The 72,089-nt window shown below is 31.7% G+C and overlaps 3 protein-coding genes and 2 long non-coding RNA genes across 26 annotated transcripts; 3 read left to right on the forward strand and 2 right to left on the reverse strand.

The window, feature by feature from the left end:
* Nucleotides 1-27,856: 27,856 nt before the first annotated feature.
* LOC121118330 (uncharacterized) lies at nt 27,857-28,714 on the forward strand. Its single transcript, XR_005864402.2, has 2 exons — nt 27,857-28,247; nt 28,334-28,714. It is a non-coding gene; the product is annotated as an uncharacterized lncRNA (long non-coding RNA).
* Nucleotides 28,715-30,176: 1,462 nt separating this feature from the next.
* On the forward strand, nt 30,177-32,021 carry LOC121117315 (uncharacterized). The gene is made up of 2 exons (XR_011780249.1): nt 30,177-31,613; nt 31,694-32,021. It is a non-coding gene; the product is annotated as an uncharacterized lncRNA (long non-coding RNA).
* Nucleotides 32,022-32,182: 161 nt separating this feature from the next.
* Nucleotides 32,183-37,239, reverse strand: Rga (CCR4-NOT transcription complex subunit regena). 19 transcript variants are annotated; one of them, XM_071888709.1, is made up of 9 exons: nt 36,954-37,203; nt 36,639-36,709; nt 36,282-36,516; nt 36,023-36,120; nt 35,606-35,956; nt 34,802-35,063; nt 33,807-33,914; nt 33,151-33,282; nt 32,183-33,087 (listed from the first exon to the last, which is right to left on the reverse strand). In XM_071888709.1, exons 2-9 carry the CDS (start codon nt 36,697-36,699, stop codon nt 32,796-32,798), a joined length of 1,539 nt encoding a protein of 512 aa, XP_071744810.1. In that variant the 5' UTR covers nt 36,700-36,709; nt 36,954-37,203; the 3' UTR covers nt 32,183-32,795. The 19 variants fall into 19 exon arrangements, with proteins under 19 accessions (XP_071744810.1, XP_071744806.1, XP_040567643.1 ...); XM_071888705.1 differs by having other exon boundaries at nt 36,023-36,129; nt 36,954-37,197; XM_040711709.2 differs by having other exon boundaries at nt 36,816-37,147.
* A 571-nt stretch (nt 37,240-37,810) lies between these two features.
* On the reverse strand, nt 37,811-39,735 carry LOC121117383 (aminoacylase-1). Of its 4 annotated transcripts, none has more exons than XM_040711796.2 (3): nt 39,532-39,735; nt 38,773-39,184; nt 37,811-38,720 (listed from the first exon to the last, which is right to left on the reverse strand). In XM_040711796.2, the coding sequence occupies exons 2-3, from the start codon at nt 39,180-39,182 to the stop codon at nt 37,907-37,909; spliced, it is 1,224 nt and encodes a 407-aa protein (XP_040567730.1). In that variant the 5' UTR covers nt 39,183-39,184; nt 39,532-39,735; the 3' UTR covers nt 37,811-37,906. The 4 variants fall into 4 exon arrangements, with proteins under 4 accessions (XP_040567730.1, XP_040567729.1, XP_040567733.1 ...); XM_040711795.2 differs by having other exon boundaries at nt 39,493-39,532; XM_040711799.1 differs by lacking the exon at nt 39,532-39,735 and adding an exon at nt 39,295-39,313.
* Nucleotides 39,732-41,551, forward strand: Vha26 (V-type proton ATPase subunit Vha26). Its single transcript, XM_040711800.2, has 6 exons — nt 39,732-39,839; nt 39,905-40,152; nt 40,228-40,403; nt 40,463-40,619; nt 40,685-40,848; nt 40,915-41,551. The coding sequence occupies exons 2-6, from the start codon at nt 40,120-40,122 to the stop codon at nt 41,063-41,065; spliced, it is 681 nt and encodes a 226-aa protein (XP_040567734.1). The 5' UTR covers nt 39,732-39,839; nt 39,905-40,119; the 3' UTR covers nt 41,066-41,551.
* Nucleotides 41,552-72,089: the final 30,538 nt, after the last annotated feature.

Here is a 72,089-nt window from a genome sequence, read left to right on the forward strand (position 1 = left end):
CTAGTAAGTCTGCTCATGAAAGACAGATAGTAAAGGGAAGTTGCAGGTGTAAGTCCTTGTTGGACTCAATTTTAATTTATTTGCTGTATTAGGTGTAGTATTTTATGAATAAATAATTGGAGGGTAGAAATATCGATAGGAGTATTCTCTGAAGTGTCAGGCCTAAAAAAAGACGTTTTTCAATGACTTTGTTTTAACTCCTTGGCATAGGACCCAGCTTAGTCCGAATGGCGGTACAGAGAACGCTCATCTCGGATCCTACTCATACCAAACAATAAAATTGAGGATCCACATGAGAGTAATTTCTTCCAATGTTCTTGCTTACTACAGTGTGGGAATTTTGTTGTTTTTTTCCTTTATCTCACAGCTGCTTGCAGCTCATCTAATCAAATGTCTCAACAGCTTAGCTCTTCCTTCTCTAAACATTTTTAAGAAAGTTCATGTCATTAATCGATTTCTTTTATTTTTGAATACTGGCTGCTCAAATTGTATCCAACTTTAGCTGAGAGTCATAGAACAGGCATATTATACTAGAAACCTGTAAATAAAGGCTCAAGCGCTCGCTACAAATGGGGTAAAAGAACTGAAAATTATTACGATGACATAACATAACATCAAAAGCCCATTTGTCAACAAATTTTTAGGAGAAAAAAGTATTTATTAGATTTAAATAGTCAAACATATACCCAAATAAAAAAATAAGGCCTTTAAATTTAGCAAACGTGCTAGAGCCTTTGCTTACATGTTTTCGATTAAATATGGCTCAGGTATGACTAGGGCTGGGCATCGAGCAAGTGTGTGTAAAAAGTAGGAGCGAGCCATATGGTACACTTGATTAAAAGTTACGGTTTTGGATGATAGAATATCACGTGATGATGGTATAAAAATGACGATCTTTTATATTTAATATTACAAGAGCGTTAGTCCGCTAAAGAAATCCTGAGCGCACTCCCGCGCCAGCTCAGTTTTCTAATTTTGTGAGCGCACTCCCGCTCCCACTCAATGAAAAATGAGCCGCACTTATTTTTTCACTTGTATTTGAACTTGACAACTCTTTATGTATGTATGTTACAAAAAATATCCAATTCAATTCCCCCCCCCCCTTTAAACTAGTTTTATCAAATAGATCATGGTAAAATAGACATTTTTATACCAAAATCATGTTTCTAGCTTCAATATTAAGGAAATTATGACCAATTTATCATCAGCATTTCACGCCATTTTTTCGTAGTGTTAAATCTGTTAATGTTAGAACCTACAACAAAATCCGTGATAAAATAAAATATGATTTCAATAAAACAACACAACTTTCTTAAACATCAAGAAAATTGAATGAAATTTTCATGAATTACAGACAACAGTACTATGCAAAAGATGATATTTTTAAATACCTGCAATTGTATTATAAGAAATTCCAGTATATTAATACAACTAATGATAGTTATTGAAAAAAAAGGATAAGTTAAAAATTAAGACAAAGTACTTTCATATTGAGCAGAAATAAAGATTAAAGGTGCTCAGGGCCGGGTTAAAATTGGTGTACGTCGCATTACTAGATTTTTTTGAAAAATTTATTAAACACTAGAAAATAATTTTTGATATGTCCATTGTAACTTTTATTTAATCTATTATACAAAATAAATAATTTTGAAAGCTATCTGGAAATGACTTATTTTATATTGAATAGTGCGATTAAAAAAAGCAACGGATTGAAAAAAAATGTGTGAAAGATTAACAACTTATCTACACTAAATATAAATGACATGAAATTGATTTTCCCAATTTAAGTAATAAACATCCAGTATTTCTACAGGGATCCATGAAACACTTCTAAACTTCCGCAAAATATTCCCTCTCCGTTAATTGGCATTATATAACGTACTTACTTTATGATTACAAATAAATTACAAAAATGACTCCCAAGAAATAAAGACAAATAAGGTACAAGAATAAATAAAACTTAACGATCTGAACTTATATTTAAAATAAAAATATCCACAAAATGATTAATAAAAAAAGTAATTTTTTTTTTCAAAATTTTCGTCCTTTAAACTTTGGCATTTATCTTTAAATATTTGACAGCCTTTTGAAAATACTCTCTCAACGGCATCTGAGGACGGCAGTGTTGTATTATTTTGTAGAATTATTTTTTGAATTTTTGGGAAAGAGTCTCAAAAGTTTAAAGAGTTGTCTTCTAAAGTCATAAAATTTTCCACAATTCCAGCGGCGATTTGATTTTTTTTATATTTTTTATTCATTGAAAAGAAGCTTGATGTTTACTCCATTTCTATTAAATCCTAAGGATTTTCACAAGCAATCTCAGTGTGGACGAGAAGGTTAACCTCATCCACTAAGACTTTTTTCTTTTTTTTATTCTTGTAATTCTGGAGAATCACTAAAGCATTCCAAACCTTTAAAAAATAGATGAGATGATTGGTTTAATTAAAATAGGTGTATCAAGAAATATAAATGTCTTTTGGTGCTCATTGGGCACGAAAAGTTTGGGAACCACTGTCTTAGGGGGCATGTAATTACGAGGTATCGTGCAATTTCCTGATAATTAAGCTTGAGAATATGTTTAAAATTAAACACAGGGTTCTTAAGTTTTTTAACTTTGGCTTACGTGAGATTTTGAGATCTTATGTCAATTTACAGCATAAAAATATTAACAAATAGTATTTCCGTTGGCGAAATTCGTTGTACAATAAGGAAGGATTTATATTTCAACGTAATTCCCACACAGGGAGGAGATGACAGTATCTCTGAGTCTTCATCGAGTGACCACCTACATGAGAGGCAAACTTGTCAACCGAAGACAGCAGAGAGCCACAGATACAGCATAAAAAAAATATTCTAGCTTTTCTGGAGGAGACATAACTTTAACCGTCTTTTCTTGTAATCTTTCAAATTATTATTTAACTCTCAAATTTTTCGATGTTATCTCATAAGTTGCAGAAAACTGAAAAAGTAATAAAAATTTAAAGAAATGAGCGAAAATTTGAGCGATTTTTTCGCTCTTCTAAAATGGCGTGCACGCTCCCGCTCTCGCTCAAGAATTTTGAGAGCACTCTAAAGAGCAGCGCTTACTAATGCTTTGAATATTACAACAGAAGAGCCAATATAAAAAGTAGTTGAGATTTTCAAATTGAGGAATACAGGATTTTTACTTCTTAAAACTCATGACGAATCTTCCAAACTTCTATATATTAGATTTATTAACAAATATTAATAAAAGTCACTAATATGATATATCATACAATGAGTAGTCAAAAACTTATGATTATCACTTAACCCGTCTCCAGCCCCTCCAGTTCTTTAATGAATTCTGGTATCGGGGGCTTGCTAAACAATGCACCATCCCTAGAACACATTCAAGACGGACTGCAGTAGGATACCTAATCGGCAAGCTATGGCGAGGGCACCAAAAGTTAAAGTTATTTTTACATGTACCCGTCCTGATTGTATGTTGTATATGATGTGTAGCAATAAATGTTTTTTTTTATTATTAATTACTAGTAAATTTATAAATTAAAGTATTATAACGTATATTTGTGATATTAAGTTAAAAAAGTATGGATAAAATAAAAAACACAAGTATAAAACGATTAAATATAACGAAAAATATTAATTAGACATTTTAATAGTAGCTATACACAGAAAGTGAAACAAATTAATAATAACAAACGACACTAAATATTAGAAATTGATTCAACAAATGAAATGAAATTGAAGCTGTTAAATTTAATTATTACGAATGGATTCAACAAATTACATTAGGGACAAATGTAAATTATAAATATACAAAAATAATGAGACATTTTTATACATAAACAAATATACTAATTATGAGTAGAAATAAAATCCGTCTTCTTCCTATCATATTTCAAATTCCATGCAGAATCCTCATTTTTCGTCATCCAAGTAATTTGTAAAGCTAAGAAATGAAAAATTAAATGAATATGTTCAGTATTTCAAACGACTTATCAATTGGACTTCAACATGTTGGAATGGTTGGAGCATACCTAATTCTTAACCCGAAAAAACTGATGTTATATAAACTATTTGCTCGCCACTTGAAGCTAAGACCCCCTTAGAGACCATTGTTGTTCTTGACCATATTGCTGTATTTAGGAATAAATGTAATTGATTTTAAAAAGTTATTTGAAATTTGAAGTTTTTTTAAATCAAAAATCTATAGCTATTTACAGAAAATTAAATATTGAGGGGAAAAAAATTGAAAAATTTAATTAAATTTTCTAGTGAAAAGCAAAAATTCCTTAATTTTTTAGGAGCTACAGCCCGTCCAGCCCATCCCCTGCGAACCCCCCTGATATATGATGACTGGTATCAGGCCTCTGACTACAGGGTTGTAAGGTAGTGATCACTCCCTGAATAAAAGCTTGTTGTCAAATGTAAATCAAAGCAAAAGTTTTTTCCAATTCTTTTTTGCAGTTGTTAAAATTTTGGAAATAACAATTTCCTGTGTTAAAAGTTGTTTATTTCTTTAAAATTTTTTTGTGGCAATTATTGAAAAGTTATCAACAGAGAAATAAAATAGGTGGAACGAAGATTCTACCGCTTCTTTACACAAAAGACATCCATGTTCCGTTTTATTTTCTTGCTGGTGTATAGGGAGGATGTCACCGCTCTGTACCAAAACCACTTCTGTGACCATGTTGTAAAGGTGTTTGAGTGTATTTTTCTTGGATTGATTGTTTCTTCGTCAATATTAAGTTTCTTTCAGTTTATTTATCTGCAAGTTTGTCATTTACATAAAAAAAATTATGTTAAAAAGTAAACTGTCACGGTTCTGACCTTTATTTAAAAATGTATAACAACAAAAACATTGTAATGAATGTATTATTAATTTGAATTCTCAATAAATTAGATAATGACATAAAATGCCCTAATTCGTAAAAAAGATACGAAAAAAGGTCAAGTTACAGAAATAATGATAATAAAATATATTCATATAATGTTTCATTTTAATATAACTTGTTGGAAAATAGGTTGAAATCTCTCATTTCCTCCACTTCCTGCCTTCCTTCTGAATCCCTTCCCATTCTCTTTGGGCCACCTTGATGTTCCAAACTATCCTCACGATCAAGCCGACAATATCTGAAATTATTTTTGGATCACCATCCGCGTCAAGAAGATCCAAAATCTTTTGATTCTTGTTCACTCATTTTTTGTCCAATTTTGATTAAATAAAATCAATGCAGAAGAAAAACAACATATGTACCGGTAACTGGCTTGAGATGTCACCTGAAACTTTAATTAGCTCAGAAAAAATTTAGTTACGCGGATAATTTCCCTATCGCACTCTATATATATTGCAATTCCTCTGCCAAAAAGATAATTCCCAACTTTAATGAATAAAATGTTCGATCTGAACTTTATTTTTGCTAGTTTAATTGACATTTTTAAAAATGTTGTCTTCGTGGAAGTTATATTAAATGTTGCAAGTGACTTCACATTCATTCTCTGATGCTGATGAAATAAAAAGGGAGTAATATTCTACAAAGTCAACCATCTTTTCTTACACTTACTTATTCTTTCTCCTACATGAGGTTGATTAACTGAGGCTTGTTGCACTCCAGATATTAGTATAACTCATTGTCTTTGCTTAGAATAAAAGAAGCACAAACATTCACAGCTCTCAAAAAAATAAAGTGTAGATTTTTATGTTTGTGAGTTAGCACAAACATAAAGGTTCCATTTTTAAATAAATAACCGGCGATAAATTTGAATTTCTTATCTCCATGATCTTATAAATATTATTGTTATACCATAAAAGGAAGTATTGTAGGAATGTTGTTAAATACGAGTGGCTTAACAACACTCCTTGCAAATATTAACAATTCCATATAATACACATTATTCAAATTGCCCTAGATCTTAATTATTGATTAGGAGACGAGGATTTGTGTCTATACTATATGTAGATCATATTTTAAAAATATATAGGAAAAACAAATTCTTGTTTTTATATATTCTCATTACTTTTGTCGTTAATGTTAATATTTGCAATAGAAAAAAAATGGCTTTCATTTTAATGAGTCTATCTATTTGTACAAACAACAGGGCTGTTTTTATAGATGGGGTGTCCTAAAAGATTTTTGCCTACTCTGTAAGAGATCTAAAAATGGAGAAGACATGAATTGTACAGAGATTAAATAATATGTAGGGAATGGATCCTTCGAGAAGTAAGTGATCGGAATATCCAAAGTTTTATATTTTGTAAAACCTAAATATTTATCTTGCCTTTTTCATGGCGTTGCGTCAATCACATACAAATTGACACTGTATTTTGCAGTGAACTATCAATTTTTCGGTGTCCCCACTTTAACAGTTTGTAACAGAATGTACACTTAATTGTCTAACAACCCTCTGATCTTGGTTCTTTTTTATATATTTTTTCAAAGAAAGTTTGTGAGATACTGAAAAATTATATGACTTTAACAAGGAGCCTTACAGATTATTTGATTGAAAATAAATCCTGAAGAGAGTTGAGTTATGATTTAAAAGAGGCTCTGTTCACATAACTATATATTTTATTATTAGTCAGTGTATTGATTAGTTAATTAATGCCAAGTAATATATAATTATAAATATCTTTTAGCATGTAATCATTTTGAAATATATTGGTTGTTCAAGAAGATTTTTATTCAGTTACAATAGTAGTAACGACGTGTTTCTATATCATTCCCTGAGCCATTATTATTCCTTGATTCCAATTCATTTGGCTATAAATATTGATAAACCCTGTGTTTTTTCGGCAAGTTAAATTAAAAGAGACCGAAAATTGACATGGTAACCCTAAAAATTTGAAGAATGTACTGCAGCTTTTCTGTCATTACATTTTATCAGATCAGCTACAATCAAATGTGACGAGGTAAAAGGGGAAGAAGGAAAAAAATGGATAATTGCAAGATTTACTCCGATCTCAATCATCAATTCTACACCAAATCCAACAAGTACTTACAATTAGAACTCGTAAAAAATCCTCCAATCCCCGTCGGATATGAGCACACACGACTGTTCAATTAGGTTTTGAATATAATTGAATGTGGTCGAAAAGGAAATAGACTACTTTTGAATTAAATAATAATGAAAACAGCTTAGGAAAAGAAAATTCATTCTTCAGATTACCCATTCCAAACAAATGGGCGAGCTAAAAAATATCACAAATGATGTTATTTTATCATCCTTTGATATTTTTCTTATGCTGTGTACAGCTTTTTCTTCTCTTCGCTCAGTGTACCTCGTTAATTTAGTTAAAAGGGCAAATTCATAGAGACTGTATAGTTAATTATGAATTAAGGACTCAAGGGGCCCTGATTCCTTTAGTTATGAAGTAATACTCAACGCTTTCTAGTGAACAAAAAGAGTGTCGCTGCGACCACTACATTGTACAAATATTGATCACGTGGTCTTTGTTTTGTTACTTTGTTTCATAGCCATTCATAGGTGGAAAATAGCCATACACTACACTGTCCTATTTTACTTTTTTTGAGAGGAAATCAAGAACTAATTGATGAAACAGAGTTGCAATATTAGAGCCTGACCTTGGAACTAAGTTTAAGTTACCAGTTACTATTTGATAGTCCACGTTTTGGACGATCTGTCCACTAAAGTACTCGTTCCTATTTTTTTATTTCATAATGACAATATTAAGTACTTTTTCAGTATAACATTGGAAATGTGTAAATATTGATCACGTGGTCTTTGTTTCATTCCTTTGTATTAAAGCTTTAGTATCCCTTAACTAACAGTAATACAATTACTTATGTAGTAATTTACTCCGTATGAACTCTATCTTTGGACTCATTCCAACGACATATTTAAACATATATTATTATGTAGGTACTTAATACTTAGGTATTAGGCATGTACAAACAAACAGAACTCTAGCTTTAATCAATTTTTCCTTCTTATTATTCGTTTCTTCTCAAATTTAAACAATAAAGTATCTCTTTAAAACAAAGTCATTCTCAAATATATCTCGTGTTTTGAATTTGTTTGCAGCAAACTTTTTATTATTAATAAGTTTTCCTTTAAACATTCAACAACGTAAGTTAACACAATCAATACTTCAATTATAACTAAATTCATTTCTAAGTGAAATGAAAAATAATGGTTATTATATTTTGGTTAACAAAATATTGAAATTATTCATCAGAATAAATAATATTTCTTTCAAAACCTTGTTTCTAATTGAATAAATAGTTTAATATCAAGCGTGTACAAGCAATACATTTTAAAACTTTGTATATTATAATCTACAAACCTCAACAACTGATACTGTTAACTAAAAGAGGTTTTGTTATATAATTTTTTTCTTTTTTAGGGAAAAGAAAATGCCACGTTAGTAATTTTTGTATTTCCAACATTTATTTTACCATGATATTTTATCTTCTACATGCAAGACAGATTTTATATCATAAAACCTTTTCATTTTGAAAAGGAGATTTCTTGAGGTTTGAAGATTATAATGTGCAAAGTTCTTAGAAATAAATAGTATATACTACTCATGCTATATATACAGTGTAAGATGTGGTTACCTACTTCAAAATACACATTTTTCATAAAACATATGAAAACTGATATTATTCCCATTTTCAAAGGCTTAAACTAACTTAATTAGTAACAGTTGCTTTGATCTTGGACTTTGGCTGTGGCTGCCCCAAGAGCCATGTAGATGTTTTAAAAAAGGGAGCAAATTATTTTTTTTTAAATTCCAAGTATTTCTACCATTTTCAAGGAAGTTGTATAAGCTTGGATTTGCTAGAACTTTCAATACTACAACATCAACTTATAGAATGCTACAATGAAAAGAAGGAGATCATATCTCAAATTGTTTAGGATTTTGAAAAAGTGAATAATACAATTATGTGTCTGTTGAGGTAGACCTTATCAAGATCCAATATCAAAGTAATTGGCATATTTAGTTAATTTAGTCTCTGGAAAATGGAACTAATATCAGTTTGTATGAGTTTGAAATAACTAGTCAAATTAGTCTATAACCCACCTTAAGTTTTATTTATGCATAACAAGATGTGATTATTGTAATTTTGAAACTAATCCAAAGGAACATTGATCATTTTAAAAAAATCTGTAAATATTTACATGGGATCATTCTTAAAGTACGTATTCGAAAATAAGCGATTTGGACAACTCCACCCATGTAAAGGAGGATTCCAAAACCACATGTCCACTTAGGGGATAGAAGGGTCCAGTATACGACTACGTTCATCCTTGTTTGAGTCGGGAGGGGGTCAACTTAAAACTATATAGACACTTGACTAACATGTCAACATGGGCCAAATGATGTCACAGGGATCATAGCATTAAAATTTTAAAAAATAAAAATAAAGTCATAATATAAAATATTTGAAAAAGTTTAGTTAAAAATGCCACTTGAAAATATTTCATAGGGGAGAAGGGGTTACAAAATGCATGTGGCTGTTAGGAAGGGTGAAACAGATCCCCATTAGTCCACCATAGTAAAACTGGAACAAAAAGGGATGTTACCCCATTCCCCTACTTATGAAGAATTTTTATAGTTATTAAGAATTCGAGTTTTTTCTGAATTTTCTATAAAGTTTGGTCCTATTAAAGTGTTGCAAGGCCACAATTGGTATTTAAATTTGGTCCATTTCTTTAACGTGGTATCTATTAATGGTGTATAGTTAATTTTTATCATGTAATATATTTGACCAACGTATAGAGAACCATTTGTCGCGATCAGTGTTGGTTGGTAACGCTTTAGTAAGTAATATATCACTGCAACAGTAATATTTTTCTTGTTATAATATTATAACGATATTAATATGATAAAGAAGTAATCTCTATTAATAAAAAATTGTGTCTGTCTGTCTGGATGAATATATAAAAACGAATCACCGCGTGCACTTTCTATAGTACTTTATGATGTATATCAAAAATTGTGATAATAATCGTGGGTGTTTTGTGTATATTTAAGAAAGAACCCGAGAATTAATATGGTAATCCTGACAATAAGAAGAATATTTGGAGGAGGGGAACTAAAATCAGCTGTGACAAGGGATGAAGGGGAGAAGGAAATAAACAAGGGTAAGAATGTTAGCAAGGAGGACTATGATGTCGATCTTCAATTCCACTTTTAGTCCAACAAAGACTTACCAGGTGTAGAAAAAGTACTGAGTAGCCATTAAAAAACTCTATATTGATCAGGATTTTGTTGTACATAGAAAATTTTAATTTATAATATTTTTTATTGTAACAATGTACATTAATAATGAATCTGGCTACCAACAGTCCCAACGACAGCCTCTAACAGCCTCCGGACCCCTTGCAAACAAGATACTTCATTAGTGGTTAACGGAGGTTTTCAGGACCTCAATATTCGGGTGGCGGACTTAACAGCCTTCTTCTCAATTTACCAGTAAATGGAGTAATCCAGTGGACTCAGATCTGGGCTCTGAGGTGGGCAAAAGTTCTTAGACCAGAAGTTCATGGCTTTTACCAATGTACTATTGTACAATACTAGCAGAATGGGCCGGAGCCCCGTCCTGCTGAAATATGTAAGTGGCCTTATTAGACTTATTTATGGTCTTGGTGGTCTATGGGACCACTTTTTCCTTCAAAACCATCAAGTAGTCGGCCACAGATAACCGGTATCCAACAGGAAATCAGATTGGATGATTTTTTTCTCCCCTTGATGCAATAACCCCCAACATCGTCACAGAGGTGGATGTTTGGTATTGGTGACTGTCCTGATGTTGTTATCAGGTTTGCCAAAGCATACTACCCGATCCTTTTGCTTGTTGTAGACGGGGGCAATGGTAAAGGTATTTTCATAAGAAAAAAAATTACCCAGTTGCTGTTGTGCTTCTGATACTTCAATAGTTGTTAACATCGCTTAAGATGGAGTTCTTTTTTATGTTGGAACAAGAGTGGCCTCTCAATTCTTCTAAGGGATATTCATCCGGCCTTTCGGATGTCCTTGCCACAGTATTAAAAAAATTAAATTTTTTGGAAATTATTTTTAAAAAATGAAATTAAATAAAACACCTCCATACTTTACAATTAGCTATTATTGCAGCTGACAATTTAAACCAATCAGCAACAAGAAGGAAATAACATCATTTTCTTCTACTGAGTGTCGACTCTTTCCCTATAGTCCTTTACATCTAAGAAGTGTTCTGAACTTTGATTGGTTGAAATAGCCTTAGCCCTTGTCAAGCATTGAACAATTCTGAACAATTATCGAATAAAAATTCCGTAGTTGGGATGAATTGGCTAACTATCAACTGATTATGGGCCTATTTTCTGTTTATATTCTTTTGAAAAGTTGCAGAATAGATTAAAGGTACGGAATTGTTAGAAAAAGATTCAATTTTTACCACACTAACATAAAAATAGTGTTCATTTTCTTGTTCGTTTTTTTCATTTACAAATATTCATACAATTTTTTTTCTTCATTATGGATATAATTATTATTATCTTTGAGAATAACAAAAATATATTTAATAAATATTGAAAAATTATGGATCTGATTTTGTATGTACAATTATCAATTTTTTTGTACATTAATTATTTTCTATAAAATATTTGAGAATACACCATTTGCAAATCCCTTGACTATGGAATAATCGTGTATGAAATAGGTGTTTTAGGTTGGGACAGACTGCAATTTTCTATTTATTTATTCATTTCATATTTTTATAAGAAAATATTTTATTAAAATTTGGATCTCATTGTCACATTGATACTCACTTTTCCAATGGTTTTTAATCAATTATCTCTCTCCTTGAGATTCGATGGGAACTTAGATATTCAGATTTAAGCATTTCTTAAAAATAATATATTAACTATACCATTTATCTTACATTCAAGAGATTTAAAATATCAAATTATAGAAAAGAAGAAAGAAATGTTACTCAATCAGACAAAAAAATTTATCTTTTTTTTATGTTGTCCCTGGTCATTTGATTATTAAAATAGGTATATTCAACACAACCTATGTTGAGTATTTGAGATAATACAATGTTGCTCTGTATGTAGCACAACAAGTTATCATGTAGTGAAATGAACAATTGTAATTAATGGAACGACTTCTGCCCCATTTATAATGCAAAGGTCAGAGCAAGTTTGCAAAAAATGCATAATACAATAAAGTCAAGCATATTTCAATAACATGTTCACATAATTCATCAATAATAATATTAAAAACATTCTTGCAAGCAGAAGTTTAAACAAAATAAATGCTTTAAACTAACATATACAGATTCAATTAAGAGGAATTTTAATGCAGAGAGATAAAATTATAGTAATGAAATATCCCTAAGTAGCCGTTAGCTATTTATTAAGTAGGTGAGAATTCGAGGTTGTGCGGAGTAAAATCATAAAAAAGCAATTCACTCAACACGGTCCTATTACATTAACATAAAATGTACATTGTCACGTCGAAGAACCTTTATTGTATTTCTCAGACTCCCGTCCACACGGCAACGTTTTCGAAGCGATGATGTATCTTTTTTATTCGAATTCAAAAAGTATTGTGGCTAAGCTGTTAACGAATGTTGGTGTACATAATGGGAATCTAATTTTCAGTAGAGTTGACATGTTTGTAATGAACACACTAAGGTTATAAATGAGAAAAAGATAAACGGTTGCGTGTGCTCCTTTTTTCTTTTTTTAATTGTTAAATGGATTTTCGTGGTGTTAACATCTCTTTCTGAAGTATACATTCTCGCCTAGGCTTGGATTTAATTTTTTTAACGTTTAATAAAATAATTATATTTGAATTTATATATAATTAGAATGAGCAATGCAAACCTCCGCCTATGGTCATTTTTCCTGAATTAAAGTTTTTGTGATATGAAACATCTTTATTAAACCTACATAAAAACAGCTATTTCAGCTCTGTACTTCAATGTGTTTTAAAGTTATTATCAATTATGCATTTTGAACATTTTGTACTAGCTTGAAATTTGAGAATGGCCTCTAAAAAGATATTATGACCTATGATTGTGATCATAAATAATCTAAATACATAGTGCAATAAAAACTCATCAATAACTTTTCCTGTAACCCCGGTGACCAACAAACAAACAAACAGATGTAAAAACATAAACTATTGAATTATTAATTATTCAATAATTATTTACAACTTCTTAACAAGATATAATTCGAATTTAACCAATCAACGTTGAGAACACTGATTAAGGTAAAAGAACCAGGAAAATCGATAGGTTATTTTTTTGTAAGAAGGCGAGGAGGAGGCGGGAGCGAGACATATGGTTTTTTTCAAGTCACTGTAAGCAACACAAATGATGGTCGTACATCAAAACATTCTGGGTACGATTATGCTACAAAAATGTCAAACATACCAAAGGAAATGTCAAATTGTACCAGGCAAAACTTAGTCCAGACTAGGCCAGAAATATATATAGCAGCCTATGTAATGGACTGACTAATTGTAACGTCAAGCCCGAAGTATATAAAGGGTTTTTCATTAACAGCGCTCACATTTTATTTTTAAATAAAATTAAAACGGTTTGAGATATCGACAATTTCTTTATTTGCCATTAAAATACATTCAAGTTAATTTATGAATGAAATTCGATGTCGTTTGAATGGCCACCACGTGAACATTCTACGAAGTCCAATCGTTGAACCCAATTTTTGACTACTTTTCCGCATAAATTGGCTGAAACTACAGCAATTTTGCGTTGAATATTTGTTCTGAGCTGTTCTAACTTCGACAGATTATTGGTGTAGACCAGGGCTTTCACGTGACCTCAAAGAAAATAGTCTAGAGGCGTTAAATTGCACAGGCGAGGCGGCCAATTGACTGGTCCATTTCTGGAGATAAGGCGCTCGCCAAACTTACTCTTCAATAAATCGATTGTAACATTTGCTGTGTGTGAAGTGGCACCGTCTTGTTGAGACCACATATCGTCCAAGTACATATCTTCCAATTCAGGGCAAAAAAAAAGTCGGTTATCATGGTGCGGTAACGATTTCCATTCACAGTAACGTGGTGATTGTCATCGTCGACAAAAAAAGTACGACCCAATGACACGACCAGCATTCAATCCACACCAAACAGTAATTTTTTGGGGATGAAATGGCGCCTCATGAATCACGTGTGGGGTTTTCCCGGCCCAATAGCGCATATTTTGCTTGTTAACAAAGTCATTGTGCCAAAAATATGCCTCATCGCTGAAGATGATTTTACGTTGAAAATCAGGATCATTTTCGAATTTTCCTTCAGCCCATTTTACGAATTCCTGACGTTTGAGGTGGTCAAGCGGCTTCAGTTCTTGTGTCAACTTGATCTTATACGGGTGTAGGCCGATATTTTTTCAGAAAATTCGCCACAACGATGTCACAGAGATGCCCGACGATTGAGAACGGTACGTAAGAGACAAATTTGGATCATCTTGAATTGATGCGCTTGCGGCAGCAATATTTTTTACAGTTCGTGCATTTTTTTGTCTCACTGGGAGAGGAACATTATGTAGCGTGTATGTGGACCCAAATTTTTTCACCAAATGTTGAATTGTTGATTTTGCAGGGCGATTACGTTGACCATAAATTGGCGTTAACGCTCTTAAAGTTTGGATCAAAGACTCACCACTTTTGTAATAAATTTTAATAATTTGCAAGCGTTGCTCGAGTGTGCACTGCATTATATCATTTCATTTCACCATATTATTTAATTAGATTTGATTTTATTATACTCTATCATAATATTTTATTATATTTATCATAAGTCGATAATATTGGGCTTTTTTTTAGCCACTACTCGAAACCAAACAAATAAATAAATAAATCAGTTGATGGCTAAAATTTGTAATAAAAAACACTCTCATACATTGGATATAAAGGTTATTTGAATTGTAGCTAATCTCCTTGCTTCTAAAATAGTAATTACTTATTAGAATTACTCAAATAGTTGACTTAATAAATCTAATTTCAGAACATTTTTGACACAACCTTACATTGCTTGTTTATTAAATATTTCCTTGGAAAATTAAAAGTTAGACTAGAAAATCAATCAAAATCAGGGTTTGTGATTTTTTATGATTTTTTTAATCAAAATATTCAGAGGTCCTAATAACGTAGGATCAAGGTGTAACAAATTTCCATATTTCAAATCATTAAGTTTATAACGAAAATTGAAGGGTAAATTGAAAAAAATATAGTGGTCTGAAGATTCGTTTTGAATAATTATACATAATAATATTCATCTACTACCACTTTGTGAAGAAGCATTGCCGGATAGTCAAATAACTCATTATAATTATATTCTTGTTACTTTGGAGTTTACATATGTGGCTAGGTCTGGAGTTTTGTTAGAAAGTCCCTGTTAGCCCTGGTTTTGTTTAATTATTTTTTTATTATTAAAAATTAAAAAATATTCAAATATAATTCATAAAAATATCAAATCACAAAGGAAAATTAAGACATATTTAGGCATTTACCGGTTGAACTAATTATAGTGATCAATGATGAGTTACAAATGATTACCAAGATTTTCAAAGTCCAAAGGCATTGATGCAATATCCTTTTCGGACTCCTTTTTATAACTTATGTTAAACATTTCCATATATAGTTTGATTAAAAACTCCAGCATAACAACTTTCCTACCGTTCATTTATTAGCTCAGATGATTGTATCCACTGTTTAGTAACGGCTCAGAAAAGAGCTTCAACGTGTTGATTATTATATGGATGTGTTATTTGTCTCAAATTGATCTGTCTAATTTCTAAATTACGTTAATCAATTCACTTAAAGAGATCCATGTGGTAGGTAAACTACTGTTACAATCATCCGAAGTGTAATTTAAAAAGTGATCCATCGACTGTTTTGGTGAAAACTTTTTTAATGGTGTAAAGTAGTTTTTAATATTTGAAGCAGACCTCTGGACAATCATTATTTTTGTTTTCTTTGTGACGCTTCTGGAGAGGCTGATTGAAAGTACAGGAGACTTTTTATTTTTCGTTGCATCCAAAGTATATTTGCTTATAGCTCGCTTACTTTGTTTTCCATAGTGATAACTTCATCTGCATTCAATACACTCGAAACATGGAGGGTTTTTACATGGAGGCTTTTGGAGCAAGCACATTAAACGGAAGGAATTTTAAAGGCTTAATTAAAGCTCTTTGCTGTGAGGAGGATTTGAGTCTTTTGTTGGGGAATCCGTATTTTTTGCCCCTCAAAGGAATCCATCCCTTAAGGAATAGATAGAGTTGCAGACCTGGTATACTGTGAGTGTATATTTTCTATTGCTACTATGAGTATTATTGGTCTCTCCGATAGGTCTCCTTTTTGTAATTTGTGGATTTTATGTATATTTTTGAGTTGAAAAACGTAAAAAGGATTGATAATTTGATTTTTTCCAGGAGTTGTCTTCTCTTTGACGTTATCCAACTCATTATACGTCATATTGTTGTTATTAACAAAACCCCTATAAATGCAGAAGCGACTTATAATGATTCCAGGTTCTTCTTTAGGCAAAATACACGCAAGCACTATTTCCTGTATTTCCCCATAAATAAGTTATTTAAAAAAATGAGTTAAAATAACTTTTATCTTTGACAAGTAACCTTTCAACCACTACTAAAACCATAAAATACCCATATTCTGTTCAAACTTCATGATGAATTATAATATATGATAAATTCGTTTAATATTAGTTATGAGAAATATCTAAACATATTTGTTTGTTCCATCCCCCAAGAGAGAACCTCCAAGTGTGAGTAATAGTCTTTATTTGATTTAATAATTAACTGAAGGTGACTATTACTCGACTTTTATTGAATATGAATATTGCGTTGATAGTAGGTATATAATTTATTTTGTTTTGTAAAGTAGTTTTTCGATGAATATCTATTTGCAAATTTGCATTGACTTATACAAGATGTCTTCTGGTTACGGACCCGGGAATAAATGACCTTCTTTGGAACTATTTCAAAAATCACCTACAACATCTGAAAAAAGAATTCCTTGCTAAATGCAAGTACTGTAAAAAGAACTACAGGGTATAATAGTTTAGAAATCTTATATTCGAAAATGTCAAAGCCAATCCCAGGAAACAGAAGAATGTTAAGATCAAGATTATAAAATTTATTTTAAATATTTAATTCCACTTAATCTAATTTTCATGTGCAACTATGCAATTTTACATATACGTAGTTGAAGAAAAACAACTAATTCCACGCCCATCTTTTTTCTTTATCTTACTATAATTGAGAAAGCTGAAATCTCTTTAATTTCCCTTATTTTTATCCACTTTTTATGGAATAAGATAAATTTTACACCCTCTTTGATTATTTCTATCTACTCTCCACAGGTTCTGTCGCTCAATCATCCCATAAATTAAATTCCCAGGATTTAAACACAAAATTGAGCTAACAAACTTTGAAAAGTTATGTTTCAAACTCCTCTACAAGCACCACTTCTTATAGTATATTTATTTGTAGGAGTCTAGCAACTTTATATAAATTTGTTATAAGAACTTCAGCAAAATCAAATATTTAAAATTAATCAAGAAATTGCAAGGATGACATTTGCTACGAATTTACCTATTCGCCTTGTTCAGCACCCCCAGTTCTGCAAAATAGTTCATACCCTCAGTTAGACTATATTCCTCAGTGAAGAAAAGATATTGCTCATAAGTATTTAGTGTGTCTCTGCAAAGGAGTATAAAAAATGTAAAGATATTCTGAATAATGGAACAGTATGTATATCCATCAATGGTTTGTCGAACATCCATAAATAACCTATAATATGCGTCATTCTAACAAAATCAACTGGTTATTTTTTCTTACTTGAGATATAGACACCTCAAAAAAATAATACACCGCTGAATGTCTCCTATATTTCGTTCAAAATTTAATAACATAGGCTAAACATGATTTCAATTGTCATGTAGGAAGTGTTGTAACGGACAATGCAGCTAATATAAGCAAGATAAGAAATTTGCTAAGAAAATCAAAAGAGTCTGAGAGCTTTGTTCTTACATAGGAATGCACAACTCACGCATTAAATCTTTTAGCTCCTGAACTCTAAATTGAAGATGAAAAAAGTAAGTTAGTCCATGTCTTTAAATATTTTCGGAATAACCACTATATCGGAGCAGGATATTGACAGGAAGGTGATCGATTTCTCATTATACTCCAAGAAAAACGATGGAACAGAATGTCAAATTGTCTCGAGTCATATATAAATTACTGGTCCATTCTAATCAAGATATGTGAAGACGACAAAGGGAAGTTATGGTCAAAATTAATCTAATAATAAATTGTACATTTATTATAACTCATGATCAATTTGCATTCAAGTGAAAATTTATATAAAAATGAATTAAATCAATGATTTTTTTATTTAAATCAAATGTCTTAAATCACGATTTAAATCATAAATAAAATCAACTTGATTTAAATTAGCCAACCCAGATCAAAATTAACCTTTTTTTTACGGCAAATGTTTTTAAGTTGTAATATAAGATTTATTCTTTAGTTTTAGTCAAAATATAGAACAATTAGAAAAAAAAAATTGTTGGCATCTAAATACGATCTTTAATTTTACTCGATTTTTTATGGTGAGGCACATTTTTTAGGAATTGTTAATCAAGATAACTTACTAAATTATTAATCTTTCATATTCTATAATGTTTTTCAATTGAACGTTTTCACCTTCTGACAGTTTGTTCATACATATAATCAACTCAAAATATTGCAAGATTAGAACTCCTGAGGTTCCAAGGATGCACAAGTGAAGGGTTGATAACAAACCAACTTTGGTCCAAATATATATCCAACCGTAGTTGAATAAATAATTACCTTAATTTATGAAAAATATTGGGCTAAAACCCCATGTTTTTATAAGAATTGCCTATTTTCATAATAGGTATAATTTGTTGATAGAAGTTGACGATAATTCGTCAAAGAATACATGACTATATACAACTAATATTGAAATCGAGTATGATAGAAAGGGGACACTGGAATAGATCTACTTCAGCTAAGAACCTAACACGTCGTTAGCCTTATTGTATCACAAAACCTTTACCACAAAAAAAGAGGCCCAAAATCATCTGGTAGTTAGCCAAATAAGTAAATCATATCAACTGGCATTTATCTTTTATATGCTCCAAGACTATCGCTGTCATATTATTTCTTCTCCATTTTTAAAATGAATGACATATTATTAAAATCTACATATTTTTTTTTATTTAATACTTTATTATAATATTCCTTGATAATATTTAATTAAAAGAGTAGTTATTATATTATCTAATTGCAGAAATATTCTTCTTCTTTTGGAAAGGGAGAATATGTATAGAATAAATTATTACTTTGTGTATATATTTAAAAGAATACATTATAAAATAACCATGACGTATTAAGCGAAATTGACAGCTGACAACAAAATACATAGGGTATTTTTTGTGTTAGCGAGATAACGGTGAGCTAAGCTTTAGGTGAAGTCACTGGAACTTTTTAATTAAACTACTTAAACTTATCAAAAAATACAATTCAAAATTATCTCAAGACTTTTTCCCGTACCAGTAATAGTTATATTAAGATTGATTAGCCTCAAATGTTTTTACATACTACTATCTACATCATTCTTTGGTCCCTCTTTCAGTTTGGTTATTTGTTTAAAATCAAATATTTGTAATTTAACAAATTTTGAAATAAATAATGTATATATATATGTAAGTACTAGAATTCGAATGATTGTAGACCGTAGGTAGGTTGTATGCTCATAAAAGTTTTATTTTACGGTCATTCATAGAGAAGTTGTAAATTTAAGTACCTTATATTTTTTTGTCACAAATAAATGAATGTGTCATTTTGTTAATTTATATTTTGTACTTAGATATTATTTGTTTGACAGAGGAATTTGATGAGGCAAAAGTGTAGTATTGACTTATATGTACAACTTTCTGCTTTGAAACAAAAATAATTTTTACCTAATACGTACATATAAAAATATGCGTGTATGTAGAACACAGACAGAATTTGCCACTTTCCAAAAAATAAACGTTTTAACATATATTTTACCTGTCTTCGTACTGTATCTACCGAATTTTCCGGACTATAAGTCACACTGTAAAAAAAAAAATTATACATGAGCAACTAATGTACAAGAAGGGCCCTAGGGGCCCTCTATCCAATCAAAAACTCACGGGATCTCAAATTGTAAACAATAATAGAAAGTCGAATTTCTGTCAAACAATTTAAATTACTCTACGGCATCATTTCCTTGTTTTATAAACTTTTCTTTGAGCCACTATTCTTCCCATTTCATAGTGGTTTCCATCATAATGATCCTTTCAAATCATATGGAGTTTTTACCGTGATACTAGCACCGTACCTCTGTAGAGAAGTCGTGCTGTACAGAAATAGCTTCCTTATCTATAGCTGAGATACAACAGTAAAAACTTAAGGTAAAATTCGAACCTATAATATAAAAGTATAAAAAGACGGCGAATAGATTATGTGCAAAAATCTATATGCGGAGAAAATGTATGAAGGAAAATTACGAGTCCGGTAACTTTTTTTACTGTTATTACAAAAGAACTTGCAGTAAAATTAATTTACCGTAAACTTAAAAATTTCAAAAATCAACAATTATGAATAAAAAAATCGAAAAAAAATTCAAATATTAAATTTTTTATTAGGGGGGACTACATCCCCTCCACCCCCTGAGGACGCCCCTGTAGTAGTATGTTATTGTTTTATTCATTTAATTTATTACTAGGAAGCAGTATTCCCATTCCGGCCAAATTTACTAAATTACCACATTTGGGGTAATTTACCCTATTCATCAACCACTGGGTTAGATCAAGGGTAAGGTTAGACCATCATTAATCGGGCTTGCTAGAATTTTCCCTCCAATGTATTTTACCAACTGCTGGGTAAGACAGACAGATTTTGACAAAACACGCAACCACTCATAGCCTACATATCACGTCACTAGCGCTAGAATTTTCAACTTGATATATAGTACCGACTGCTGGGGAAGAAAAACAGATATTGACAAAAAACACAACCAGTATGATGTCAATTATATAAACGTGGTAGAAGTCAAACATCAGTCGACCCCGCCTTATGGTATAACATTGTATTTCTATTAACCTTGGGTTAGATGAATGAAAAAATTCCCTCTTTGAATATTCTATATTTGATGTTACTTATACTTATAGTCCGAAAAATACATATTATATTTATCGTATTACTGTATTTATTTAATGAATGCTAAATATGACATGAGAATATGTTTGTGTTTTTTGTTCTGCTTACTAGGTCAAATTAGGGTAATTCAAATCCTTCCCCTTACTTAACCCCTCCCCAAGCTTACAAATACGTAAAATTAAGACTGCTTCTACTGTCTACTTTTATTATAGATTATTAAGTAATATCCTTTTAAAATTACAAATGTCTTTAAGTCAATGGAAAATGTATGAAAGTGAGAATAAAAAGGCAAATTAGGAATTTGCAGTTCAACTACAAAATTACGTAATCTACAAGAAATGCAAATATTAAATACCTAAATATTTTTAATTTAGCGAAAAATTTTATATATTGGATATATTACATATATTTTACTTCATGTCAATAAATAGACAAGTCATGAGGTGAAACAGAATAAAAACAATCAGTTATATATGGCCATACATACCTAATAACGAAAAACTTGGCTTCAAAAAATAAAACAAAAATCAATGATAATACAAACCTATTTCATGACAAATTCTTTTTTTTCCTCAGATCATAATCGAAATAAATTCGACAATAAGATTAAAATTTATACATTGGAGGCTGCATTAGTTATAATTATTTAAATACATATTTATAGGGATATACAATGTTCAAAAACTACATAGTTAACATCTCCCTCTAAAGAAGAATTATCCTCTATCTTTGGTGCAAAGTGGGTAAGGAGACTATATTAAGTAAAATCATTGATTTTACTTAAAATTTAGTATTTTATAAAGAAATGTTCTTTGCACTAGAAATAGAGAGCAGAATTGACTTTAGGAAATATTTTCTAAAATGCGTCTAGGAATTTTCTTTCATTTTTCTCCCCACATTAATTCGCGACTTTATTTTTATTTTGCAGCAGCTTGGTTGCAAAAGTTGTGATATTTCTTTCATTATTTAAAAAATCTAGTCAATTTCCTTTACAAAACAAAAAACGATATCTAAATTGCATTTATGGTTTTTACTGAAGTGCGCCCCAAAGAAATGGGAACTTTTTAGGTTTAAAAATAGTGCGTACATTTAAGTTTGAATGTATAAAACTCTAGATTGTTACAAACTTTTTAAGACATGATAAACTCCTTCATTCTGCCCGCTCTTGCTCATATGAGTCAATCAATATTATATTATTTAATTATTTTTGGGTGTATTTATACTGTTTTGTCAGTAATGAAGTCATGGATCTTATGTATTTGTTGTTCGCTTCCAACCCACTCTCAAAAAATTATCCTACTCCTGAATACCTGTTTTGTTCAATCAATTGTACTGATGTTAATCCAACTATCATCACCAAAGCTGCAAAGAATTAGGTGATAAAATGCAATAAAATACCAACATCTTGTAGTTTGGATCTTTGTTTTGTTTATGTACACGCTAAGAAGAGCCTATAGTCTCTTTAGAACCTCGCAGAATGCATTCCTGTGACAATCTACATGGTAGAGGTGCTGTTTTTTGCATTTGATTTGCACTTGAACTTGTGCTAAAGTTAGTGAGTTATCTTTGAGTTTGTCAACCGACAGCATCACGTCTAGCCCAGTCCACTGACTTTGGAAAGTAGAACTTGGCTTGTAGGTTCCCGTATTTAGAAGGTAAGGACTTTATTGGGACCTTTTCCTTGGCAACTTGTTATCTTACTCTTGCAATTGCTCGAAAAACTAGCTATTCATCTTTCTTATCGAGCGAAAAACCAGGCTCTTTCCTCGCTCGCTCCCTAAGCTCACCAACAGTCAATGTAGGACAGCCTATGAGTCTCATGAAATAGGAGAAACTCCTACAGCTCAGTGAGTGGGATGTGGTTACAGTATGTTATTTTCATTCTATTGTAGGTATGAAATAGTAAAGTTATATAGTTAACTGATTCTAGTTGAAACTACCACTATAAGGCATTTTAGACCGGCGAAGCATATTTTGAACGATTTCTTGGGCTATTTTGGGCCTTTACTAGTAATTTCCTGCAACTATTTGAAAAAAGCACACATATCTTAAATATAGGCTCGTGTAAATAAACTACAGACTGTGTGTGTCAATTGATTTAAAAATGCATTAAAAAATTTATATATATTAATTTAAATATAGTTATAATATTATTCCTTCAATAATGCTATTTTTAATGTTGAGAGTTCACCTCTTTATAGCATTAATTCATTTTCTTCCCCAAAATCATACAACAGACAGATGATATTAACAAGGGTTATAACTCAATAACACCATAGGTTTCGCTCCTGCCTTCTCCTCGCCTTCTTACTAAAATCTCACCTTTATACGTAGTACCATGCAATGCAACTCACTCATAGCTAGAGAATGGATTTTTGTAGTGAAAAAAATACTGTTTACAAATAGGAAAAGGTAAAACAGGTGGTCCTATCGTTCTTCTTTATTTTATGCTCAATTTTTTACAGATTGTCCACGTGACAACATCTCGCTCTACCTACTTAGGGGGAATTTTTTTAAATGCATAATGTAATAATAATTGTTTTAGGAAGATTTCCTAAGGAGAAAAATTACCCGAAAGAAAATTGACCAAGGCCAAACATTGTCACGAAAAAGCCTAACTTTTAGTTAGCTTTGAACATACAAAGTAACTGAACCTATGAAACTCTACAAATTGCTGCTAAATACATATTCTTTTGTCCTTTTGAATAGTGCATAATTGAAAAGAAAGGAGAATGGTAAAGATTAATATCTATTTTTAACTTTTGATTAAAACATTATCATCTTTATTTTCATTCACAAATGCATATGCCTTATACCCTTATATTTAGGACTCATAAAAAAATACGTAGAATAAAAAAAAACTAAGCTGTGTGTCTCAATTGTTTTTTTGTTAAAAAGCTTCCTTAGTTTAAAATTTTCAACATTTCAAAAAAATATTGAAAGTATTTATCTTTATTTTTCCCGCAAAACATGTAGATTCAAACACACAAATGTGGGTTTTTTTACTCCCAAAAATTATATATTATGGAAAAATATTTCAAAACTCCAGAGTTGTTCACAAAAAATGAAATTTTTTGGAAAAAAAAATATAAAATTAAATTTTAAATATTAAATTTTTTGGTGACTAATTTCAAAAACTTGTAACTATTCACAAAAAAAAAAAAAATTTGCAAGGAATTTTCAAAAATCCATAGTTATGAAAATCAAAAATCCAGAGCCGTTCAGAATACACTGAATTTTTTTGGAAAATTTAATCAAATTTTGAATTATCTAGTAAGAATCAAAAATTCCTTTAATTTTGGAGGGGCTACAGCCCCTCCAGCCCTCCCTCTACGGAAGCCCATGAAAGACATTCACTGAGGACCCAATCTACAACAAGCAAAATGACCAGGTGATTTGCTTTAGTAATACCAGCAGCAACATTAGGACTGTCTCCAAGACGAAACATTCAGCCTTTTTGATGATGTTAGGGACTAGAGCCTCAATGGAAGAAAAAAAAATAGTCTTGCAGGCTTGGAGTAGAAGGCCAATGTTTTCCTTCAATCAAGATTACCTTGTTTCTTTCGTTTATGTTCCGTAGTACCATGAATTGGTCGAATTATGAGGTGTTGACGAACAAACATAAATTCCTCTATTAATATAGAAGATGATTCCCAAAGAAATCTTCAGTGCTATTCTACTTTGTCCATGAGCGCACTCAAACGTACGCAAACTGAAAAACATTGTTCAGATTGCTAACAAAACAAAAACTCACACACCAAAAAATGTTTTTTGCTAAACCAAGGTCATTATTTTTCACTCTATATATGTAGCCCCTTTTCATTTTATTTTTAAATATGAGGTACTGAGCTTTCACTACACACACTCGTTCTTAAATATGAGCCCTTTGCAGACAAACTTTGCTTTATTCATATAAATATATCAAAGGAAAGCTGAGTTAAATGCCTGGAACTTTTTAACTAAATTCATCAAAAATGCGATTGAAAATTTCATCAATACTTTTTCTTACTCCCTTATGTAATATTTTAGTCGTTACATGTATACTTTAGAGATTTAGTATACAAGTCAATTTTTTATGGACTGGGTCTTATCACCCAGTGCTGTTTTTATAGGGTGGACTTTGCCTTGGCCCAATACTATAACGCCTTTTCAATAAATTGTGTCCATATTTCATTTAATGAGAGTTTATTTTGTTTTTAAAAAGGTCAATTGTATTTTTTTAAAAGACCATCTTCATTTTTCCGAAATCAAAGATGAAATGATATTTAAATTTGTTTTCCAATCGTTACATCTTACCATTTTTTCGACTAATAATAAATAAGGGGGCACTCTCGTGGCCAAAGCCTTTGCCTTTGGCCTCAGAGTTGTTTTCGAATAGCTCTGAAATACCGTGCTATAGCCCAAGTCGAAAATCAGAATTTCAAAAATCGATGATTAGGGTATTTTGTAAACCTGAAATATCATGAAACACTATTTTATGCTTCTTTGGAAAAAAAAAAATATCAAAATCTAAAGAAATATATTTGACAGGTTGTATTTTAACTTTGTTTTAGCGAGTGGGAGGGATTTTGAAAAATACTAAGCACGGTGTTACCTTTATTGTATCACGCAGCCTTTCATGCGAAAAGAAATCTATATAAGGCCAAACATCAGTTGATTATTAGCCAATTCTTTCAATCTATGGAACTATTGTCAAATAATTGTTGACAATTACTCACTATTTAACAATAGCTAACGTGAATTCAACCAAACAACGTTCAAAGCACTAATTATTAGTAAAGAAGCTAAGCAGTGACAGCTGACAGCAAAATACACTATATATTTTTGTGTTAGAGAAGTAATTCCGTGCTGCATCAATAATACATATGTCTCAACTAATAACTCCACAAATACCTGATATAATTTTATTAAACAGGGATGGAGTAGGCATAGAATAATTTGAAAAATTGGGTCGTAGACAAATAAGTTTAAGTTAATGAATAAAGTAATTAACATAATTTTACTACTTCACATCTTTGGAAGCAGGACTATATCCAGTCCTTGAATATTCTTATTTCAGCAAAGTAGTTGAATACTAAACTAGGAACAAATTGAATTAACGTGGTTTTAAAAAATTTATTTTCTGGAGTTTGGGTAGGACCAAATGTGTATAAATAGTAACATATGAAATTAACTAAAGTTAAAATCTACTTTACTAATCAACCTTACAACTAGAAGTATGGTTCCTTAATTGCTAACACACTATTTGAACCAAATGAATCAAAGCTAATTTATTAGTTCACTTGATAAAATTCTAAAAACTAGGATTTGTTTGGATAGTTCCAAATTCGTTTCCATCTATGACTATTCCTAAAATAAAAACTTATTATAAGCTGTATAATTTTATTTCATTAAGTTTTTATAAGAGAGTATATGTGCATCAACCTACCAATTCAGCCTTACATATAGCCTGTAACCCCAATTGATTTTTTATACTTTATGATTTAAACGATGAACGGAACGAAAAAAAAAATTGAAACGAGCGCTTACAAGCTTGTCAATACCTAATAAATAGTTACTCGTCTTAAAATAAGTTGAATGATCTTATTTTTACGATAGAGTTAATGGTGTTAGTCATCCCTAGAATTGGGAGTTTATAGTAATTTTTTGGCTGAAATGAGCAAAAAAGAGGGCTAAATTTAAAAAAAAAAATATCTTCGATCATTATTGGTAGTTTTAAACATACAAAAAGACCGTTTAATGTCCACATTAGTCGTTGGAGCAAATTTGAAGTTGGCGAGATCTTCAGGAGTCTTGTTAGATAAAGTCATCTCGTCATCACCACCACTGAGTATACGTCCAACCTTTTGCATATATGGAAGCTCAGGATTTCCCAATTTCGTGCTAAAGTATTTCCCCTTTTTGCAAGATTCAAGAGAAATTATCGAACTGTCCATTTTTGGACAAATTTACCCTTCCTCTAATTGGCTGTCAGAATTTGGGTCCCTCACATTTTTTATCATGTAATCATATTCGTACATAGAAAATAAAGAGAGCCTAATGAAGGAAGCTTTTGGCAGTTGGATTTTCCCCAGAAAAAAATTAATCAATGAATTATCAAAAACTGTTGTGTAACCTAACTAGAATCCAAATATTCTATATTTATTCCATACCAGTTTAGAAAAATGAGCAATTTTCACAGAAAAAAAGGCAAAATGTGCAATTTTTTGAGTGATTGAGCAATCACTCACAAATCCTAAGTCTAGTTATCACTCATCATTACAAAATAAATTAATTACCGGAAAAAATTGACCTAATTAAAGTGTATAACATGAATTGGAGGAACCCCTGAAACCCACATCCTTGAGCTCATGGACAAAATATTTTTATAACAATAGGCAATTTTTCCCAATATCCCAATCATCATTTGAAAAACTTAATCAAAATCCTTCGAAATGACCCGCTCTGCAGTTTAATGTCCAATTAAAGGGTACCTAAATAAAATAAAGCTGTAGAACAAAGTAGCGCAAAGCGTCTGTTAGCTTGACGAGATACATGGTCGTAAGAATCTTGTTTGCCACGCAAGATGTCGTTTTTTATGATACCACAGATGACGTCGCTTATCATTTATTATTATTTTCCTTAATGCCGTTTGTAAGTTTGTAATTTTTTTTTTCCTTCGAAGAGTTAACTCAGTGACCTTGTTAACTCAGTTAAAAGGGTGAATTCATAGAAGCTACGTAGTCAGATATGGAGTAATATTCCACGCTCCTTGCAGATTAAAAAAAATGTCGCCACGACCACTACCTTGTACAAATATTAATCACGTGGTCTTCGTTTCGCTACTTTGTTTTATGCTATTTGAAGAAAAAATTATACATGTACTACATTGTCCTTTTTTACTTTTCTTTGATGATCAGGAACTAATTAATAAAACAGAGATGTAGTACTCGAGCCTATACTTGGAACTAAGTTAAGGGGATCAGACTCTCCGATTTTTGGGAACATTCCCCGTTTTGGGTGACCTGTCACGTTCGTCAAAGGTGTATAAAGCTTCTGACCACTGAGGTACCTAACCCTGTTTTTTATTTCGTAATGATAATATTTAATGATTTTTCACCGCTGCATTCAATATGCCGCCATTTTCATTTCAGAAATATAGTCACCTTAAACTGAACAGACTATGACTTGATTTGTACACAGTAAAAGTGAACTCGATTAGAGCTCTGACTTCAATTGCTTATAATATTTATGATTCGTTTATGTGTTTTTTCATTCCTTTAAAGATATCTCTTTGTTAGAGGTAGTGATGGACCTCCAATGAATCATCCTTCTCAATCTCTGTTAACAACAAGAAACGGCAATAAAGTAACATTTTTCAATGTCTTTTTGACAATTTTTATCATCAATATTTTGTTTGAGAATACCACTTTTTATATGATCATTTATCATGTCAGTGTAAATGTAGCTACTAGCTACACAATATCAATATCTAGTCTATTCTTAAAGGCAAATAAAGGATGTTAGGTAGAAAATTTGTATTTCTTTATTTGTATTAGTATGTAGGAATGAGAAGTTTGTAAAAATACTATGATCTACGTTCGTTTTTTAAGTAAAATACATCATTCCCCTCCCCCTCCTTCTCTCTCCTGGAGTATTGGAGAAAAACAGATATTCTAGGATTTTTGTAAGAAGGTAATTAAAAAAATTCCATCATACATTTTTAATTCGATTAAAAATGAACCAAATTTTAATAAGAAAAGTCTTTTATTATTTTTGAAGGAAAATGGTAAGGCATATTTTATTTCACAAAAATAGTCAACTCTTATTAGAGTTGGAAAATTTAAAAAAAATGCTTTACTTTGTAAGATGTTGGAACTGATATGCAGAACTGAACTGCACCGGACCGAGACTGAACTGGACTTAAGTCCTAAATAAGGATCAACTCAACAATAGTTATATCTAGAGTTGATATCTTTGTAAGGAAAAAAGAGAACAAGGATAAAGTGGGAGCGAAACAAATGATTTTGATGGGAGAAAAGGAATAACTACTATATAGAGGAGAACCTTCTACATTTTAAATAGTGTTAGTCATGGGAAAATATTATAATTATATTTAAATTCATAAATATTTATTTTGTTATGCGTTTTTAAATAATTTACACCAAAGATAGGTGATAATGCTTGCTTCAGAGGGAGAAGTGAACACAATGACGACCGAATAAATGATAAACAAGAAACTATAAAGAACACTAGAAAAAAATCATTTTTCCTTTTCTAATTTTTAAGGATAGTTTTTTCATTAGAAACTACTCATCTTATACTCAATAAAAACCTGTGTCTCAGCCTCCTTCAATAGGCTTTGGTTTTTCGGTAGCTGGCGTATTACCTCCTATAGATCTTACCTCTTCACTTTGCTAATAAATAAAAAATATATATTCTATTATCACCAGTCTGCCGTGGAACACTAGTTGAGATCTCAAGGGTTTGAACCTTTACATAATTTAAAACAGGGGTTCTCAACTCATACTTCTATGTATCCTTTTATATGTTTCAGGGTGAGTATTTGTGGGTACAATAATAAAGAGTGTAGGAATTTCCTGTTTATAAATTATATACATAATATGAAGTCACTTCAAGTCAAATATTTTATATGAAAAAACTGCATTTATTTTTCGATATTTTTTTTAACTAGGACAAAAATATATAGAAGCAGTGCACATATCCGTGTGTAATAGGGTGATAAACAGAGAGATAATATGAAAGGAAGAAGTGGCAATCAAGCATGAGTATATATTAGTTATTACTTATATCAAATTGTAATATATATATAATTACTGTCCTGTTTCTTCCTCTCCAATCAAAATATCAGGATGATTTTATGTATCAATCAAATTATCATTTAAGTAAATAGGTAAATATATTCCTATTTCGTCAAAAAAACTTTCTCACAAAATAAAGAAACTGAGGGAGGAAGAAGATAGGTGTATGCTCGTACTTAGCAAAATATCGTGACAAAAATTTTTCCATGACCTGATTAAATACACATCCCTTTCAGCTTCATCCGCTTATGTATAAACATTCTACACATTGTGCTTATGAACTGTGGAACTAGGTACAAGACATTCCTACTTCCCTCCATATGTATGATTATTTCAGACAATATAGCTCATCCTCATCAGTCATCCATATTGGAACCTATTGAAATATTAATATGATAAGCTACCAGAGGTAGGGACTTGGACTCGAGTCCATATTTGAAGACTTAATCACTCAATCGAAGACTCGACCTGGACCCTCGAGTCATTTCAATTTTTCACTGGATATAAAGTACCCTATATTTTATTTTCTGAGGACTTGAGACTCGACTTGTAGTATAAGGACTTTTTTCCAACACACAACATATACAAATACGGTAAACTATAAAAAGTGTATTTAAAATACCTTACTTTGTATACTGAATAAACGATACGGATTTTTTTTTTGCCTTTAACAAGTTGTAAATGACATATTGTAATATATATTAGGCATATCATTATGGCCAATGACTTTGATGCAACGTACCATTCATGTATGACAACTCATTGTCATGAATTGTCGTCTACCGAAATGGGTAACGTAAATCAAACATGAGAATTCCTTTGAAATGCGGTATCCCTGTTTGAATCCTCAGATAATAAATATACTCTTTGATTCGGCAATATCTAAGATATAAAATAATTGCTTTAAATGAGTTAGAAAGTAGCAATACATGATTAATCCAACTGATCAAAACAATGGAGGAGAGGCATGTAAGGAAATCAAGCCAAAAATTTAAGAAAATCGTTATTATATTAAAAAAGATCGATGCGCAATACAATGGTGAGATGAGATTTGGCTAATATGAAACCCAATTGCACTCAAGTCTAATGTATATTCACAACATATTATGTAAATTAATACATACAAGACCTACGGGGATTATTTAGGCATTAAAGTGAATGAAAGCAGCTCTCCTCGCTGCTCTCTTAGTGTAAAAGATAAATTGTATTGCCAACTCTTCTGAAGAAAGAAATGAACCCAGGGTAGTACTAGACCTGACATACCCTCACCGCTCCAGGTCATTCCACTCCGTGAAAGACAAAATAAAATTGAGAAAGAGGATGAGGGAGGGTTGCTGAATTAAGAAAGACATACTACTTAGGGAAAAAAAAACAATAACACCTCGAATAAGCCTAAATGAAAAAAGACCGACGGAAATATGTAAGCCAGTCGATTGTTTTCACTTGAGAAGTCGGGAGGATATTCATTACAGTGCACTAATCATCCACACAATAATAATTATTTTTTATTTATATCAAATACTTCATCATGACTTATTGGGCAGACAACATCAAGTTCATCAAGGACATCTTGGATTCAAAGTTCAAAAAAATTGAGGACGCCATCGTAGAGGTAACGATGATTCTTTTATTTATTAATATTTCCTTTTCTTTTATCTTAACTTTGACCATTTGCTATGATTTGACTTTTAGCTAGAGGAGCAAGAGAGCATTTTGTCAAAAGAACCTGAACAGAAGAAGGCACGAGAGCATTTTATTGAAGCAGCAAGAACCCTCGAGCTCATTGACACAAATGAAATGACGTCCCTTGCGGAAACAATGTTCAAAGATATGCCAGACACTGAGCGGGACAAAGAAATTCAACGGCTCGATGAAATCAAATCCAAGTATGATAAAGCCATTACCAAAATCAACCAACTTCGATCCTCACTCAAGATAAAATAATACATTTAAATTCATTGGCAATATACATATTCATACACTTCTCTATCCCTATGAAATAAAAAATATTTTGGATGAATTTTTGCCAATATTCAGAGATATTTTTTTTTTTTGTGTACCTTTAAAAATATTATTTGTTCTTCATTCAGACAAAAAAAGCTGTTTAAAATAATTTAAAAAAAGAAGAAATAAAAAAAAAAAATAAGATTCTGTCTAATATGATAATTAAAACTTAATAAAATCTTTTAAATTGAGTATAATTATGGATTCATCAAGGATACCGGACGCCTAAAAATTCTGAAGATGAATGAATTAAGATGTTGTTGTAGTTTCTTTGCTTTTTTTTATCATGGAAAATTTAGTCATTCAGACTAGCGTCAAATGCAGTAATATCAAACTTTTCAACAATTATGATAGAACAGTTGAGAGAAACGAAGAAAATAATAAAAATATCAAGCATTTATGCTGGTGGACATTAATATGCATTAAGAATAGAGTTTTTTCAAATGATTTGAGGGGGGGAATAGGAGTAGAAGCTGAAGTAGTAGAAGTAATAGGATTTGGCATCATCATCAATTCTCTCTTCTCCGTCCATTTGAATAATTGATTGATTGATAAATTGTTTTTTCCGGCTTGTCTGGCTTTTTTTCCATATAATATGTTCAAAGTTTTTAGAGGTTGCTAAGGATATTGCAACTATGGATTATTATTTAACATTTAAAATAGAAAGAAGCTCTTAAAATTAGACAAGAAATATTTAGATGGCAAAGAATGTTTGCACATTGCGTGCTGCTTCTAATTCATTATAATTTCGTTCTCTCTTTCTTCAGCTGTTTCTGAATGAATATAGTTTCTATGGAGCTCCGAGCGAAGATACGCCGCCTCGACTATCATTAGACAACTGTTGCGACTGAACAGGCGCGATAGGGCTATGTTGCGGTTGCCCCGACGATGGAATACCAGATTGAGTGCTAGAAGGACCATTTGAGACGGCTGCTAGGGAGCCTACCGCCCCTGGTGGAGCTGGTGACCCCGATGATGTTGATGAGCTGGGTCCTCCGGCAGCAGCAGTAGTCAAATTTGTGGGCAATGAGGGTCGATCCTCTAACTTGTCATAGTCGAGATGAAAGTCTTTCGGAACTTTTCTAAAATATACAAAAATATATAAATAGTATATGCGTGTGTCTGAGAGAGAGATAGATCAGTACCTCCAATTACCAACATCAAAAAAATAGTAAGTTCCACGTTCGTAGGAAGCAGTTTTTTCTGACGGTGCCATACCAGGAGCACGGGTTATCCATACCCGGTCATCTTTATGAAACCTCCAGTCCCTAGTGTATCTGGAAAAAAAAAATAGCTTTTTTAAATGACGGGTTATTTAACTTGATGAAATGCATGAATTAGAGTATGAAATAATTTCATTCAAAATATCTGTTGCCTCAACATAAAAACACTCTTGAACAAAAATCAAAAAATGGAGAAAATTCCAATTTATACTTGTACATCATAGAAACATACAGATCAATATTTCATAAGTCCATATTTGAGTCAATTATAGGCTTTGTATTCAATTTTGTATGATAAGTTTATTGGCCCCGATAAAGCCTTTCAAATAGATAAAATCTGTCAACTTCTTATTATTTTAGTGACGATCAATTTTGGCTACTTTAAGTGCAATTTGCGGCGCCTACCAAATGGTTAATAACTATAATTTGTTGACAGAAGATAATTCACCATAGAATGCAAATGCAATCCACACTCAATTTTAAGAAAAAAATATTCTAGCTTGTTTTTGTGTTGACGAGCCATAGAGATCAAAGTTCGTATGCAGAGTATAAATAATATTAATAATAAACCAACTCACAATTCAGCTGCCGCGGCCAACTGCAAAATATCACCAACATTCGTGTAAAACATATAAAAAAGGACATCATCCTTATATCGGTTGAGCTTCACAGGAGCTAATTTGTCTCTGTAATAAATAAATAAAGTATCTTAATTATTATCTAACCAAATAAAGATCAATAGTTATATCAAAAAGAGATAAACTTGGAGGGAAAAAGAAAACATTTTTCTAGGTACATATAATTTTGACATTCAATAAATCGATAATTATCTAATAACGCAATACATATACGCACAACACAAAATGTTATAAAATAATAAGTTGCGTTAAATTGATTTCTCATTTTTCTTTCTCCCACAAAAAGTGTATTCATAGACAATGAAATATCATCAACAAATTAAAAAGTACGTACACCACTGACTAAAACCTAACATGATGCATCCATAACTAAAAAAGCATACTTTTTAAAAACATTTTCCATATCATTTATATATTCATCTACTAATTAGGAATAGCAAGATATAAATTAGCAAAGCACGCGTAAAGGAAGTAATTAAAAACTATACAAAGAAATGATGTCGTATAAAATAGCAAAAAAGTGCAATAAAAGTGATTATATATTTAGTTAAAAACTTGATATTCAGGATTGCATTAATATAACATTCGACAACTCAGCAAAGTATATATATAAATTAAGGATCTTCTGCAATTGATATGAATCTTAACAGAATGTATCTATAAATATACACAGGTACAATAATGAATTAAAAGATTTTTTTTTTTAAACATTTGCAATAATTAGCTACAAAATTTTTCAAAAATTTCAAATGTTGTGACCAGAAAAAGAGAATACAATTAATACTAAAAATGTAGGACATCATTATATTATATTATAATATAAGATCTAGATAAATATCGCTCCGAGATATTCAGGAAATGTCCATCAATATTTGGTTTGACACATATTTAATAAATAAAAACTCTTATTCATAAGAAGAAGGATAGTTTCTTACCTAATAGCAGTGTTTGTTAGGTATTCTTGTGGAACGTGGTAGTCGATGTCTTGCGGCCGGCACGGTGTCTCCGCCCAAGGTCCCGCAAACGTAGGATATAAATTTACGTCAGAATTGAGATTCAGACCCAAAGTTGTCAATTCTGCACCTAGAGCTAAAGAAACCAAATTTGGATCCGTTTCAGCCGCTCGGATAAATGTTAACAACCCTATCATTCCGAATTGATCAGTGACCATGGAAGGAGGAATATTTCTTACCATACCTGGAATTATAAATAAAAAACAAATTCAAACGGATGAAAAAAAAAAAAACAATATGCATGTGCTCAAATTAACAGTACTTATACATTTAATCATTATAAAAAAAAATCATAATATGATTGTAAATTGATAATGAAATCCTATTTTACTTTTATACAAATGGGAGGGGGGCATAAATTTGAACTGCATAATTTAAATTAACAGTTTCTGAGCGATAAGGTCATGGACATTGTCATTGCAATAATTGCACACTCAGGAGTGAAACTAAAAGTTATACACGTTTTATGAACAAAACAACTGAAATGATATTTTCTCCTCAATAGGAACATATGAATACTCAGAATAAAAATTAAATTAAACCAAAATTGCACTTAACATTTAAATATAATTCCTTAAATATGAGTGAATCTAGCTCAATAATTGAATGAATATATCATCACATTGGTTTAAGAGTTACATAAGCACTTAAATTGAATCATAATATAACATAAGTAATGATTTTGATGTTGTTCTAATTCAAAAGAAGAATGAAAGGTTTAAGCACCGTCTGGCGTTGTGATGATACCCCGCGGTTGCTGTTGCTGTTGATGAGTAGAGGAGGAAGAATGATCGGAGGTGGAGGTGGATGAAGAGGAAGGTCCCATGGTGGTTTCTGAAGAAAAAAGTCCCTGACTAGCATTATTCAATTTATTCGTCGATTGCTGTTGGACGTTATTTAATCCTCCGCTCAGGGACAAAGAAGATGATGGAACGTTTAAACCAGGAGGTCCTCCTGAGGCATGATGACCCGTCAAATGAGACGTTGATTGAGGCTTGTACCCGGGAAGAGCCGGAAAATCTTCATTCGACATTGTAAACTCACTCGCTTCCATGGCAGGTTGCTTCACCATCCCAACTAAAAAGAAGGGGGGTTCTTTTTTATAATTCCGAATGAGATTAGAGCTGAATTCATCATAGTTACCATAGTTTGGTCGAGCAGACAAAGAGGGATTGGGAGCCGCGTTGTCTCTGTTTCCCAATGAGGGAAATTCAGAAGGATCAAATGTATTTGGGCTCAGACTGCATTCCCTTCAGAGAAATAAAAAGAAGGTTGGAATAAGAGAGAGAAAGAAAGGATAAATGGATATCGTATTTCAGAATGGAAATACGAAAGGAGCAATGATAAATGTGCGTATCTATCATTACTATGTACATGTAATTAGAAATGGAGATTGATTTACATTTTGCTTCGATCTCGATTGAAGAGAGGATTCCTGACGGGGAGGACATTGTTGGAAGGTGGGAGACTATTGTTATTCATGCCCAGGTTGTTGGCATTGGAGGAGACACTGGATCTATTTCCAGAGAAGAGCCGATCTCCACCCACGGCGGAATTAAAGGCGCTATTGCTATTCGAAGAGCGTGAGAGCGGACTCCGAGAGTTGACGGCTGAGGGATTCCCCAGACTTCCCATACCTAAGAGAAACAAGACAGAAATCATGAGGAGAAGAAGTGCTACAACGAGAGCGTCACAGGGACCCAAATACAGCAAAACACCAAATATTATTACTATTATAAAATTATAAAATTCTGAGTACCCAGAGGAGGATGTTGAGGAGGAAGGCCCAAGTAGGTGGGCGTCGTTGTCGAGGAACTCATCTTCACTTCCCTTCCAATTTACATAACAAATAAAGGGAAAAATAAAGAAACATTAAGGCTTGTCCACTCATTCATCTAAACACTACAGCCCAGACCCACTCCAACACTCCTCCTACCTCAACCAAGAACGGGAAAGGAAGAAGAGAGGCTCAAAGGATCCGAGTCCATCCATCCTCTCTCATCACTTCCACAGTTCTTGTCTTTCAGGATCACCTTTCTCACTTCACTCACATTTACTATATTTAACTAATTACCCAGTTCCGTGCTTCTTATCAAGGACTCAAGAAGACTTTCCTTCTTCTTACTCTACTACAAGAGAGCCTTCTTCTGGTTAGGACCAATTTTAGCTCAATTAATTAATAGGCTCACAGAGATTTTAGTTTTTGTATTTTAGTCTTTTCTTTTCTTTTCTTTTTTATTATTTATTCTCAATCTCTTTTCTTATTTTAATTTGCTCTTCTCTTTCTTTCTTTCTTTCTCTCTCTCTCTCTCTCTCCCTCTCCCTCTCTCTCTTTCTACGTCTCTCTCTCCCTCTCTTCCATGATTCTGCGTTTCTTTTTCTTTTTGGATTCTGTCTTTGACCTTTTTTTTTATTGACGCTTTGAGACTGGCCCCTTCCTGCCGTTCTAGCCTACCCGTTTCTTTCTTTTTTCTTTTTCTTTTTGTCTTTCACTCACTGTCTATATCAATGAGAGCAACCGTTAAATTGGCCAACATGGCTAGTTTAACCTAAAATATCGGAGGTAAACTCAAACGATGTATAGCCCAAAAAAGAAGACTGGTAGCACTTGGAGCCCATTGTAATATTGTTTTCTAAAATACGCTGTGTATTGTTTGAAAATGATGATGGGGTGAGCGTGGATGCACATATTGTGACATACTCTGACATAGTAGATGCTGGATGCATTCGAGTCAGCTCTATTCTTGTTGTCAAGTGCAGACACAGGTTTGTCCATATTAATATTACTGATATACCTATTATTGGATAGCAATCAATTAATGTTACGAATGTGATGACAATGATGCATTGTTTTTTTAGTTCTTCTCATTTTTGTATTGCACTTCTTTCAAGAAGGGTTAATATAATTAGTATTAATGAATATAATGTGAATGAGGATGGAAAAAGAAAAGTTCATTTTATTTTACTATATATAAATAATGTCTAGTTTGATCACAAATAAAACATGAACTGCGGAAGATCAAGAATCTAGACTTCAGCGCTAGCCATTGCATCAATTATGTTGTAAAATATATCGATTCCACGAATAAAAGTATTCTCATTCAACCTCTCATTATGGTCATGCAGTAGCATGGGTGTATTGGGCATGGGTGAAAATCCAAATGCAGGAATACCAATCTCTCTCAGATATCTCGAATCTGTGCCACCGGGAAAGATCCGTGTATCAATTTTTATGTTGGATTTTTCGACTCCCTTCTTAAAGGCTTGAAACCATAGATCATTCTCAGCGACAGAAGTCACTTCTCTACCCTCAAATTTTGCCTGATACTCCGTATTTATTCCAGTTCCATCACCACCACTCGAAACACATGCCTCTCTACACCAATCATTAATCATTTTGTTGAATTCTTCAAGATCTGTCGTTGGTGTTACTCGAATATCAAAGCCGATTTTAAATTCTTGAGGAACAACATTAGCCTGAACTCCTCCGGACATCGATGTTAAATTCACTGAAGTCACATCTCCTAAAGTTGCTAGTGGGTTTGACTCAAGCTTTAGTCTTTGTTCTTCACGAAAACCAAGGAGTTTATTGATGAGAAATTGAGCTTTTTGAGCAGCAGTATTTTTAACAAATGTTGAGCCGTGTCCTGCATTCCCTGTACAAATAAACTTAACCCACCAGACGTTTCTTTCTCCGTAATAAACTGGAATGACATCACTATCCTCTCCTGATGCTATGCCTTCGTCCAATGAGAATCCAACGCGTAAATCATGAAACTCCTTGCGACACAGTAACTTGACCATTCCATCTTTTCCACCAATTTCTTCATCAGGGACAAAGCTATTAAATAAATAAATGGAAGTATTAAATATTTTCAATTAGTAAAAAATACCTCAAATGGATTGTCCTTTCATATTGTTTGCCATCCTCTTTTAAACGCCGTATAGCTTCTAAATGTTGAATAGCCACACATTTCATGTCTTGAGTCCCTCTTGCATAAATATCTCCCTTGTCGTCCTTTATAGCCTCAAATGGATCACATTTCCAGGATTCTTTAAATACAGGAACAACATCTGTATGAGAGTTTAACAGTAAACTTGGAAGCTCCGGCTTAGACCCCTTCCATGTCATAATAAATATGGGCTTATCGGCTACAGGTTCAAATATTTGATAAGGAAGGTCCATTACTTTGGCTCTACCCTCTAGAAATCTCATACATCCTTCATAGTCTGGCTTGGGTTGTACGGATTTAATTCGTAAATATTCACGAAATAATGTTACAGAGGGATTTTCTTCAGCCATGTCTGGAAATATTTATTGAGATAAACAATTCTTTGTTATTCATTTTACGTCACTTTTGAAACTAAAGAAAACGTGTTGCAAAATACTAAAATTTTATTAAAAAGTAATTAACTGAAAAGCCGTGTCCTTTAGGATAGGTCAAATGCTTTTTAATACATTAGTGATTACTGATTATACAAAAAAACATAATATTCTTCTAAACTTTTTTGCAACATGACTTTGTAAATTGATAGAAATTCTATACATATTCCCAGTTGATATTTTTTTATGATTAGTAATCTGATAATTAACTTTTAAAGTCGATACTTACACATTTTGTAGTTGTACTATAATAAACAAGGATACTTACTTCTTCAAATAACAGCAGATGAATAGGGAATTGATATGGGCGTTAATTTGACAGTGACTATTATGTACATCTTCAGTTACATGGGGAATAAAAATGCACACTCCGATAGAGTTCAGATTTACGAGCAAGCTGGGATAATGAATATTGATGATTGATGTTTATTAAATAACACATTTGATTGCATATTGTATTGTTAATAACAATTTGTTACGATTAGATTAGAGTCTAGCAAAGTTTGAAGAATATTTTTTTATACGAAAAGAAGAAAAAATATACAGTGAATTAATCTAATGCAAATTCAGGATTAAGTACGCATATTTAAGTACCAAATTATATATTATTTAATCTTATTATAATTATGGATATAATGTAGTTAAGAGTGAGAGTACCCTGGTCACACTGATTATCTAGCTACATATTTTTTTCGTCATATGACATTTGTGCAGAGAGAGAAAGAGAGAGAGAATTGATAAAGTCTCAGTTCAGTTCACATATTCTACATTGTCATAATAAGATACACAAGTGTTGGAGATCCTCCTACCTTTCCGTTACTTTGGTTGAGAAATTTCATCTACTCCAACATCCAAGATGTCTTTGAGCGATGCTGACGTTAGCAAGCAGGTAGGGATTTCATTCACGCCTCTTTGGATCATTTAGTTACTAAAGAATTGAAATGTATTTGATTTTTTTGTCCAGATTAGCCACATGACGGCTTTTATCGAGCAAGAAGCGAATGAAAAAGCTGAGGAAATCGATGCAAAGGCTGAAGAGGAATTCAATATAGAGAAAGGGCGTCTCGTTCAACAACAAAGACTCAAAATCATGGAATACTATGACCGTAAAGAGAAGCAAGTTGAATTGCAAAAGAAAATGTAAGTATTTAATTGTTTATTCCACTTCCTTTAATTACTATATTTGTTTTCTACGTCAGTCAATCTTCCAACATGCTCAATCAGGCGCGTCTCAAAGTACTTAAGGCTCGGGATGAGCATGTGGATGAAGTCGTTGAAGAATCACGTAAAAAGCTGGTCCTTATTACGAAGGATAAATCCAAATATTCTAAAATCATAGAGGGTCTAATAGCTCAGGTTTCCAATCGATCTTTAAAATTTTGATGAATCATTCTCATTTTTCTAACCGTATCTATATCTAGGGTTTATGCCAATTGTTAGAGTCAAATGTCACGATTCGTTGCCATCAAAATGATCTCTCTCTGGTGGAGCAAGCCATTTCCGTAGCAGTTAAAAATGTCAAAGATAAAATAAAGAAGGATATAGTTGTTAAAGTTGATAAAGAAAATTTTTTACCACAAGATAGGTTCGTTTTCATTTCATTTATGTATAAATAGTCTAGTGTCATTATACCTTTTCATATCTATTTTAGCTCTGGTGGCATTGAATTATACGCTCAAAGAGGAAGGATAAAGGTGGATAACACCCTTGAGGCTCGCTTGCATTTGATTGCCCAAAACATGATGCCACAGATTCGCACTTCCTTATTCGGCGCTAATCCTAATAGAAAATTTGATGATTAAAAATATAATTCCTTTTTTTTTCTAATTGTAAGATGGCATTTAAAAAAAAAACAACAACTCTGATTTGATCGATCAACGGCTTTGTTATTTTGAATAATTAATCATCATATTTATTTGTAGTCAATCATCTTTTTATTCTTTGTTTCGCTGATGAGATCAACCAAGGAGTCGTTTTTTTTTAAATTTAATTTAAAATGTGCTTGTCTTTATGAACAACATTCCTTTTTATGTTTGTCACCCTTTAAAATGATTATAATTTATTTGCTCCATTATATCGTTATTTATAAATTTAATATTCTTAATAATACATAAATACCAAAATCATAGAATTCATAGATTTCGTGAGATCTGATTTTAATATTATTCTTTGTATATATATATATTTATTTAGTATACATTTCCATAATTATTATTATAATTTGCAAACAAATATATTCGTTAGTCATTTTCAAAATATCAATTAAATGCTATTGTAATATCAATTAACATCTTGGTTTATTCATTTAATATTATCCATGTAATCCATTGAAATAATCTACGTGCATATATTACAATTATAATGCTTTGAATTTCGACAAGATTCCATCTAGGTGACTTAATCACTATCACTGAGTGATTAATTATAGCAAGAAATGGGATTTTTGGAACTTCTTCTTTGTAAAATACTGATAACGTTGTCTTCGTTTAACAACTTTGTTGTAAAGCTGCATGTTATATTAATTTTTTAGATGTGGAGATGTTAATACCAGGATGGTTTATTAAAAAAATGAACAAAAAAAAACAAAAAAACACTCATACCAGCCGTTTTTCCTTTTGTTATCGATTAACTGTGTTGTTGTTTTTCTCTACAAAACTCTCATCATCAGTTACAGAGTAATGCTCAATTACCCTAGCGAAGAGAAAAAGTTATGCTACGACTACTACTTTGTGCAAATATTGATGATGTGGTCTTCGGTTCTCCAACTGGTATATAGCTTTGGATCATGTGTTCGTCGTTTCCCCACTTGGTTTATAGCTTGGCCCCAAACATGAAAGGTGTACTATTGTTTTTCGTCCTTTTCCCTAGTGTAATAGTTGAATCTAATTATAAATTTCCTTATTAAATATATTTGCTATAATATATTGTAAGTTCGAGATAGACAATTTATTGCTCAAAAATATTCTTTAGTCTAATTTTATTATTTCTAATTCATTTTCTTTATTTACTATAACAACCGTCCCCATACTATGTAGTATGAAAATGTAGTTTTTATACTACATTGGTCAATAAGTTCCGGGCCTATCTACCAGATGGCGCAACTAACAAAATATTTTTCGGTAGCACAAACATTCCAAACCAAACGTCAAAATTTCATGACGTTTGGATTATTATATATCGAGTTACAGTGGTTTAAGTGACGCTACTTTTGTTATTTTTAAAAACGATGGATTCAAAGCAATTTCGTGTGTTGATTTATCATTGCTTTTGTTGGGAAAAAACACCGCTCAAGCCCAAGCTTGGCTTGAAAAATGTTATCCGGACTCTGCCCCATCGAAAACAGCACTGAAACGATGGTTTGCTGATTTCAAACGTGGTCGTACGGACACCAATGATGCTGAACCCCCTAGTTGGCCAAATGAGGTGGTTATTCCGGAAAAAATTGAAATAACCCTGAAAATTATCATGGACATTCGCAAAGTGAAGTTGCAAGAGATAGCTGACACTCTGAAGTTATCAAAAGTTTGTGTTTACAGCATCATACACGAACATTACGGTATGAAAAGGCTGTTTTCCAAATGGACACCTTGTTAGCTCATACCAGAGCAAAAGCAACATCGGTACACCACAATGGATGAAATATGGATTCACCAATTAACTCCAGATTCAAAATGACAGTCTGCTGAGTGGTGTCCAGATGGAGAAACCCGTCCAAAGACTCAAACATCGGCTGGGAAGGTCATGGCCTCTTTATTTAGGGATTCGGGTGGAATTTTATTCATTGACTAATTGGAACATGGAAAAAAAAATCAACGACTATTATATTGGTTCGTTGAATCGTTTGAAGGCTGAAATTACCCAGAAAAGATATCATTTGAAGAAGAAAAAGGTGCTCTTTCACCAAGACAATGCATCGTGTCACAAGTCAATAAAAACAGCCGCAAAATTGGTCGAATTGGGTTTCGAATTGCTACTGCACACCCCGTATTCTCCAGATCTGGTCCACAACGGCTCTTCGCATAGCTCAAAAAGATGCTCCGTGGAAAGAGATTTGGCTCAGATGAGGAAGTGATTATCGAAAATTAAGCATATTTTGAAGGTCTCGATAAATCATTCTACACCCGTGGTATCGAAAAACTGGAGAAACGTTGGAATGATTGTGTCGTTCTAAAAGGAGATTATATAGATTAATAAAAATGAATTTTAGCAGAAAATGTTGTTTTCCTATCTAGGCCCGAGTCTTATTGACCGATGTGTTATTATCTTCAACATTTTTATAATTTTACAAATTGTATAAAATTAGATAGAAACTCAAAAATCTAAAATTTTAGTTGTCTTTGACTTCCATTTTAGTAGAAAATCGAATTTGTATTTTTTTCTTGATTGTTCAATTGGAAGTGGATAAAATTTTAGCCAAAGAGACCGACAGAATAATTTTTATTATAAAGCTTTGATAAATCTCTCAATGGACTAACTTAAATAGTTTTTTTTATATCGAAATTAATTTTAACTTAACCTAGGTTGGATGAGTTAATTTAACTTAAATTACTCTAAAGTTAATTAACTTAAACTTAACTAGTTCAAAGGAAAAAAAACCTCGAAATTAACTTTAACGTAACTAGTTAATTTTCATAGAAATCGAAATTGACTTTAATTCAACTAGTTATAAAAAATAAAATAATAATTAACTTTAACTTAACTAGTTAAAAAGATAAGTTAACTTGTCCATCACTGTTAACACGTCGTTACCTTTATTATATTTCGCAACCTCTCCTCCGAAAATGAAGAGGAAGAAAGGCCCAAGATCAATTGAAATTTAGCCAATTTTACCCAACTTCTGTGTTATTAATTAATCAATAATTTTGGGGGATTGCTCATAGCTTAACACAAGCCAATTCTAATTCAACCAATCAACAGTTAGAACAGCGATAGTTGAAAACAAAATAAATAGTAAATTTATCTGTCAGTGAGATAACCCTGTGTTAATGGTTTTATTCATGTGATAAACAATCAAGGCATGAAACAGCAAGAACAAACAAAAATAACAAACATAGCTTGATGGACTAAATAAATCATAGATTTTTTTTCGAAATTTATTTGATCAGTAGTAAAATCTTTCTTATAAAGGTGTTTAGCATATTACTTTGACGAACATGATCTCTCTTTTCTGTAAAGAAATTTATCATAAATAAAGAAAGCATTTTCCAGCAATAATGCATGTTTTGCTACGTACGGAAACTATAACAAAATTGGCGTTCTTTTTTGATATTATATTTATGAAGTCTTCTACCTCTACTTAGTGAGTTGGGCTGCAGCAAATGAAAATTGCTTGATTTCCGAATTTATGACTAATTTTCGGAGGATATTTATAGGATATTCAAAGACTCCAACTTGAACACCAACGTCAAGAGGCCTTGGAGTCTGAAATGTTCAAAGAGGAAGAAGTGCACACGTCAACTGATATGTTTGCTAAGTTATCACAGGAGACATAGCCATCAAGATTTCTTATTATAAAAGCACCCAAATTGGCACTCGTAAAACTTGAAGCTAATGAGGATAAGGGCCTAGAAATCAAAACAAGTTTTGAAATCGAGGACAACCTCACCTTCAAAGTTTTCCTACGACATCAGAGGATCAGTAACACTTCAGTCCCTCACTGTCTTGGATTAAAATCGAATAAGATCAATTCCGTGACTGAAGCTATCAATATTGCTGCATATCTTAGATCAACGGAGCAATTGACTCAATATGACACGTGTGAAGTCGTTATGAGCTTGATGTATAGATTGAAAGAATCTCAAGACTTGGAGACACCCCAAACATCAAAGTTGGAATTTTTAATAGAGCAGTTGACACTACTCTTTCAGAACCCAAAAGTGAGGAGGTACAGTACAGGCCCTCTTTCTGTTTGTCTTTTGTGGCAAAATATGAGTACTACCCTCTACGACCAAATTTATAGATCAAATACTCTCACAATTCCATGTCCCAAGCATTCCCAGGGAGCAGAAAAAAAGACTTCAAATCAGAATACAGCTAAGAATGTCAAGTCCTCTTCAAGAAAGATTTTTAAGCTTCAATCAGGCTCCAATTAATTATGTACATGTTAAAGTGTTACTTGAATTCTCTTTTATTGTCTAATAAAAACAATTACCCGTCCTAATCATTTAGGTTATAAAAACAACATATTCCTTTTTAAGACTGTCAGCCACTTTTTGGAGCGCGCATTTATAGTCAGGTGTCCATAGAGTAGAGACGTCCGTGTATTTCAAGGAAAAGTATAATCTTTAAGGTTCTATGGAAACTTATTTGAACATATATTCGCTGTTTTTTTATAACCCAGACGACTTGTTTTACATTTCGGGACAATCTGCCGTCTTCTCAAAAATTAAAATCTAAAGTTTAATAAATTTTAAGAGACTGCTCTTTAAAATATTATTTTAGTGTATACAATTTATAGGAGATTCAAGGGATTAAATATCTAAAAAAGAAGGGAAGGGCTTGCAAAGAAACATTTTCTCTTGCCCCTATTCTTTTGTTATGTAATCAATGGAGTTTAATAGATAATATTTTATAGTTCACGCAACCTTTCTATTGTAAGTACCTCCTTCATTCAGAGTTTTTATAGTTTACCATGTACGATTTATATTCATAAACCCGACTTAGCAAGTATACATTTATTTAAAAATAAGATAAAATGTTCATTACTATTACTCATTTTCGACTGATATAATTGTGAACCTTCGGATCATCTTATTAAATCCTTTCGTATTAATAAAGTAAAGTTATTTATTATGTCCTCCACAATTACATTTTTGATCTAAGAAAAAAATATCAATGTAGCTGAGGCTTCTACAAGATTACATTTTTGGGGGGTTGTTTTTGGATTTTTTTTTTAAATAAAACTTTTTGCTCTCCTGCATAATTTGTACGAATGACCCCTATTTTCGCGTTAAATTTTTTCATTCAAAAGGAAAAATTTCTAGTACAAAACAAAAAATCCTTCTTTTTTTTTTTTCTTCATATTCAAAGATGCTGTGCAAGACAGATAGACTTTGAAAAAACACACAACCAATCATTTTTCTATCGCGTCACTATTGCTAAAATTTTCAATTTGACGTATAGTACCGACTACTGGACAAAAAAGATAGATTTTGACAAAACATGGAACCACTCATACACTAGGACGTCAATATTGAAAAGTGTGGTTGAAGTCGAACATCAGTCGTATACTAGTTTTTTTTTACTATTACACGCCTTAAAGATACGTAGATGGGATAGCCACCCCCCCTCCCTCAAACCACGAAAACCCCAATTAAATGCGGCAACCCGTCTAAGGTATACCCCTAAGACTGGGATATATTTGTATATACTAAAATCACATCTTTTACAACAAAAATTTATAAAACCAAACCAAGGCCCTAAAACATTCTATAAAAATAACAACACTGATTTAAAAAACGTCATTAAAATCTTCTTAATGGCTTCAGTGTAGAGTAAAAATTCTTTTTTATTAGGTCGAATCTTCCATATTTCCCTCCTTATACTCTCCAGGGCATCACACTCTACCCATAAATGAAGTCTCAGTTGTATCTCCACACAATATGCATGATGCATCTTCCACTATTCCCATGGCCTTTAAATGCTTCATTAAGGGAATATGCTCTGTAATGAAGACAATTATAATGTTTATAGATGCTCTCCTGTTTTTAAAAAGTTTCCATTCCGAATTAAGCCCCTCCCAAAATTTTTTTTGCTTATTTGCAAGTTGTGTCTTCTATCCATTCCCGTTTCAATGTTTTCCTTATGTACTTATTGATCTCGGACAAAGTTGCATTTTTGGGTACTTCCACTTTCGATTTTTCTTGAATAGCTCCCCCATTCTTGGCAAGTGCATCTGCATATTCATTTCCTGTATAATCCCAATGACCTTTTATCCAAGTTATTGTCACATTCCTTTTCAAACACTTTATTTCTTCTATCCCCCTAACTTGTTGACCCGTGAAGAAGCCTTCATTTTTAGCTATAGAACTAATAACAGCCGAACTGTCCAAAAAAAATTGGATATGTATTTGAACGGATTTTTTCATATTATTGAGAGCACGTAATGCCTTGAAAATACCCTCAGAGTTTTTTCACTTCTGCTTGAAAAACAGTATTGTACCATTTCAAGTTGCCACATCCTTCCAAGACAAAGGTATCTTCATAAGTTATACGCTAGCCATATCCAACTTTGTCATCGAATTTTGAACCATCTCTATATAAACATTGAGAAATTTTGAACTAATCGTTCTTCCTTGCTTTTTTATTTTAAGTGAAATATTATGCCAAATTTTTTTCTCAGTAATCTCTATTGGTTCTTCAGAGATATTTAATATTGATGTTAACTCTCCCTGCATCAGTCAAGCCCCTCCTTTGGTTTTACTTGTAGGGATCTAGGTTATACAAATGTCTTCTTCTATTCTCCCATGGGTTGCTCGTGCTCGTCGTTTTACGTTTAAGGGTAGAGGTTCTACATTGAGCAAGATTTCCATAGCTCTAGTCGGTGTATATCTCATCACACTACAAAACAGTAAGCATGATAATCTGTTTATTCTTCTCAACTTCTCGATCGTATGCGAGTTATGGACCATAACTCGTGGTATAACCTTGTATTTCTATTAACCTTGATAAGAGCAATAATATCTTGCAGATTACTAACATATTCTTTAATTTAATATATAATCACGAGGATTTGGACAAATTTCACATTTATAAGGCATGTTAATGAAATCTTGCAGGGGTTTCGTATGCAGCATTGAGGATGCCATTATATTAAAAAAGAAAAACGAGTATACATAGTATAGTGTTGTAAAAGAACGGTATGTAAAATTGAATGAAATTTGGAGTTTTCTATTTTATACAACTCGATACTACGTAATAATGAAAATCTTGGGTATAATGGGCATGTTAAAAAAGAAAGAAACCGAAAATCAAGAGGGTAATCCTCACAATTTGACTAATGTTTAGAAGGGGATCAGCTACAATCAGCTGTGACAAGGGAGGAAGGAGAAAAGGATATAAACAAGGACATTTACTATAATTACTCCGATGTCGATCCTCATTTCTACTCTGAATCCGTCAAGGACTTCCAATTATAACTCCGCAACAAATCCTAAGGTTTACGTTCCGTCTTTTATGAGCAAATACGAATGTTCAATCAGCTTTTGAATATAATTTAATCTATTTAGGAAAGGATGTTTACAACTCATTCTCCCCCCCCAATGGGTCACCTAAAAAATTCACAGGATTTATAATACTGATAAATTATCAGTATATACTATACTACAAACACTATAGTTGATGTCTCATTTTTAGAATCGAGCCTGTGTAGCTAAAGCTCATTATTAAAAAGGAAAAGTACATAATAATAAGTGAAGTAAAAAGTTATGAGGGTTTTTGCTTTATTTTGACAATATAATTAACTTTTTACTTAATGTAATATAAAATGAAGAATATTGAACAGAGATTCGAATAATATTAAATGGGTGCATGAATAAAAAAAACAACCAAAACTGAGCAGGGTTACCCTAAAAATTTGAAGAATGTTTGGGAGGAGAGCAGTTTAGCTATCGTGACGTTTTATTAGATCAGCTGTGAGCAGCCATGGGATAAAGGAAATAAAGACAAACCTCACTCACTATCCAGCAATTATATAGACAGGAATCACAACCATGTCGAACTTCAATTCTACTCCGAGTCCAACAAGGATTTAAATTATAAATCCCACAACAAACCTTCAGTCTTTCTCTTTGTCACTGGTAATTACTTTATACTTATTGTTCTCTTTTCAACAATATAAGAATAATGATGACAGCTTTGGTAGATGAACAAAATGTTCAGGTAGCAATTACAAGAAGAGCGGTAACTTCAAATTTCATATTTTTTTAGTTTCCTTTAATATGACTTTAGATGAGGTTTATTAGCAACAAGCGTGTGTATCTAAAGGTGAGCCAGGTAGTGCTGAAGAAATTAAATCCACACGATCAATATTTGTAGAATTAATCGTCGTGGCGACACTTTCTATTTTTGTCCGCTAGGAATTTTGAATATTGCTCCATAAGTTAACTACTATTTTAACTGAATGAAAAGGTAAAATATATGAAGAGAAGAAAAAGTTGGACACAGCAAAAGTGACGTCATCTGTGGTATCATATAAAACAACATTTTGCGTGAGAAAAAAAATATAACTTCTACCATAAATATAAAACTAGAAACCTTTAAGCAAAGTCTTCAACTTGCCATATAAAAATGTGGTAAAAGAACTGAGCAAGCACTAAAATGACATAACACAAGTTCAAAATGCCATTTGTCGAACATTAGTCATATTTTTATGGAAAAAAGCATCTATTAGATTTAAATAGTCAACGTTTGACTATTTGCATTTTTCAAATTCATGTCTTAAATACGAGTTTTGAGTTCTGATACAAAATAATATTCACTTAGTTTCAAAAGCATTTGTTGCATTCCTTATTCATGGATAAAATCATTTTTGGTGTATGAGACAAGTAGATAATAATGATTAAATAATTTTCAAAATAACAATTTTCTTAATGGTTCTGTGACTATAATCATGATTATAAAAAAAAGAGAAACGGGAACCTTAAAATGAAATGTATATTATAAAGTAAGTAAATGATTAATTAATTATAAATTATTATCGTAGCCTCCCCTTACCCTCCTTTCCTTTCCTCCATTAATTACATACATTTTCACATGCTAAACAAATCTAAGAATGTGGAAAACATTCAATACTAAATTTATAAATGATTCAAGTAATTATACAAAATAGACGGTGTTAACAAATTTGTTAAAATAAAACATGAATAAAATAATTAAAATTGATGGTAAGATTAATCGGAATCGAAAATCGGGATCGATATTGGGAAAATAATGTTTAATTTGTTATTCCAATTTTTATTTATTATTGGTAGTTAACTATTTATTAACTGTCAATGTTATAAATGAATTTTTGCTTTTTACTTGAAAATTGAATATTTGAAATTCAATTTAATTTTTTAAATGTTTTTCCAAAAAGTATAATTTTTTTGAGAACAGCTGGAGATTTTTGAAAATTTCTTCTAAAAAATTTAATATTTGAAACTTTCTTCCAAAATATGTAATATTTCAATTATTTTTTTGAAAAAAATTTATAATAGAAACTTAATTTTTGAAATTTTTTGTGAAAAGAAAAATATTTTTGAAATTTTCTTCCAAAAAATTTAATATTTGAAATTTTTTGAAATTTTTTTTCCTCCAAAATATGTAAATTTAATTTTTTTTTAAAAAATTAAATTTTTTGTAAATAGTTGTGGATTTTTGAAATTTTTCTCAAAAAAAATTAAATTTTTTGTTAACAGCTGTAGATATTTGAATATGTTACCATAAAATATTAATATTATAATTATTAGTGATGGGACGATTAATCGGAATCGGGAGGAATCGGGAAATAATTTTGGATTTTGTAGAAAAATTTAATTCTAATTGTATACCTATTTGAGTTTTTGATTTCAAAATTTAATTTTTCAATTTTTTTTTTCCGAAGAAATTCCAAAAATCACCCCCATTAAATATTATTTTAATACGAAATAGTATTTTTTAACTATTACTTAAAATATTAAAGAATCAGAATCGGCATCGCTAATTTTTACTGGAATCGCATCGGGATTTTTTTTTTTTTTGGAACGTCACATCACTAATATTTAACTTATTCGTTATGGGTTATGACTTAGAAGGAAAGATCTCAACTCACGGTAGGCTACTCATATTACGCTAGCTATTAAACCACCTAAGGTTAATAGAAATACAAGGTTAGCCCATCATATAATCGAGCTTGCTAGAATTTTCAATCTGATGTATTGAACCGAATTCTGGGCAAGATAGGCAGATTTTGGCAGAACATGCAACCACTTATAGTCTATGACGTAACTATTGCTATAATTTTCAATTTGATATATCGTACCAACTACTGGGAAATAAATACAGATTTAGACAAACTACGCAACCACTCATTTACTATGACGTAAATATTAAAAGCGTGTTGGAAGAAAATATCAGTCGTACACGCATATTTATGGTATAACCTTGTATTTCTATTAGCCTTGATACCACCTTCCTCCCTTAAACAACAACACAATTTCCGGTCAATTGAGTGGAAAACTTGGTAAAATATAATATTGCAATGTTATGATTATTATTAACGATCATATTAGTTCATTATGTACCCATCTAAGGAAGATCCTGTTCTCATTTTTCCTTGATTAAAGATACTTCATTATTATCTGGAGAAGAGTGTTGTATCAGTGATAGTGATGATTGAAAGGAGTGTGTTTTTTGATTATTGTTATGAGGATAAGGCTTAATTGACTTTAATTATATGATACTTAACTGACGTATCCACATAGATTGAAAGCATTTACGTCTGAATCAGGGATTTAATAATGAAATGGGTTGGAGACTTATAGATAGGGTTTGTATGACGTACAAATATAGGTGAAAAATGATATCTCCTTGATATTAATAAATAACAATGATTATTGTATGGATGTCTTCTAAATTCAAATCCATGGCTAGATTTAGTCAAATCGGTAAATGATATAAAGCAGGAATTATTTGTAGATTATTCGATAACTAAACCATATGATACTACTGTATGAAAACCTGTATGCGAAAACTTAAGTGTGCCAGCTACAAATGGGGGTAGAATATCTGAGAAGTTACAAAAACCACATAACATAAGTTCATAAGGTCATTTGTAATATTTTGATGAAATAAACATACATTTATTAGATTTTATCAGTCAAATGTTTACGTAAATTTAAAAAAAAAATCTTAACCTGACTGAAGACTATCTATCTTAAGAACAACTATGTTTGGATCCAAGACGGTGCCCCAGTCATACGGCTTTGAAGACACAGAACTTCTGCAAGAATCAGTTTGCTGACTTCTAGTACAAAATCGTCTGGTCCACTTCCAGTCCTGATCTCAATCCCCTCGACTTCAGTGTGTGGAGCTTTATAGAACAAGGTTGGGAAGACATCCAGAAGACACAAAAATGTGCAAGGGCTCAATGGCAGCATCAAGAAGCAATGGGCCAACATGTCCGCCGATTATATTGTGGCAACCTGCGCCAAAGTCCGACCTTGTGAGGAACCTGTGATAGAAGCCGTAGGCGGGCATATTGAATAATTCTTGCCAAGATTGATTGCTAATTTTTTTTTTCAATAACATTTTTCATTATATTTTTCTAATAAAAGTTACAAAGGTTTTGGTTTTACTTCTTGATCGCGGAAAATTTCCCTGTCGCAATTGTAGGTATATGTTTGATTATTTAAATTTAATAAATACTTTTTTTTAAATACAAATATGACAAATGTTCAACAAAATGGTTTTTGAACTTATGTTATGTCATTGAATAATTTATCAGTTCTTCTTTTAGAAGGAGATGTTAACACACCGTGACTTATTAAATAATGAAGAAAATAGAAGAAAGAGCACATCCATTAAACGTTTATCCTTTTGCAATCACTTAGTTTTTTTTTTTTGTTTTTTTTAAATCCCCTCTTTTGTTATAATTAAATAATCGTGTTTGTATTAACATCTCCTTCTAAGAGAAGAATTCTCGCCTATCTTTAGTGTAAATTGATTTAAAACTGCATAAGTAATAATAATATATATAAATTGAATTATAATATTTTCTTAGGACTATGCCATTTTAAAAGTTGAAAGATCTCCTCCTTATAGGAGTAATTCATTTTCTCCCTTCAAAATCATATAACAAGTACATAGTTGATATTAACAAAAATACCATAGCTGATAGGTCTCCCTCCTGCCTTATCCTCACACTCTTATAAGAACTCCTCTCTATCTAATAGGCTTGATATTTATCACTATTTACAATGCACGTTTCATAAAGATATTTTTAAATTTTATGCTTCATTTAGTTGGGTATATTTGATATAAAAAATATCGGAAAATATGAGTGAGTTCCAGGCCACACTGACATCATACATGGTTACGGTCCTAGTTAACTCTATATTTCCTGTCTCAGCATTCATTTTAATAATTAAACAAATTGATGAGTTAACTAATAGTTAATCGATTTTGATCAATCAAATTCATTTTTTAATTTACGTCATAATAAAATACAAATTTTTGAATGGTAATTCATATTTTATATTATGATAATAAAAATGAAAATAATAGGTATGATGGCATGGTTGAAGATTTGACCCCGGTTTTACTCGCAAAAGTATGAAAAATATATTTAGGGTAGAAAATAAACATTGGAAATTGTTTAATAAGTCTTTTATAGTGTAAAAGTGTCTGTAAATTATGATTTTTAAAGTTTCAATCCTGTATTTTGTGTTGTTCAGCCAAAAAAATTGAACTTGTGGAAAAAAAATCCCGAAAAGGACAATTTTTGCCTGATAAAAATTTTGAAATCCCAATTTTGTATACATATAGAATCTACAATGTACATTCAAAAAACCATTATTTATGATCAACTGATACATAGTGGGCAGGACTTAAAAATAAAACTGTTTTTTCAGTTTTTTCTTTCATAACTTTTGTGCAAAGGCTGTTTAAAAAATATGTCTCGAGTGACAAACGGAATTGAAAATTCACACTTATAGATAAATTCCTGGTTTTACATAGCCATATCTACTAATAGAAAAGGACTGCATGCATGATCTACATATCATTTTATTGGAAGTTTAATCAGTTTTAAATTGATACCTAATTTAGAATACTTCTTGTACAGGAACATTTAAAAAAAATAAAAATATTACGCTTACTACCTAATTTTATTGATGTGTGAAAAAAATACCGTCGGTCATTAAAATGTAGGGTACATAAAAACATTTGGAGCTAGATAATTGAAAATTTGATCGTTTCTACCTGAAATGGTATATATTAGGCTGATGTGTTTATTTTTCTCCCACCAACTGTAATACATCCGATTTTTTTTAATGACTTTCGCATTTAAAATTTTATGCAAAATTTGGCATTACAAGAGGCATCAACCAAAAAATAGAATGAACAATATTCGTGAAAACTTTATCAATTATACCGAGCATATACTTCTTTATGAAAATGATAGCCCATTTGATTCAATTTAATTAATACTTTTGGAAAAAAAAATTTACGAAGCAACAGAAACTCGATTTTTGAGCAAAATATCAATATTTCGGAACGCCTGATATTGCGCAATCATTTGACCAGCAGCTTCTTGATATTGATTAACTCAAGGTCTAATTTGTCACAAAACAACTACAGGCTCTCAAACTTACATTTATTTGACTAATTGATTCATTTGTAGAACTTGAAAATGCTGAAGATATGTTTTTATTTACGTCAGATTAGATATAGCTTTACACAAATGAGTGTATTTAAAAACCATTGAATATTTTGTAAGATTAAAATGGCCAAAATAAGAGGACATTTTGATTGGTCAAGGTAGTACAAAACATTAAAACTACATAATAACTATGGAACATATTTAGGTACATAGCACAAATTACTGTCCTTATGTACGTTTAATAACGATGTTCCATGGTGGTTAAAAATTCAATGTCAAATTCATACAAAAAGTAAAACAAACCAACAATTGACCATCACTTTTGATCAAATTGAGATGCAGAGCTGAAGTGGCATGCAATATATATATATATATATATATAACCGAGATACCATTCTTGTCTACTTTATTTAAGGTATTTGACAAAGCAATTGTAAAATCACACGTATAAAAAATTTATTAATTCATACGGACTTTTTATAAATTTATTTACTTATATAGAGGAATAAAATATGTTTTTAATTCTAAGTGGATTGGTGGATACGACAGACAGTTTACTGCTGATATAGTGTTTTATAATTATTATGTATAATCTATAAAATAATAATAAATTTTCTCACAAAAGGCATGCATATTTTGGAGATTTCCTATCTATCATCAGTTTACTTCCCCTCGTCGACAATGGGGAGGTTCACAATCAAGTCAAATGTAAAAAAGCACAGGCTAAATAGAGGAAAACGTTTTATAAAAATTATGATATGTACTACTATGGAATAAGGCAGTGTTTGAATGTAGTACGTAGAAACATAATATAGGAGCACAGGAAGGGCTTTAAGTTATAACTAAGTAACTAAGAGGAGATGGATCCATAGAAACTGAATTTTCTCATGGGAAAATCCCTATCATATCTCTTGTACATACTATATTGTATAACAAGTCAACAAAGAAGAAAATTCAAATAACCTGGGTGTTTTACGATGGAAAAAGTATGGCCGTACATTCATACTTTAATAAAGCACCTTACAATATGAATAAAAAATCCTCTAATATGTGATAAGTAAATGAAATTCCAATGATGATCCCCTTAAATCTATAATAATGTAAAGCAGATCTTGAGACGTAAAATTAATTACATACTGACAATTAAAATACTATGCATCAAGTGAAGCAAAATTAAATTGATAGATTGCCTAAGTAAACAATAGAGAGGACAATAGGGAAGAGCCTTCTTCCATAAGATTTGAATAATTGAAACAACATAACAAATCGTTTGGAACGGATAGTTACTTGAAGCACTGAACGCAATACAAACATAACTCTTAAGACTTAATGATAATTTTTTTTAAGTCGATATTTGTCAGGAAAGGTGTTTCAAAGTCATTAATTAATCATTATCCATGCTCTTCAAAAGTATGTATAACAAGAGTGTCCTACTTATGAGAATTGTGAGCCTTGTATTTCGAAAAACAAAGTTGTAGAATTATAAAATGTAAAAAAAACATTATTAATTGCACCAGACATAATACAAATCGATTTTAATTTTTAATGAGATTGTTTTCATTGCACAAATGAGTTCTTGAGCTATTCAGTAGTTTTGTTTGACATGATCATTAGCTGTGGATAACACCACGAAGTATTACATGCAAATAAACTAAATAATTGACGTTCCGTAATTACTTTTTAAGGGCGAGTAATTGAGTTTCTCTGAGCTTGACAATTGTACTTGTAGAAGGAGGTAGTCTTCTTTGATTCTTCTTCTCCGTATGTGAGATCCATATAGTTTAATATACGAATGAATGCTCCTCTATGGTTTGGGGCATCCTTCATTGAGTTGTCCTTACAGGTACATTTGGTAGGATAGCATTCCTTTACTTCTGTTATATTTCCATAGACGGACATGTTTTCCTCACGTTTATAGCATTTACAAAATTGTGGCTCTTCTCCATCACAAAGAGTGGACATTTTTTGAAGCCGTATTTCATCCATTTTATCAATTGACTCAATGAGATTGTCTTCCATCTCGGGCAATTTGGGCAAATCTTCTCTAGATTCGTCCATACAGGTACAATGAGTAGGAGCACAGTCCTTAATGTCGGAGATAGACGTAAATGGAGGTTGAATAACAGAGGAGACGGAAGATGAGTTGGAAAAACAGGAACAGTCCTTAACGTTACACATATTCTCCATTCGTGAGAAAAATGAGTACCTCATGTTATCAGGTACTTTTATTTGGTTTCCATTAGAGCATTGACATTCTTTAGCTTTACAAGAAATCAAACCATCTGTATTCTTAATGAAATCCGTCAGCTGATCTCCATTTGTACAGTTGCATGACTCAGGGGCCTCTCCATCACAAAGAGTTTGGAATTTTTTTTCAAGTTTGGACCAATAGTCCATAAAGTTTCCAATGGCCATCATTCTTCCAATTGTTTCAGGGGTTAGAACTTCTTCGACTTCTATACTCTGCAAATTATTTACAGTTAGTCCATTAGGACATACACATGTTGAAGGATTGCAGGCAAATATCCCGGGGAAAAAGTTTTCTGACAAAAGGGTTTTGCCGTCCTCACAAGTACAAGTTGAGGGATTTTCATCACAAACAACCATTATTTCGCTGATTTGCTCTATGGCCAAACTCATGTGGCTTGGGGAATGTGGTGCCGAGTTCACGGAGATGATCCCTCCAATGATGAGAAAAGTAACCAACATCATGTAATCGCTGATTTCAAATGACTGATGCACTCTCACGTTAAATTTTACCCTTTTATTCTATAAAATGAGAACAAGATAATAAGATTAAGTTACACAAGTTTTATCTTGTTTGTTTCTGAATCTACAACGACAACTAGGGGGGTGATCTTAGATTTTATAAATATTAATGTTATATAACTCACAATCACGCTCAAACTTCATGTCTTAATTAATACTTAATGATATAAAAAAATGGAAATCCATTATATTTGTTATATAAATGAATAATATCTGGTCAGCTTGTTATTGTATGGGTTTCATCTCGTTAAGTATATTATATGATCAAGATTATACAACATTAGGCCCTCCAAAAATATCCTCTCCGTCTACGTACTCGGATATATATGATTTCAATTATGTAAGAATTATAATTTTATAACAAATTTTAGAAAATATAATTGATTTTTATAATATCTTTGCACTTCAAATCAGGAATTGTTTATGTAATTGATTTTTTGAATACTGTATTCACATTTTTCCAAAATAGAAATTAGTAAGTGTTTGACCAAAATATTCAAATTGTAGTAGTAATAAATTGTGAGCGGACTGTTGGCCAATTTTTTTTTTTTTTGCAGAAGGACAATTTATTGAACGGACATTTTGCCGAATGGGCATTTCGCCGACGGATCATTTGGGATATTTGGCCGAAATATGATATTAAATTTATTGATATATAAAATTGCATAGTTTAATTCAATTTAAAATTATATTATGATTAGTAGGTATTGTTATTATACTAACTAGGTGCAGAAAAATATTTTATATTCATTAATTAACATTATATAAGCACACCACAGCAGTGGTTCACTGTAAAATGATTGATAAAAAGGTTGCAGACAAAATCTCAGCGAGGTAAAATTGTCGTCTCCATTCTCATTGTGAGATAAAATTGTTGAGGGTTTTATCATCATAAAGCAACATCACTGTAAGTGATTTCATTGCATGACATTATCGTGTACAATTTATATTATATTTTGACGATACAATTATTGAATGATGAAGAAGCTTGCATGAAACACCCCATTTAATATCCCCAACCAACAGGTTGTACAGGTGAAGCTTTAGGCCCCAAAGCTGTTTAAACTCCACCGACGCCGCGTTTCTAAGCATTTATGAACCTTCTATAATATGCTATAACACATCCCGAATCACTAGTTGAGCAGGTGAAAAGCTGGGTCCCGAGATAGGTCAAATTCTATCGTTGGGGATTATCTAAGCATCAAGCAAAACAAATTTATATCCTTAGAAATAAAATAGATATGTAGTATACTTGGATTCGTTATTATTTATTTGACCAATGAAGTATTATACATATTCGATTGATTGTGCAGAACCCCTGGCTGGGGTATATCATAGCATATTAGATGAGGTCCTTGGTACTCAGAAAAGTAGCGGCGGCAGAGTTTAAAGTGCCTTTTGGCCCAGTAATTCACATGTGCAACGTGAGTCTCGGGATGTATTTTGGGATATTATGAGGGTTTCGGGATACTCGGGGAAGCAGAGGTTTAACTTGATTCGGAGCTCAGCAGTTTATCTGCACACCCTGTGGCCCGGGGTGTATTATAGAAGGATAGGATTATTCCATACAAGATCTGGAATGTGTCATGTACCTTTAGTGGAGATAAGTAATACTATAATCCCATTCTCGTGATTATTTGACGAATGACTCAACCTTGATAATATAAGTTATTTAATTGATGCTCAAATTGAGTAAGAAGTAAGATTAATACTAAAAGGACGATCATAGATAATAACAGATTAAAACATATCGTACTCAATTATTAACCGGAAAAGAAGATATATAAAGATAAAGTATATAATATATTAAATAGAAGGGTAGGAACAGGGTTAAAGCCAAAACAGAGTGATTGATGTAAAAATAACTATATTTCCATTGTTTTCGTCCATTAACTTTCGGTCTCTAAATATTTCACATGCTTTTTGGTCAGTGTATTTTCACTCTAAAAATAAACGTACTTGTTTATTTAAAGAAACTAGTGGTGATTTTCGCAAAATCCAAAGGAGAAAAATTAGCATATTTAATGGATGGCTGTTTCGGCAAAATACTCCATTTAAAGTATATCAAAGTTAACATTTGAAGGCAAGAGAAAACAGTCTTTCGCCTACCTTATAAATTATAATTTCTATATATTTCTCTCTCTAGCTTAAGGCATGGTTCACTTTTTAAAATATGCATCACTTTAGTTCAATCTAGTGATGGGATGATTAATCGGAATCGGAGTATAGGTTGTTTTTTTCTGGAGTCAGGGCCGGTATCGGGATAATAATGTTTAATTTACGATTCCAATTATCTTTCATTATCTGCAAAAAGGAATTAAATTTAATATTTATAACAATTATAAAATAAAATTGAATGATATTTAATGTAAAAAAGAATATTCCTTATTTGTTCTTGTAACATCCATAGTATTTTGTTTAAAATATGTTAGAATTCTTTATAAGAAAAGTAAGTAATATTAAATTTGTAGGTACAATAAGTCTTTGAATGAATATATTTAAAAAATTAAACTACATATAATATACAATTGAGTCATTGATAGACTCGGTTCCCAAAGAGTTTGAATTAACTCATGAGAGGATACAATCTGTTATTAATTATTTTTCAAAAAAACTTAAGCTTTATTTTGATTAAAATTCATATAATGTAAGGTGTGACACATAAAGATCGTCCTTTTCAATTTCTCACTCTTTCCACCATGTCACTTGGTATGATTCTGCTAAGACGAAATGATGGTAATAGAATACCTTTCCTCGCTTGTTTTGAATTTTTTTTGATAAATAAATCCTCTGAAAAATTAAAGTAAGTTGTATTTTACTGTTCCTGTGTGCAAGTGACAAATTGAGAAAAATTTGCCAACAGAAATAGTAATATCTCCCAGATCCGAGATGAGGGTGGCTGTCGTGGCCAAATTACTCGGTGGAATTTCCGAGAAGATGGTTGCCGAGGAACTTGGGGTCAGTGGAGATGGTGGGTAACTCATGAGCATGGTGAGAGCCAATAAGACAAACCAATCCCCGGTCGTCCTTCTCCAATCCCTCCAATTGCAAAACAGGCCATAAGCAAGTGTTGGAAAAAAAACGTCAGTCTCCCCGAACATTTCCTGCCCGACTAACATCAAAGGTATACAAGATCTCTAGGGAGACAGTGAGAAGGTACTTGAAGGACCCTCTGGACTGGTCTGTGAAGGGCTAGAAACGTGTGGTTTGGTCGGATGAGAGCTTCTTTCTAATAACTGGCTCAAAAATCCCCAAAATGGCAGTGTTTGGGCCAGGAAAAAGCAAGATGTTCCACCTGTCTTACTTGTCAAGCATCCCCTGAAGATAATTATTTGGAAAAAGGATTCCACGTGACGGAATCGTATTGCTTGTATGCTATATATATATACACATTATCCATTTCTGTTTTAATAGCCGGTGCCAAGGAATAAGTTTGAATTTACTGCTATAATTTAATTTGCTCATTTTCATGAATTAAGACACCTACACCTTATTACTTATAACTCTAAGCAATAAGGGATACTCCCGGTAGTTAATGATAGATACAATGACAAAAGATCACGGTTTCCAAAATCATTTCATCACTCTGTTAGCTTTATTGAATGTAGAAATATTCTGCATTCTTAATGGGAAAAATAAACTATAGATTCTCCTTATCGATACCTCTTTGATATTTTGCTAATAAACACTACAAATGCTGATTTTCTAATAAGCATTATTTACTATTATAGGAATGACTTATTAACTATGCCTCCTTGTATGGTTATGTCTGGTAAAAAATGTAATGTATTTGAATGTAAACTTGGGGTAACTAATATATTTTTAATTGTAATATAGACCTTTTTTAAGTTTATTTTATGTGTATCATAGAAAAAAACATTTTTGTTTGTTCCGCCAACATCCACTGCCAGTTAATTTATGCATATTTGTTTATTATTAGTAATTATCGATCGACAGAGAAAATTTTCTAATAATAATTTCAATTATTTTCCCAAGAATATAATAACCAGTAATTCGAGGTATTACATGTTTATATCTTAAATTTATAAAAAAGCCCAAACCCTTCGTCGTGAATAGTTTATGTACCTGCCTTTCAAGATTACAATCTTCCATTTAGGGATATATTGTTTTGGGATCCTCAAAGAATCATTTCCTGAGGATCTCTGAGTCATTGCCGATTAGTTTAAAGATAACTACATCGGTAAATATATGGTGAAAGCAAGTAGAGCCAAGATATCAACCAGCTTTATGGAAAATGAGCATAAGAACGGAGGGTCTACCGATAATAATTAACTCCACAGGGCCATGGCTCATGACATTCTAGTCTTCCATAAAATTATATCAGAATCAGTTCCTTTGCCCCCCACCTCAAAAAAAAATTCAATAGATATATATCAAAGGACAAACGATGCTCTTAATAATAAGCAAACTACATTTTAGGTTTATAACATTATTTTAAATTTAATTCGGTATAACTGTTACTATTTAGATTATTCTATGATTCATAACTTCTATTAAACCAATCAACATAATAGTCAATTAAATAAAATCATCATTTGGCAAAGTAATTTAGCAATCATCAAGGGATGATCAAGATCTTTCTAAAAGTTACTAAGTTATTTAAAAAACTCCACATACATCATTCCATCTAGGTTCCAATAGGAGCCTCAGTTGCCGTACTTCTCCGAATTTAGAATCTTCCATTTGATTCTAAACACCACTCTGGTAAGTGATGACATTTATCTTAGAATGTTTGCTATATGAAAATGTCACTGAAATGAAGGACGTTGATAAGAAGCTCGCCCAAATAAATACTTGTTTAAACGATTCACAGTCGCTGAAATTAATCTTGTTCAAATGAATGTACCCTAAATGCATATTTATATAAATGACATGTAATTTGAAAATACATTTAAAATTGAAATAATCCATATTTTATTATAATACAAGTACCTAAAATGATTTAATATTCCTTCTGATAGTTTGCATTGAATTAATTTTTAATTAGATTCGGAGAACAAGGCTGAGAGTATTTTCTATACACAAAATAACAATAACAAAATATACCATTAGACTTTTATGTATTAATTGTATGTCTAATTTTTCATGCACAGAAATCACTTATACACTCACATGAAGAAGACAAGTACTTGAACACAAATATAGAAAAATTGCTTTAGTTATTTTTAAGTATCATATGGCTTAACAAGCTGGAGAAGCAAGGAATTGTGGTGAGTTATCGAAAATGCCCCGGCCCCATGAGTTTCAATTTGTCCTGGATAAATTAGTTCGAAAAATGGGACGACAGGAGGAGTTTGTCACAATTTTAATATGTAGATTGTGGGTATATTCAATCAAGGGCATCATAACTATTTTCTGAGAATGGTATTGGTGGAGTTTGTGGGAGGGCTGAGGAGGCCAGTTTATTTTTCTTTTACTTCATATACAACTTCCATATAAAAAGTATTTGTACCCTAACAAAAATGCCAAGAAAACATAATACGATGTTCATGTTGGACCTACAAACTCATTTAGAATATCCCTAGTGAATCAAAAACTACTCTTAACTAAAGAAAAATTATATTAATTTACTCATTTTTGGGAGTAAAGTAACAAAATATCATCTTTGGCGTTCCATAAGTATTCATACCCAAAGAGTAAAATGACCTAATGTATTGTGATTGTGTAATGTATTCAAATATTGAATACTCTTAGGATAAGTCCTTACCAAATTGAGACAAACACTGGGATCAATTTTGGCACACTCTACTTAACAGATTCTCCAAAGATCATCGATATTTGTTGGATGTCTTTTCCACATTTTTTTTTTTAATGTAGTCCATATTCTCAATAGGATTAAGCTCAGTATTTTGGGCTGGCTAGTATATGACCCTAAACTTATACCTATTAAGCCATTTTTGAACTTTTTTTGGATATGTGCATTGGAGCATTGTCATGCTGGACCACCAATGGCTTTCAAGCTTAAGCATCTTTGCAGATTAAATCAGATGTATTTCAAAAATATCGATTTAGTCTTCCTTTTTCATTGTGCCATCAATTTTTTAAAGTTCTCCAGTTCTATTAGCAGTAAAACAAGCCCAAATCATGATGCTTCAACTACCGTGTTTCACTGTTAGAATAGTGTTTTTAGGGTTGTAGAATTGACCCTTCTGTCGCCAAAAGTAACGATAGTGGTTGTAGCCAAACAACTCCACCTTTATTTCATTTGACCACAGTATAGTGCGCCATAAGTTGAGTTCATCATCTTTGTGTTCATTGGCTTACTTCAGCATGACCTTTATGCGCCTACTCTTGAGGGGTTGACTCTTTTTTGTGCAAAACCCTTTCCACAGTTGATCGACCAAACAAAGTTTCCGTTGGTTTCAACCCCTGCTGGATGGATTTGAGAGTTGTTATTAGATTCTTGACAGCCTCTCAGACTGCACTCTCATTTGTTTTGAGCTCAGTTTGGACTCCCTACCAAGTTGAGGAATAATCTTGACATGGGCAGTTCTTTTGATTTTGCTGCTGATGTTTTGGAAAGAGGATTTTGGGATGGAAAACTTGATGGAAATGTCTTCGAAGCTGTCACCTTAATTATGGCAATTGGCAAAAGTTGGCAGATGTCCTCACTGTACACCTTGGTCTTGGTCATGTTGAGTGTTGAATAAGACTGAAGCAAGAAAATGGGCTCATCACACTTTTATGCCTCGGAAGATAGTTAAAAAATTCTTGATCGCTCGAATAATTTATAAGTCTCTTAATCTTTCCATACTTCAACATGATAAAAAAAACCCCAGAAAATGTGTTTTTTATTTTGACCTGTTTGGAGGTGTATGAATACTTTTGAAAGAAGGAAAAATTGTTTTCGACGCATAAAAAAATAATTTTTATAAGAAGTTTATATTTTTAGTCAATAAATAGTAATAATTATCAAAAATATTACTAAAAAGAAGATTAAAAACAATTGTTAAAGATTTCTAATGTAGATATGGCAAATATTGTTAGTGTACGAATACTTTTGGGCTCAAGTGTATATATACAGCCCAATATTTAAAAAGCACATTAAAAGCTTATATTGGCCCCATATGGCCCCTTTAAAAAAAATCCCACAAGTTCTTATTCGTTTATTGAGACAATCCATTTTGGCTACATTAAGTGTAATTAGCAACACAACCAAAGGTTTAATTATCAATAATTTGTTGATAAAAAATTAAAGATAATTTGTAAAGAATAAAAATGTCATTGTTCTGACAAGCCACATTTATATTTTATATACTTAGTATGTAAATAAATACAACTTGCAACTTGCAGTTACGATTAATTAATATAAATTTTTCATGTTTATATCAATAAATTAATGATGAATCCATTCATCTACTTAAAATCCTTGCAATTACTAGTAACAAATCTAATATGAACTATTTAGAAAGTAAAAAAATCACTATTTAAGAATAAAAAATAAGTAACTAGGAATGACTTTATAAAGAAAAATAGTTTCAGCTATTTATTTATACATAACTTGTAGGCAATTTGAACTTTGAGACTCATTTAAAATCATCAACAGGAGCTAAATAGTTTGAAAGCTTCAACTATGACTCAAAATCACCAAAATATGCAAAAAGTATTGATTTCAAAAAGTGAGTTCAAATTAAATTTTATATTCTTCAAATAAAAAAAAAAATCATTATTTTCCATATGTAATTATAATAACTTTGATTAACTCTTTCACAATGGTTGAAAAATATTCCAGTTTCAATTAAAGGAAAACAGTGTTATAGTACAATGCACTATGCAAAAAATTAAGGTCTTGGAACGCCTGTTGGCTAAAACCCATATTTATTACTGTTGTTAAAGCTATAGAACACGATTTTTTTAAATTGAAGTAGACTTGGCCTCTAAAGCCTTTTTTATGTATAGTTTATATTCAGAGCCATATTTCGAAGTTAAATAACCATATACCGAGATTTTTTTTTTGAAATTAAATATAAATAAGTCGATTAGATTATTTACATTTAAGTAATAAATACTAAAGAAATACATTGAATATCAAAAATATTTAAATTGTAAATCTTCCTTCCTCTAAAATATTAATTATAATTAGTCAAATAATTAATTTAATTATATTAAATTTCGGAATATTTTTACGCAACCTTACATACTTATTTATTCTAGAAGCAAATTTAAAGTTTAACATCAATCTAAATTGAACTTTTTTTAGTCAGCAATTCTTTTAAAATTGTAATTAAGGATGTATTCTTTAGTTATAGTATAAAGCAATTTAAAAAAATGCAACAAATATTAGCTTCCAAATGTTATAAGATTTTTGTTTGTACTCATTTTTTACGACATGAATTCAAGGGTAATAGGAAAATTCCCTGAAGAAATACTGACCGAGGCGGAATAATTTAACCAAAAAACAGAATATATATTTAGCATTGAACATACGAAGTTACTTATGTCTAAACCTATGAAACTCAAGAAATTGCCTGAAATCAACGAAGTTTTGTATTAAAGACAATTTATTTATCTGAAAATGTAGTTTTTTTATTAACTTTTATCATTGAAAGTCTTAATTTATAATATTAAGCTTCTAATTGAATATATTTTTTTGCCCTTTTCAATAACGTTTAATTGAAAATGAAGGAGGATAATTAAAATTCTCATCTAATTTTAACTATGGACTATCTCAATCTCATTTTTATTTTCATTCATAAAGGAGACAAGTTTGACCATTATACTTTGAATTCTTAAAAAAATTCATAGGATTACAAAAATTTAACCGAATATACCTGTGTGTGAATTGTTCTTTTGTTCCAAAGCCTGTATAGTTTATAATTTTCTGCATTTAAAAAAAAATGTGAATGTTTTTATTTTATTTTTCCTCAAAACATGTAGATTGTAACAAACAAATGTGGGTTTAAAAAAATAATAATTTCCTGTGGAACTGGAATGATTTGGAGGCTGTTCAGGAACTTTAAAGTTTCCAAGTATGTTTAGGAAGCTTTTATAAAATGAAAGCACAAAGTTTTAGGCTAAAAGGCTCTAATAACAAAATAAAAAATGTAAACTAAACTATGGTCGTCTTTAAAAAAATATACTCAGGGGCGTCTGCAGGGGGTGGGTTGAAGGTCCTGTAGACCCTTCATTAAAAAAAAAATCTTTTTTTACAAGAAAATTTAATTTTTCAAATTATTTAACAAAAAGTTAATTTTTTTGTGAATAGCTATGGATTGTTGAAATTTTTCTCCAAAACAAATTATATATGCAATTTTTTTGTGGGATTTATGACGTTTATTTCCAAAAATCTTATATTTTTAATTTTTGTAAGTGGTTGTGAACTTTTTGTTCACAGCTGAGAGTTTTTGAAATATTTAAAAAAAAAAAAAAAATTTTTTTTGTGAATAATAGCTGTAATATTGATTTTTTTTTTGGAAAAAAATAATATTTGAAATTTTTGTCAAAGATTTTTAATTTTTTGATTTTTTTTTTAAAAAAATGACATACACCAAGCCCCTAAAAAATAGTCCTGCGGACGCCCCTGATAAACTGTCTTTTCTTTCCATGCATTTTATCGAAATCTATATTTTGATAAAATTGTATTTGTTCCACCTCGGCCAATTGTCCTTCGGACAATTTTCCTAATCGGGTAAATCTGCTTTCTAAGGTCATACCTACCGCCATTGGAAATTTTATCGGTTCTTTTCGTGTTATATGGCTTAAATATAAATAATAAATGTGAGTTTTAGGTGGAGGGTGAAAATGCTTGGGTACGCTGTATAAGTTTGCCCAAATGTCATATCTGTAAATTGGAGACAGGGACAGCGGAAAGTTGAAATTCAATCTTTGCAACCTTAAAATACTAAAGAAATAACTTTGCGAAAGGAAGAATGATTGCCATTGAAGTAGGAGGAGAAAGACCTCGACTTTTTCGAGATATTCGGACAATCAGAACTTTGAAGGATCATGAAAGGTCTCATTATGTGTATAAATGGGGAGGGGCGGGAAAAGAGGAACTCGGAGTCGATCCATAGACTAAGGAAACTGGCTGGAGGAGATCACATCTTCGAAATAGTTATAGTACTTTACACAAAGAATGTACCCGATTCAAGTTCAGTAGTTCTATCGGTTCTTCCATTTCAATTGTTTCGGCCTCGATTCCGGTCTTTGGTCTCAGTGCCTATTTTATACAGGGTTAGGAAGAAAACGTAGACTGAATGCTGATTTTAGAAAAATGTCAATCATTTTATTTTTTGATAAATAATTTTGATTTATTTTACAAAACTTAGAGACACGACCATTGTGAACATGTTCACTCAATATAGCCACCTCAGCAGCAATCATAGCCTCCACACAGTGGCGGAAAGCCTAGCAGGAGTTGATAATGAACTACTCGGACAAGTTGTTCCACTCCATCAAAATGGCGGCCTTCAGGGAGTCTGCGTTTGGGTGAGATGTCCCGTTATTCTTACCCTCCAAAATGCTCCACACAGCAAAGTCCAACGGGTTCAAATCCGGCGAAGATGATGGCCACAACTCCTTGGGCCAAAAATCAGCCATGTTGTCGGCGCAGAACTTCTGGCATTTGGCCTATGTGTGTGCGAGTGTACCATCTTGGGTCCACACTTAAATGTCTTCTGGGTAGCTGGCCTTGAGCCATGGCAGTATGGTGAACCTCAGCACCTTGTAGTAGGCCTCCTGACCGATTTTCTCCCAAGCCTTAAAAAAGAAGGTAGCTATCTTCTTATCGTCGGACACAACGATCCCCAGGACCATTTTTTGGGCCGGATGTTTTGTATGGAACACCCTCTTGACCTTCTTTAGTGATCCCCCAAGCCAATGGCCATTCCAACGGTTGTAAACCTGGTATACGCTGAAAATCTTCTCGTCAGAGAATTTTTTTCTGTGGATCCATTTGCTTTGATCCTCGTACGAACTTTCTTGCACCTCTGCAGTCTCCTTTCCTTCAGAGTGTCCGTCAACAGGTAGCCTGGGGTCCTTGAATATGAGGACAACCCAAAAGGCTTTCTTTACATCTCTCCTGATTGTCTCCTCGGCCACGTCAAACTCGTTAAAGAGGAGATTCATGGATTTTGTGGGGTATTCCTTGATCTTCTTCTTCAGGTCCCCCAAAAACTCAGAATCCCTTTTCAAGTTGTGCCCCCTACTTCTTTCTTTCCTTGAGAGGTCTTTTCCATCCATTTTCATCTTCGCCACCAAGAAAATGAGGCTCCTGCAGCTCTTCACAATATCCATAATCTCTGCAACCTCAATTTTGGAATCCAGAAGGTCTGAGATCCAATGCCTTTTTGCTTCTTACTCACTCATAGTGATAGATTTGAGAAATGTTTATTATTGTTTACTTATGCAAAAAGGACAGGAGACTCGGAATGTGCAGGAAAAAATCACACAACCCTCTCTATTTAATTACATAATTAGCATTTATTTTCGATACAATGATACTGATGAGCAATATATTGCAGTCTAGGTTCCGGTCTCAGTTCGATTTTGTCAGTTCCGGTTCTAACTGTTCCAGAACTGGAACCATTTGGACCACTAGAACTGCAAGACTGCTAAGGGATTTACTTTATATAATGAGATGTGATCTCCTCTGGCCTCATCCTCAGTCCATGGATCGACTTCTAGTACATCTTCCGACTCCAATAATATAGTTTCCGTGTCGCTTCATTTATCAACGTTATTCCATTATTATTAAAAGGTTTCGATAATTGAATTTCAACTTTCCGCTGTCACTGTCTCTAATTTTGACATAAAAAAGAAAGTATGACGTGCTGCCAAACTTATACAGTTTACCCCAAAACTAAGACTAATAAAGTTACTTAAGTCCAATCAAGTCTCCAGAATATAATTAAAACCTTCATTTAATTTCCCGACACGTTCCAGAAACTTGAATAATATCCCCATAAGTTACCAAATTTGTCTATCAAGCGTTTGGTTCTCTTATGAAGTAAGAAAATAAATAGGGAACTAGGAGGCAATCACAATTTAAAAATATATAATAGTTACATAGGAAACTATAGTTTATGGGCATATTTCGATAAATTATGAGCTTCATAATCAAATTTTTTGAGATTTGAGAATGTTAATTATAGTTTAGAACCTTCATTTGATTTATGAGACTTTATTTGGGCTCGATATGATCTGGGCCTAGACTAGGATTTTTCTTTAGAATTTAAAAAATTCTAATGACTTTTTAAGAAAAAAACAAACAATATAAAAATGGAGCTTGGTATTATTTTGCCTCAGCACTTTTTATTTAAGTCATTTTGTCTTAGGGCTTTTCACATGAACGACATTTTGTCTCAAAGATATTATATATGAGGTCTATATGTCGTTATTGCTTATTTTTGGTTGAAATTGATGATCCATTTGAATTATTGATCAAACTATGTAATATTTATTACATAAAAACACATATAATGGTTGTTTTCTGTTAGAATAAATTATTAGTTAATCTGGTGTCTTTTCCAATATGAATAATCCATCATGTCTAATAATTAATCATAAAGCGAAGTGATCAACAAAGTTGAACTTTTGTCGTGTTTGTTTATTTTTTAGATAGCAAGTATACATTGAAATTTTGAATCATAATGCCATCATTTTTACAACCATTCAATGGTTTTTATCGTAATAAACATTACATATTTTGATCTAAAAGTTAAAGGGAACATCAAATTCAACCAAAATAAACAAAACCTCATTTATTTATAAATATGAAGACAAAAAATCCTTGAGACAAAATGTCCTGAGGCAAAATAGTTCACGTACTAAACTGTCTAAAAAACAATCCAATAATTAATCTTATTAATTTCATGTTGTGACGAAAAAAAAAATCAAATTTTGACATAAAAAACATTGTGTTTTTAGCAAATTTAGAAACTAAATTAGTTAGGGGGTGTACCACCCCTTCCTCCCACTCATGTAGTCATGGCTAGAGATATGGTCCTTAAAAAAGTGTCCACCAAATTCTCATTCTTTCATTGTGACGATTAATTTTTGGAGCGAACCTCCAAAGGATTCATCCGAATAATATATTCTTATGGATGTACGATAATTATTTGATGTTGTCTAGTCTCAACTTTGGGAAAAATTAAGCAAGTTTGTCCTTTTCCAGATTTCTTTTGTGTTGGGTTATTACAACTCTTTATTGGAACATTTTCATAAAGTGTCGAAGTCATTTTTCATGAGGGGAAGTATGTGTATTCTCTGGTACATAATATAGGTATGTACCTACACTGGATCAAGTCTAAAGAGAGAGAGAGAGAGAGAGGAAGTCACTGACATCCAAAAACGACCTAAATCATTGCGGAAATGACAATCAGAAAGAAATATAATCATAATAACAAAGAAAATAACTTTTTTTTAAATATATATTTATAAAAGTAATAAGCAGGCATTCTTTCAAGTAGCCGTAATCGATGATTGTTTGAATAGAAACATTCAAAATCATATACATACATTCATCACACAACAATCTTCAATGACTCTCTCAACCTTTCCTTCAAAAAGAAGAAGAAATTAACGAGTAGTATCGAATAACACCGCTTCCTCACACTTTGAGTATATTATTCAATAATAGTATATAACTGTTCATGGCACAACAAAAGCAAATTTGAGCTTAATCTATAGCAATAGAGAGGCGACAATTAGGGAATAAGCTTGATCTGAATTTCAGCTGTTAATTGTTAAAAAAGTAGGATGTAATAGAGAAGAGGCAAGTCACAGCATGAACGAGTTAGGCATGTTTAGCGTCTGACAAGTCCTGTCAGCTGATGCAAGGTGCTAGTATCGCGGCAAAATATTCAATGCAAAGATTTTGTTACAAAAAAATTATGTGTCCTGCAAAAAAGATTCCCTGAAGATGAATGTGGAAAAAGCTATTCAAAGATTGAATTGATCATGAAATACAGAGCTCTATGATAAAAAAAGTTGATAAAATTATTGTTATTGTTGCGAATACTGTAAATTATTTTCAGAAAATGCTGGAAGAATTAAGGTGAAAAAATGGTTTCCAATTTCTTTCATATAGTCTAAACTAGTGATGGGGTGATTTTCATATAAAAAATCCTGATGCTGATTACGATGCAATTCTGGTAAAAATTATCGATGCTGATTCCTATTCTTGAATATTTTAAATAATAGTAGAAAACTACCATTTTGCTATCAGGGGTGTCCACAGAAAATTTAATTTTTTCGAAATAAAAATTTAAAATTTTTAATTAAATTTCTAATATTAATTTTTTTTAGTAAAAACCAAAAATTAATTCTTAAGGAGGGTGCAACCCTTCCAGCCCACTCCCTGCGGACGCCCCTGAATAAGAACATTCATGATTTAAAAAAATTGCTTACAATGATTTTTTTCTTTAATTAAGGACCCTTGTGATATAAATATTATGACTTCGATGATTTACCCCAAAATAAATTTGCAAATTATGTAATGAAGTGCAAGATATTTAACCACATTTGAGTGACATGAGGGATGAAAGGTTAATTTGTTCCATGATAATGATAATTATTATAACCACGTGGCCTTCACATTTTGTTCGCCTTGTGGTTAAATTAAGTAGAAGGAAGTTCAAAATAAAACATTTCCAAAAAATTCACACTTTTCTCCATAGAAAATAATATGAAAAGATCCCGAAAGTCCATGCTTCGTAAAAGAAAAATATTTCTGAGTAGATCTCTGGATCTTCTACTCA

The sequence above is a fragment of the Lepeophtheirus salmonis genome, chromosome 5 (genome assembly GCF_016086655.4).
Source record: "Lepeophtheirus salmonis chromosome 5, UVic_Lsal_1.4, whole genome shotgun sequence".
NCBI classification, from domain to species: Eukaryota; Metazoa; Arthropoda; class Copepoda; order Siphonostomatoida; family Caligidae; genus Lepeophtheirus; species Lepeophtheirus salmonis.

What these genes read in the sequence shown, in the direction of transcription:
- Rga (XM_040711704.2), bottom strand. Translation starts at nt 36,871, where the DNA reads ATGGATGGACTCGGATCCTTTGAGCCTCTCTTCTTCCTTTCCCGTTCT. An exon ending in TCCTCAACATCCTCCTCTGG is followed by an intron (nt 36,517 to 36,638) that starts GTACTCAGAATT and finishes TGTTTCTCTTAG; the next exon opens with GTATGGGAAGTCTGGGGAAT. An exon ending in TTGGCCGCGGCAGCTGAATT is followed by an intron (nt 33,283 to 33,806) that starts GTGAGTTGGTTT and finishes TTTTTTTTCCAG; the next exon opens with ATACACTAGGGACTGGAGGT.
- LOC121117383 (XM_040711795.2), bottom strand. An exon ending in GAAAGGACAATCCATTTGAG is followed by an intron (nt 38,721 to 38,772) that starts GTATTTTTTACT and finishes TTTATTTAATAG; the next exon opens with CTTTGTCCCTGATGAAGAAA.
- Vha26 (XM_040711800.2), top strand. Translation starts at nt 40,120, where the DNA reads ATGTCTTTGAGCGATGCTGACGTTAGCAAGCAG. An exon ending in ATGCTGACGTTAGCAAGCAG is followed by an intron (nt 40,153 to 40,227) that starts GTAGGGATTTCA and finishes TTTTTTGTCCAG; the next exon opens with ATTAGCCACATGACGGCTTT. An exon ending in AATTTTTTACCACAAGATAG is followed by an intron (nt 40,849 to 40,914) that starts GTTCGTTTTCAT and finishes TATCTATTTTAG; the next exon opens with CTCTGGTGGCATTGAATTAT.